Source organism: Gossypium arboreum, chromosome 3, assembly GCF_025698485.1.
Source record: "Gossypium arboreum isolate Shixiya-1 chromosome 3, ASM2569848v2, whole genome shotgun sequence".
Lineage (NCBI taxonomy): Eukaryota > Viridiplantae > Streptophyta > Magnoliopsida > Malvales > Malvaceae > Gossypium > Gossypium arboreum.
In genome coordinates, this window is record NC_069072.1 from 3060545 (window position 1) to 3129733 (window position 69189).

At 30.6% G+C, this 69189-nt stretch overlaps 10 protein-coding genes, 1 long non-coding RNA gene, 3 other non-coding genes and 1 pseudogene across 16 annotated transcripts in view; 8 read left to right on the top strand and 7 right to left on the bottom strand.

Annotated features, from left to right (window-relative positions):
- Positions 1–19, top strand: part of LOC108484168 (uncharacterized) — a 4112-nt gene extending 4093 nt beyond the window's left edge. Inside the window, exon 10 of the mRNA XM_017787861.2 lies at positions 1–19. This exon is cut by the window's left edge and continues 306 nt beyond it. The gene's annotated coding sequence lies outside the window, so the exon portion shown is untranslated.
- A 1200-nt stretch (positions 20–1219) lies between these two features.
- On the bottom strand, positions 1220–4550 carry LOC108484412 (uncharacterized). The gene is made up of 8 exons (XM_017788185.2): positions 4316–4550; positions 4076–4238; positions 3853–3963; positions 3640–3774; positions 3168–3272; positions 2591–2760; positions 2390–2489; positions 1220–1992 (listed from the first exon to the last, which is right to left on the bottom strand). Exons 1-8 carry the CDS (start codon positions 4408–4410, stop codon positions 1750–1752), a joined length of 1122 nt encoding a protein of 373 aa, XP_017643674.1. The 5' UTR covers positions 4411–4550; the 3' UTR covers positions 1220–1749.
- A 1381-nt stretch (positions 4551–5931) lies between these two features.
- LOC108484060 (DNA polymerase kappa) lies at positions 5932–11783 on the bottom strand. The gene is made up of 14 exons (XM_017787687.2): positions 11323–11783; positions 10952–11124; positions 10698–10871; positions 10488–10611; positions 10295–10395; positions 10124–10210; positions 9588–9683; positions 9287–9407; positions 8707–8835; positions 8153–8244; positions 7745–7856; positions 7283–7617; positions 6846–7183; positions 5932–6377 (listed from the first exon to the last, which is right to left on the bottom strand). Exons 1-14 carry the CDS (start codon positions 11399–11401, stop codon positions 6254–6256), a joined length of 2085 nt encoding a protein of 694 aa, XP_017643176.1. The 5' UTR covers positions 11402–11783; the 3' UTR covers positions 5932–6253.
- A 1987-nt stretch (positions 11784–13770) lies between these two features.
- Positions 13771–14564, top strand: LOC128290222 (uncharacterized). Its single transcript, XR_008279868.1, has 2 exons — positions 13771–13937; positions 14213–14564. It is a non-coding gene; the product is annotated as an uncharacterized LOC128290222 (long non-coding RNA).
- Positions 14565–16549: 1985 nt separating this feature from the next.
- Positions 16550–23656, top strand: LOC108485822 (endo-1,4-beta-xylanase 5-like; annotated as a pseudogene).
- A 312-nt stretch (positions 23657–23968) lies between these two features.
- Positions 23969–25475, top strand: LOC128290508 (endo-1,4-beta-xylanase 5-like). Its single transcript, XM_053026172.1, has 2 exons — positions 23969–24742; positions 24978–25475. The coding sequence occupies exons 1-2, from the start codon at positions 24155–24157 to the stop codon at positions 25320–25322; spliced, it is 933 nt and encodes a 310-aa protein (XP_052882132.1). The 5' UTR covers positions 23969–24154; the 3' UTR covers positions 25323–25475.
- Positions 25476–30383: 4908 nt separating this feature from the next.
- LOC108484431 (endo-1,4-beta-xylanase 5-like) lies at positions 30384–33710 on the top strand. 2 transcript variants are annotated; one of them, XM_053025408.1, is made up of 7 exons: positions 30384–30486; positions 30630–30676; positions 31703–31877; positions 31998–32191; positions 32263–32355; positions 32422–33213; positions 33300–33710. In XM_053025408.1, exons 1-7 carry the CDS (start codon positions 30432–30434, stop codon positions 33645–33647), a joined length of 1704 nt encoding a protein of 567 aa, XP_052881368.1. In that variant the 5' UTR covers positions 30384–30431; the 3' UTR covers positions 33648–33710. The 2 variants fall into 2 exon arrangements, with proteins under 2 accessions (XP_052881368.1, XP_017643699.1); XM_017788210.2 differs by having other exon boundaries at positions 31998–32170.
- Positions 33711–36392: 2682 nt separating this feature from the next.
- On the top strand, positions 36393–40044 carry LOC108484323 (ADP-ribosylation factor-like protein 8a). The gene is made up of 6 exons (XM_017788070.2): positions 36393–36597; positions 37879–37960; positions 38065–38097; positions 38225–38346; positions 39308–39469; positions 39604–40044. The coding sequence occupies exons 1-6, from the start codon at positions 36560–36562 to the stop codon at positions 39719–39721; spliced, it is 555 nt and encodes a 184-aa protein (XP_017643559.1). The 5' UTR covers positions 36393–36559; the 3' UTR covers positions 39722–40044.
- Positions 40045–40925: 881 nt separating this feature from the next.
- TRNAP-UGG (transfer RNA proline (anticodon UGG)) lies at positions 40926–40997 on the bottom strand. The gene has a single exon. It is a non-coding gene; the product is annotated as a tRNA-Pro (tRNA).
- A 903-nt stretch (positions 40998–41900) lies between these two features.
- TRNAP-AGG (transfer RNA proline (anticodon AGG)) lies at positions 41901–41972 on the bottom strand. The gene has a single exon. It is a non-coding gene; the product is annotated as a tRNA-Pro (tRNA).
- Positions 41973–42425: 453 nt separating this feature from the next.
- On the bottom strand, positions 42426–42497 carry TRNAP-CGG (transfer RNA proline (anticodon CGG)). The gene has a single exon. It is a non-coding gene; the product is annotated as a tRNA-Pro (tRNA).
- A 1860-nt stretch (positions 42498–44357) lies between these two features.
- LOC108486560 (LIM domain-containing protein WLIM1-like) lies at positions 44358–46363 on the top strand. Its single transcript, XM_017790679.2, has 5 exons — positions 44358–44692; positions 44819–44915; positions 45513–45556; positions 45649–45732; positions 45828–46363. The coding sequence occupies exons 1-5, from the start codon at positions 44555–44557 to the stop codon at positions 46053–46055; spliced, it is 591 nt and encodes a 196-aa protein (XP_017646168.1). The 5' UTR covers positions 44358–44554; the 3' UTR covers positions 46056–46363.
- Positions 46364–48833: 2470 nt separating this feature from the next.
- On the bottom strand, positions 48834–52827 carry LOC108486559 (telomere repeat-binding factor 1). 2 transcript variants are annotated; one of them, XM_053025409.1, is made up of 7 exons: positions 52437–52827; positions 51793–51969; positions 51466–51683; positions 51295–51379; positions 50486–50569; positions 49536–49886; positions 48834–49335 (listed from the first exon to the last, which is right to left on the bottom strand). In XM_053025409.1, exons 2-7 carry the CDS (start codon positions 51940–51942, stop codon positions 49321–49323), a joined length of 903 nt encoding a protein of 300 aa, XP_052881369.1. In that variant the 5' UTR covers positions 51943–51969; positions 52437–52827; the 3' UTR covers positions 48834–49320. The 2 variants fall into 2 exon arrangements, with proteins under 2 accessions (XP_052881369.1, XP_017646167.1); XM_017790678.2 differs by having other exon boundaries at positions 51793–51985; positions 52437–52824.
- Positions 52828–56057: 3230 nt separating this feature from the next.
- LOC108484636 (cysteine-rich and transmembrane domain-containing protein WIH2-like) lies at positions 56058–57548 on the bottom strand. Its single transcript, XM_017788500.2, has 3 exons — positions 57305–57548; positions 56968–57136; positions 56058–56229 (listed from the first exon to the last, which is right to left on the bottom strand). Exons 1-3 carry the CDS (start codon positions 57354–57356, stop codon positions 56184–56186), a joined length of 267 nt encoding a protein of 88 aa, XP_017643989.1. The 5' UTR covers positions 57357–57548; the 3' UTR covers positions 56058–56183.
- Positions 57549–68886: 11338 nt separating this feature from the next.
- The window catches only part of LOC108486730 (nucleobase-ascorbate transporter 4-like), a 3731-nt gene continuing 3428 nt past the window's right edge, over positions 68887–69189 (top strand). The window contains exon 1 of the mRNA XM_017790930.2: positions 68887–69189. This exon is cut by the window's right edge and continues 147 nt beyond it. Coding sequence (XP_017646419.1) covers positions 69084–69189 — 106 coding nt within the window. The 5' untranslated portion in view covers positions 68887–69083.

Sequence of the window (69189 nt, forward strand, 5' to 3'; positions counted from 1 at the left end):
ACTTGTCTGAGTTTTGCAATGGTTTTTCTTACTGTCAAACACTGAAATTCGTTGAAAATAAATGGCTGCGTGAGTGCCTAAACGAATTGATCACAAACATTTGTTCATTTAAATTAGATCGGCAATTTTATAAATTTGTTTTTTATATGTCAATAATCAAATAAATTAAAGAATGCACTAAAACCCAATCAAATTTATTGTTAAAACTTAATTAGTTGAATTATTAGATTTTCAAAAATTGGCCAAATGCATCTTCTAGAAAGCAACTCCAGAGTAAATAGGTAAAAAATCACATAATTACAAAATTTCAAACTTGTCACTTTTTACTATTTTGGTACCTAATAATTTGTTTTCATGTTGGTACTTAATCTTATTTGGGGTCTAACTTGATACCTAAACTTGGCTCTCTTTTCTAATTTGATATCTAATTTTTTTTTGTTCGATTTGATACTTGAACTTTTCGTATGTTTTTACAAATTACTTCCAACATATGACCAATGTTATTTTTGTACGAGATAGCAAAAATAATCAATGTACAATTGACGTGACAGATGATATGATTTTTATTTTATTTTATATGTTCAATTACTTCATAATTTTATTTATTTAATTATTTTATTAATTGAAAATAATGAAAAAAATTATTTGGATTTTAAAACTTTTTTTCCTTATTTAATATTAATTAGTTAAGCATAGTTCAATACTTATTTTTTTAACATGAATTTTCTCGATACTTACGATATTTTTGTAACATAAATTTTTTAACAACATTAGTGTTTTGCGTAATTTGTATAACATTTAATAAGTCTAGGTACCAAATTGGACCTAGAAAAAACTTAAGTACCAAATTACAAAAAAAATGCCAAATTTAAGTACCGAATTGGGCAAAAAAAAAATTAAAGTACCAAATTAAGAAAAAATTATCAAGTTTAGGTACCAAATAGGCCAAAAATATTTAAATACCAAGTTAGAAAGAAATGCTAAGTTCAGGTACCAAATGCCATATTAAACCTACCAAAAACAACTCATTGAAAATTGCACGGGTTAATAATTTATATTTTATGAATTTTATAATCTTATATTCGTATTAATAAAAAATATGGAGCAATAGTATGATATTGTTCACTTTTTGTAAACATTCCAAGAACTCTATCCTATATTAACTATAACTATCATAGAAAGAATTGAGGGAAAGAGCAAAGCAGGATCAAGAGAGCTGTTAGCAAGAAAACAACATCATATATATATATATATTTTTTTTTCTTTTTCTTTCTAATTTTCAGATGATAATGCCTCCAAAAAAAAAAGGGCTTCTAATATGTTAGTTATCCAAAAGTTTCCGAGTCACTAAGTAATTGACTCAGAGAACACAAAACTAGAGCCAAAATTGATTCACATCTAAAATTTGTAATTGAAATACATTCGAAGACCTTTGACATTGCCAAGATAGTTAACCCACACTTTGCAGTAGCAAAGATTCTGATATGGTTACTTCCGAGTCATCTTCACATGAATGATCGATAAACTCGCCTTTCGGTAGAGGTTAAGAAAACCATAATGAATGTAAGAACAATGCCTGACTGCAGATAAAACAGAAGCAAACTCGCCTTTCGGTAGAGGTTAAGAAAACCATAATGAATTTAAGAACAATGCCTGACTGCAGATAAAACAGAAGCAAACTCGCCTTTCGGTAGAGGTTAAGAAAACCATAATGAATTTAAGAATCTCACCATAAAGGGATTCTGCACATCAAATGCGAAGATCTTCGATGTCGGTTAAGAGACTTGTATTTTCACGAGTTCTCTTGTCAGGTAAATTCACGACCAGCTGACCGCATGCGCCGCTTATATCCTGGCCCATTTGCTTACGAACTGTTGTCCTGATGTTATAAGTACCCCTAAGAATTTTTTGGAAGTCTGATACTTTCTGGTCACTGCTGGTTCTGAATTGACTTGAGCTACCAATTGGATTAAATGGTATTAAATTTACAACCTGCATCGAAAGTTAAAACTCAAAATCTCGGGAAAAGAAGGTTAACAATAGCATATCAGCTTAGAGCTATGAACTGGTGAAACTAAAATTCACTACATGTTTCGTAAACTAGCTTTGCATTTTTAGCAGCCCCGGAATCTAGTTCCTTGCCAATAAGTTCGGCTCACATTCAAGAATATGTTTGAGACCATTAAAGAAACACTAAAGATGCCCTATCCAATCCCCATAGGCTACACTTATTCCCTCCCCTACACCTACAACCCTGAGAGAAAGAAACCTTATTCACTACCCACCACCAAGCAGAAAAAACAAATAGGTAGGCATGAATGCACATATGTATACAGAGTAGAGAGACTACTGAAAAACCGTGTGCATTTATGCTAAAATAAGAGCTCACCACTTGAAAAGTTTCCAGCAATTTGCCGAGCTGGTGTGCATGCTGCTCTTCATCGTTCATTCCATCAAGCATGATGTACTCGATGAATATTTTTTGCTGACTGAAAGTTAAGACCAAAGTTAGGGCTCTCAAAATGACCGCAAAAATGGAAGTGTCAAAACCATAACCTACTTATAAGAAGAAATATTTACAAACTGCTACCTGTTCTTTTGATATGTTTGCAGGGCTGTCATTAGTTTTTCCAAAGGAAAAGCTCTTGCTGAAGGCATTATCTGACAACGGATCTCTTGAACTGGTGCATGCAATGATACAGCTAGGTTCAAGCCCGGTAGATCGCCATGAAGCTTGTTGATAGCATGAATAATCCCTACCTACATTAAATGAGGTGGAATTGCAAAGCTATTAAGTTGGGAGCTTCCTGCAGTCAAACAATTTTCATTTTCTTTTCATATAAAGAATTCTGTTTTTTACCTCTCCAAAACACTAGAATCTCATTTATAAAAAAAGGGAACACAAAACAAGCTTTAAAATTCTCCTTGTAGTCCAATTAGACGTATTTAATCACATAGAATAACATAACTCTCCATAGACTTTCAGTTTCAAATACTGGAAGTATCAGTTGTTTTAGATTTCACTCTTCATGAAACGCAAAGAAAGACAATATCAACAATCAGTAAGGTGAACCAAATGCTGCTAATCAAATGCTATGGCATGGATAATAATACACATGATACAATTGGTATGAATATCTACACAAGACAAACTTTGGAGGCATTACTGTTGATACTGTGATTCTCTTTGGTGACAGCTGAAACGGTGATCCTGTCATAACACGAATAGCTTCCACCAAGGCAGTATAATTATTCAGTGGTTCTCCCATTCCCTAACAAAATAAAAGGAAGGAAATTTCAACCGCATTTCAAAAGAAAAAATTTTCACTACACAACCCATCGGAGCTTCATGACCATTAACAACGTAAATGCCATCATCATCATCATTTTCACTAACAACATGACAAGATATGGTATCAAAATGATGCCACTACCAATTGGAAATAAAGAAAAAAGAAATACAAAAAAATGTCAAATGAACTTGAATGAATCAAAATAATCCATCACAGAACCAAAAATCATAATTTTGAAAGAAGCATTCCAGAACTCCTCCATGGAAGCTTAAGAAGAATAAAAGCAAATCCCCTCATAAGATAACACGGATAATGCTTCACATATAGAACTAAAAAAAAGAATTACCATGAAAACAACGTTGCGTATGTTAGTTAAAAGAGAAGCATGAACCAATTGCTCCACAATTTCTCCGGACGTCAAATTGTTCTTAAATCCCATAGTTCCAGTTGCACAAAATTTGCAACCCATTTTGCACCCAACCTGTGATGAAATTAAAATTAAATCAACATTTTATCAAATACATAACATTGAGAAGCACAAGGTTCTGAAATCAAATACCTGAGACGATATGCACAATGTCGACCTAGGACCACCAAGACGAGGCTTTCCTCCATATTTACCTAAACGGGTATCATATGTCATAATCACTGCCTCTACAAAAGCTCCATTCTACTAACAATAAAAACAAAGTGTCACCCACTAACTTGATAATTCAAGCTTCTATTTCCGAGATAATTCCCTATTATTCTTGTTATTTAAGAAAAAAAAAAGGGGAAAGGACCTGGAGTTTGATGAGGAGCTTGGTGGTGACGCCGTCGGTGGAGTGGAAAACGGAGTGAACGGTGGACGTGAAGGGCTTGAACTTCGTGCGAAGAAGACGGTAAGCTGATGAGGGCAGATTGGGAATTTCATCCAGCTCGCATCCAGGGTTTTGTAACACATACCTTCATAAATTAGAAAACTTAAATCTCTAAGATAAATAAAAATGTGGAGAAAGTGGAAGAGGGAAGAACAAATTTACTTCCAAATGGAAGCCATGAATTTAGTGTTGATTCCGGCAGCATTAAACTGGGCACTAAGCTCCGCAGCGTCGAACACCGATCGATACGTCGCCATTCTCTTTAAGCTGATGTTTTCTTTCCCCTTCTTTTCTCCTCCCGGCTCCCTTCTTTATTGTTTTGTTGTTTGTGTACTAAACGGCGCGTTTTTTCTCTGACAAAAAATCGGGTAAATGCCTGAATTTTTATTTTTTTTTGGACGAGCCTGAAATCTGAATATAATCAAATACCAAATTATTATCTTTTGGATAAATCTCAAAATAATATACAATTTTGGTTTAATATGTAATTTTATACGAAAATATTAATTTTATATAATTTTATACATAAATTTTTATTTAATCCAATTCTTATAAATTATTAATATAATTATTGATATAACATAATTTTATATTAATTTATTACATATAAAAATAATTATATTTATTTAAAATAAAAATAAATTAATGAATATATTTCTTTATATGTATATAATTAAATAAAAATTGAAGTTTTATATATACATTTGACCAAAATTAAAATTTCATGTGTGTGATTGTACTAAATCAAAGTTTATGTATCTAATTACACATTGAATCAAAGTTCATGCATAATTTTGAGATTTGTCCCTTATATTTTATTGGTTAAAATATCATTAAGTTTATATAATTTTTAAAAGTATTTTTATTTTAAAATTTAAATTTAATTATTAATACGTTAAAATTTTCTCTTGAATTTATTATTAAGATATTTAAAATGAAAAAATATTTAATAATCATGTAAATAAATATATTTAATAAAAATTTAACGGGATGACCAATTAAATTTTCATAATAAAATACATATTTAAAGTCAACACATCAATGCTACTAGGTCAAGAGTTGGGGTTACATAATAAATATTTAAGTAAACTACATCGAATGTCACCTAATTATGGATCATTTTTTCTTTTGATCACTCAACTATGAAATTTTTTTAAATTAATCATCCAATTATTAGTTTGTTTCTTTTTTGGTCACCTAATTATGAATTTTTTAAATTGATCACCCAACTCATTGAGATTGTCTTTTAATCCATTAATTGAATTAACAGGAAAGTGACGTGGCAGTTAAAAGTTAGTATAATGACAAATTTAACCCTAAATTTTACATATTATATTAATTTAGTCATAATTTTAAAAATTAATATTCAAAATTTACAAATAGTCTCAATTTGATCCTAATAATAAAACTTCAAAGAAATATATGAAAATCATAAATATCTTGGTCAAAAATATATAATAAATTTAATATATAAATATTAATAAAAACTTAAAATTATTATATTTTCTAAAAATATTTATATATATTTATATATTTCTTTAAATTTTTAAAAATCTAGGTCAAATTGAGATGATTTGTAAATTGAGAGTTAATTTTTTTAAAATTGACTAAATTAATATAACACGTGAAAGTTGAAAGCTAAATTTGTTCTTATACCGATTTTTTAATTGTCACATCACCTTCCAACGGAAATAGACCAAAAATAATAATCTTGATTAGTTGGGCGACTAATTAAAAAAAATCATAATTAGAGTACCAAAAAATAAACAAACCAATAATTGGATGATAAAAAAAATGGCCCTTAGTTGGTTCACCTGTAGTTTACACTAATATTCAGTATTATTCATAATCACAAAAATACCCATTAAATAATGCTATTTATATCTCAAGGCTTATTACTAAGGAAGTAGGTCAAGGACCTGCACTTACTATAGACCAATCAGCTTGAGCCTTTAGAACTCTGAGGCACTGTCTTGGTCTAATTGCCCAAACTCCTCTTAGATCGTAGCTCAACAGCTGAGTTTAAAGAAAAAAGGCACTAGTTTGCCCATAAAACTCACACCTATACAAACCAACATTTTCATAGTTATACATACATGATTACAATTGCCGACTGCCCTTCTTGGTAAAGAATGAATCAATTGGCAGATGCATCCCCTGTTTTGGTGATGATTTATGCTTCTTACGTCTATTTTGGCTTCCACTATAATCCATTGGGACAATCCTAACAACAACATATCAAAATTTATTAGATCAACCGCACAACTCTACATTTATAGTAAGTATATTAAAATCATTATCAAAATCACCAAAGGGAATATATGTCTTGAGTCCAATATGAATCAATGCATTATACAAACGTTAAACTCTAATCCCAACATGCCAAGAACAAAAGGAATATGCTAAATTCTCCATCTAAATTTCCCATTAATATTTGTCTCATAGATCTGAAAATACCAAACATGCAAATCATTAACATTATCCGCTCTGGATGAAATATGCTTATATTAAACACATCAACATTGTTTAGGGGAAGAGGAGAAAAAGAGAATCAACATGGTTGCAGCTCGAGTTAGTCAAAATTTGCTTAATGTTGCTTGCTAATTTTATAATTCATCAAATAGGAGTTATTTACTACAATTCTATTTAAAATTTGTGGTACCTTTTCTACCAAAAAAGAAAATTGTAGTACCTTAGCCTTGGAATCAAAGAGCTCGAGCCTGTACCAGATTCCTCCTTCTGAATCCTCTCGGCAAGATGGAAATCAGAGTGCTCTTGTCTTTCTTCAACAAAACTTGAAGGTAATTCAGCCCCACACAATGAACACTTGTAGTCATCCACCCAAAATAACATTTCCATCTGATTTGATGAAAAAAATTCCTCATTTCCGGAGGTACTAGGTTCTTTGTTTAATCTGTCAGGATTGCTGTCCTCCGGCTCCCTCTGGACGGAAGAATCATCTTCTGACACTCGTGATAAGTCTCTTTTAGGAGATTTTGTGGTCCACTCTTTCACATCGGCAGTATTCACCTAGGGAAATAGATAAATAAATCATAATATTAGAGAATTAAGAAGTGATAAGACAAACAAAAAAGGAATTACTAAGGTAGAACAAATTTTAACAAGTACCATGGCCGCAGTTTTGTTCCTAGAAAGTTCATCAATTTTCTCCATTTCACAAGCATTTATGCTGGAAATGCAATTTTTGTCATCTATATCTGATAAATGCTTCCTCTCAAATGGATCTCCGAACTCATGGTGACATGTCTCATTGTCGTCAAGAGAAATGGCAGTTTCCTTTTCACTTATGAAGTGGAGATCACTCAAATCTGAACCTAAGAAGCGTTGATCATCCCCAGTTCTTCTAGAAGCATCTCCTGATATTAAAAACGTAGTGAGAGTTTTTTGTTTAGGGTCACCAGGTACACCCCCCTTATCTTCATTGAAATGAGACACTCGCAGACCTAACAGCAAAGAACACAAATGCACCGTTATAATATGCAGACAACAAAGACTTGTTCTACCCATGTTTTCTTTCCTGCTCCATAGCCATTAAATAATAGATAATAACAGGCAACACATAAAGTCTACCTATCAGTCTCAACGAAATAGGGAGTTCAGCCTTTAATAAGTTTGAAGCGTGTTTTAAGATGTCATCACTCGAAGAAATATATTTCTGCAAGGTGACAGCCCTTGTACGAACCTGAAGATTGTAGTCCATATCAGCTACGAACACAAAAGGGAAGGCACCAAAAAGATAAAGAGGAAATAAAGCCAATAATGGATAACATGTCAGCAAAATTTTAAATATAAATACAATCGCTATTAATCCTTGGGATAAAAGGGAAAACAGAAGCCTGAGAAAAAAGAATCTGAAACCAGAATTGGCCCATTTCAAATATATAACGAACCATTCCTTTAAATTTTGCCGCTTGTCATTGAGCATAAAAGGAAAGAAAAAGAGAAAAGCAATTAGGTATCATGATTTCATGGATGTACCTCAAAAGATGCAGTTTTTAATTTTAGAGTTAATGTTCGTCCAGAAAGACCCTCTTTTTGCATGTCAGCTGACAGCATCTCTGCAATATTAGCTGCAAATACAAACAGAACAAAGCTCAATTGCTGAGATAAATTATTAGTGAGTTTTGAAGACAATGCCATCTAAATTGCTTTGACACACACACACACGGAAGACAAGTTTAATCCAACATAAAAGCAGCCTATATTAAGGGTACAATTATAAGGAGGATAGCTGAATGGATTCTGGATGCCAAACAAGCTAGGAGACATTTTGCAAAATATCCCAAGCCAAACAGCGTCCAGTGAGGGGCATTCTGTCATCCATCTTGACAATCTTATCAAAATGCTGCTGCTAAAACATTGATATTGATACCTCCCTCTAATAAACTATTAATTTAATTTGCTGAAGCTCAACTGTTTAAAAACCATTTTCACCTTAAGGAAGTACTAAACACATGATTATGAAAAGAACAGCAGAAAAGAAACCACCAACCTATGAATTCAAAGGAGAAAAAAAAATTGAAACTGTCTACCTAATTCCTGATAAAGCAATGCAGCATCCTCTGTTGCAGAAAATGTCCTCTCACTGCTGATACTTTTCCGAAACCTGACCTCAGGAGTATCCGTCCCTCCAAGCCCCAATCCAACAGATAGGAAAAAATCTAAAATCATTAGGAAAAAGGATCAGAATCCCATAAAATTCATTCCCTCTCTATGCATGAAAATACATTTAATTTGATGGTCACTTTAGCCTCATTGATTATTGATTATGTAAAATCAATTCAAGAACTTAGAAACATTGTGCTGAATACTTATAACAGAACTCATTCACAGTTAACCCCTTTCTTTTTGTTTCGCAGAATCACATCAAATTAAGTATCTATCAGCAAAGGAGATTTAACACATGCTATGACTGCCAAATGATTCAGAAAGCTCTGATTAAAAGTCAACCTTAACTGAAATCACTAGGTTTTGACAAGTAAAGTTGACACAGCTGACTATAGCCATAAGGGAATGCAAGACAATTGTCCCCACCGAATGTGCAGTTTCATAAAATTTCCTACGATAATCACTCAGTCTTGAACAGTAGAGACTCCTTATCAGTATGCTAACCTGCTGAAGAATGAGAAAATAGCGCACAGAGGAAACTGCCTTTCTGCAGCATCTCTTCACAAGTGCTGACTCCAAAAACACCCTTTAAAATATTTTCCGTCACCTTGCCTATACCCCCAATCTGCAAATTCAGTTTTCTCAATCTCCACTTTTATCAGACAGAAACCTTTTGTCCAGTTAAGAAATGAAATCATTTTTTCTTGTTTCTTATCCAAGGAAAAATAAATCATTAAGGACTTCACAACAAATCAAAGACACAAAGTTTGAAACAAGAACTCAAGATTGGCTGATCAAAGAATACCTTCCGAATAGGAAGTGAAGATATAAATGTCATGACAGCCATGCGGTCATTTGGTAAAACAAACTGCCCATTTGGCTTGTTAATATCTGAGCAAACCTGAGGGGAAAAATTTAATACATTCAGAAGGGACAACAAAGAAAAGTGTAAACAACTAGCTGTGACGATATTATGAAATGTCCACTGTGATTTCTTTGCTTTTGATGATTTGACTACACACAGAAACTGTGACAGGCAAACTGAATTTGAAATATTCTATATTCTGTAAAACTAAATCTGGTAAACATAATCCAAACAAGTTAACAGTCAAGAACAAAGTATTGTTAATCAACAAAAGAGTTGTCACATTTTCATCCAACATCACTACTGACTTCATCAATTTGAAGAGATAACATCCTATGGAAAATTGTAGAATTTCTGCATAAAATGCAATATTCCAATTTTGATTTGATAATGCTACAATAGCAAAATTCATAGTGATGACAATTGCAGATGCAGCTTCTCAACTGCAATTATATGCCAAGAACAGAAAATAGAACCTTAGCAAGTAAGCGATTTGGAGCCACTCCAGCACTACATGTCAAACCAGTCTCTTCATATACTCTAGATCTGAGTTCTTCAGCAATCTAAATAGAAAGACAAAAGATGGCATCAGCTTAAAAGAGCATCAGTTAAGCAGCCAGAAAAACAAACTGATAGTACAAACTTACTTCTGCACCAGTAATGCTTCTTTCTTCGCAAACCTTAGTAATATCAAGGTAAGCTTCATCCAAACTGGCAGCCATGAAATTAGGATCATAGTCCCAAAAAACTATCATAGAGGAACATATGCAATATAATGGATCAGCAAACCATAACCCAAAATTGCATCAAGAACTCTGTTTAAAAAGCAAAGCATCTAACCTTTTCTAGTTAAATCACTATAATAAGTATATTTCTTGAAATCTGTGGGAACAAATATCAAGTCTGGACATAATTTAAGCGCAATGAACCCAGGCATGGCAGCACGAACGCCAAATTTGCGAGCCTACAGAGTGAATGAAATTTAGTAAGAGTAATTTTTACAGAAACAAATCAGTTTTCACCAATTTAATTGTGTGAAGCGATTCAAACCTCATAATTAGCAGTGGAAATCATAGACATACTACCAACAGCCATCGGTTTACCCTTCAACGAAGGATTACTCAAAGTTTCAACAGCCGCATAAAAAGCATCCATATCTACATGTAACCAAATCCTAGAAAGGTCTCGTGTAGATTCGAGCTCTAAAATTCTCTTATCCGCATCCTAAGAAAAATAGCAAATCATATATTTACTTAAACATAATTTCGACTTTTGCAATTCGTATAAAGCGGTATTAAAAGAACCTTTTGATAATGAGATAAATCAGCAGCGGAAAGCTTATCAGCTCGAGCTCGCATATGCTCTATTTTTTGCCGATTAAAAGCCTCCTTTCGCTCTTCATTTTCGAAATATTTTGATCCTTTGCTCATCTCATACACTACTTTCTGAACTTTTTCTTGATCAACTCCATCCATACCTTTGAAAAAAGAATCAACTAACGGTTATTAAAATTTCAAATTTTATCCGTTCATGAAAGAAAATTTGGACGTGGATTGATGAATGAAACGGCGAATAAAATATTGAATAATACCTAGAAAATTGAACAAGATGGAAAGCGAGAAGCGATTTGATGATGGATCGGAAATCAAGTAAAAGGAAAAGATTTGAGTATTACCTGCTTTGGCGTTGGTGTAAACAGTGTGATAAGATTGCCATGGCCGCGGTTTATCGCTCGCACTTTCGCTCTCTTCCATGCTTGCTGGAGAAGGAGAGGGAAGAAAGCCTTTGGAAAAGGAGAGCGCCAACGTGTAATTAAAAGACTTGCTGGAGGAGAGGGACGAAAGCCTTTGGAAAAGGAGAGCGCCAACGTGTAATTAAAAAACTTGCTGGAGAAGGAAAGGGAAAAAAGCCTTTGGAAAAAGAGAACGCCAACGTTTAATTAGAAAAGCAAAAGGGAGGTATTTTGGAATACCTCTTATTTTGGATTTGCTTCATTCTCTTTCTTTCTCTTCTTCTCTCTGGCACCAGCCCTCGAACCTTGGACATGTGACCCGTGCATTCTGAAGCCAAACGCAGCAAGCCAACAAGCCGGAACAAGGACCAGTACCAGCTTATGCTTCGTTACTATATTTATCCAATTTTCTTTCTATTTTTTTGAAGTATTTCTGCCTTTGATTATGTTTTCTTATTGTTGGTATTAAATTATTACTGTTCCCAAAAGTGAATAATATGTTTTTACACTATACTTATTGAGGGTGAACTCCTTTAGTAGAGGTCTTTAAAATATGATTTGTCAGGTCATTGATCGGTCCCCCAATAATAAAAAATATTATTTTATATTACGATTTCGTTTTTCTTTGTTGTTGAAAGCTATGTATGGCTTATGAAGCGGCAGCCTCCTTTAGTGGTGATATGTAAAACTCAAGGGAGGTTGGAAGTGTTGTCCTTGTGTCAGAGTTTTGTCCCTCGCCTCCGTTGAGAGTCGTGTATGCATTGTTCACAATGGGCTGGTTACTTGACGAGCGACATTTCAAAAATTTCTCTCAAAAGAGCTAACCCCTCTCAACAATATTAAATACATATTTTAATTTCAAGATAAATATAAAATCTATATATGAACTTTACTTCAATTCGCAATTCGATACATAAACTTTTAGTTAGTGCAATTATACACGTGAAACGTGTATTGTCATTAATATGTATTTATGAAACTTTAATTTTAATTTAATTGTATATATTTCAAGAAATTAATACATACAATTAGTATCACATTTTATTGATATAATTGTTTATGTACTATATGTCGAAACCATTTTTTTTGAAAACAGGGTCGACTTTGATTTTGAAAACGAAAATGAACATAGGAGTCGCCACCAATCCTTTTTGATGAGGTGTGATCGAGTCACCTCGTAAAATGGTTGTTTTTAATAAACAGTTTTGATTTATTAAAATAACGCTTTTTGGTCTACGAAATTTAGAAAGATGGGTTCGGGAGTCGGTTACGCACGAGGAAGGATTAGCACCCTCGATACTCCCAAAATTGGTACCTAATTGAATAAATTTTGTCTTAGTGTCGAAAATTGAAAACTTTGAAGAGATTTAAAATATGATCCTTTGTTAAAAAGTTATTTAACTGAAAATTTTTCGAGAAAAGGTCATATTTCATGTTAATTGAGAAAAAGAATTACGTCCCGTAAGTTAGGACACAATGACAATAAATGCGATAATATAAATGACAATGAAAAGGTCAAAAATAAAACAAAATAAAACGAACAAGCTATTTAAAAAGAAAAATAATAAGTAAGCTAAAAATTTAAAATTAAAAACCTAATAGTAAACAAAGAAATAAATAAATATTATGTAAAATAGTTTAAAAAATAATATTGATAATAACGATAATAATATTAGTAATAATACTACAAATAACAAATAATTTGAAGTTTGAAATTGTATAAAAGGATATAAATAAATAAACAATAAAATGATAAAAAGTAATGATAAAATATAGTGTATTTAAAGAATAATAATAAGTAAATAAATAAATAAAGAAATATAATAATAATAGTAATAATATTAAATTAATTAATAATAAAACAATAGTAATAATAATAATAGTAATAATAATAGTAATAATAATGATAGTCATAATAATAATAATAATAATAATGTTAAATTAATTAATTTAATAATAAAAATGTCAAAAATAACAAAAAAAGTGACTACTTTGAACTTTAAAACAAAAATTTAAGGCAAATCAGAAATAAATAAAAAAGAAAAGGATCAATCTGAACGCGCGAATAACAAGGAGGGATCAAAATGGGAAATAATCCCACCCTCCAAAATGCGCAGCTTCATGGTGGACCAATTTGTAACTCGAAATAAATTACAGGGCAAAAATTAAAAATAAAAGAAACTTAATTGTAAAACAATAAAAAAGTGGAGAGCTAAACTCGAAATTAGCCCTTCCGATTAAAAACACGTGGATCCTTTAATGGAGCGAGTCGGATCGGGTTGGGTAAGGGCCAAAACAACGCCGTTTTGTGCGTTTAAGGCCAGTCTCAAAACGACGTCGTTTTGAGGCCTATATAAGTCAATCTTTTTTTTTTCTTTTTCTTTTTATTTTATTTTCATTCATTCCCATTTCACCAAAAAACTAACCCCCCCCCTCAAATTCTCTCAAATCCCTCTCCTCTCCGGCCATGGCTCCGGCCAAGCACCGCCGCGGGCTCAGCCACTATCGACTGTCGTGCATGGCGACCGGAACTCCAAAAGTCTCGGTGGTTAACAAAGGTAAGCCTCTTCTTCCTTTTTATTATATATCTATATAAAAAATTTGAAAAATGAGAAAGAAAATAAAAAATGAAATCACCTCTTGAATTACTGAGTGGATTTTTGTTTTTTTTTTTTTTAGTTTTTAATATTCACTCTCTGTTTTGTATTTGAAAATCTATTGTTTTTGTATTGATATTCTGTCCTTCCCCCAAATATTACAATGGATTTTGATTGGCTTTTATAGCCATTTACAAACGCTTTTAAACTTATTTTAATTCTATTATTGCTTGCAGGTGCAACTTGAAGTCGGTGGACGTGACAAGTCGGTGGCAGTAGGCGCGCCAGTGGCGGTGGACATGACAAGCCAGTGCAGCAGGCGCGCCAGTGGCGGTGGACATGACAAGGGCATACCTAGGTGCGGCGCACTTAGGGTTTTCTTTTGTTTTTTTGTGTTTTATGGTTTTGGGCTTAATTAGGCTTCGGGTTAGGCTGAATTGGGTTTAGTTTTTAGGTTTGGTTTTGGGTCTTATAGATTGTTGGGTTGTTTGGTTTTGGGGTCTTATTGGACCTCGGGCTAAATTGGGCTTGTACACTATCCAACATAAAATTGTGCTAATTTGATAATATTGTTAATGTTTTTAAAAATTGAATCAAATTAAATTAAAAATTCATTTATAAAATCACAAAAATTAAAGTTTATGTATAAAATTGCACATTGAATCAAGAAATATGTGTAGCCGAATCACATATATAAAAGAATAATTATACTTTGTTATTTACTATCATATAAGGTTAATCCAAATAAAATGTGATATAATTTGGTTAAGGCTTATTGGGCTTCAGTTATTAAAATAAGCATGGGTCAAATATGTGTTGATACATTAGTAACTAATTTCTAATTAATGATATCCTGATTAGAAATTAAAATTAATGTGCAAAAGTTATATATTAGGATTATGGTCCCCAAAATACACACATGACTTTTTTGACATCTCATCTTCAGAAAAGAGAGAACTACCTTCTCTAAATTACTTGCGTATTCCTTTAGAAGATCAAAACCACAAGACTCAGGTTTAAAGATATTGATGGATTCAGGTCTGCTTTCGCTTTCACTTCCGCATCTAATTTTGTTTTTAATTTTTTTATGATGGTCTGACATGATATATATTGGTTTACAATTCTAAATATATATATCGAGTTTACGATTCAACAATATGTTAAGGTACAATAAAAGTTGATATTGTTGAGAAAAAATCAAGAACTTGAATTTTAAAATCAAAATTATGTTAAGGTATTTGATAATTATATTAATTAGATCCTAAGTAAATTCAAAATTAAATCAGGTTGAATTTAAAAAAATAATTTTTCTATTCATAAAATTTTAACTCAAGATTATCGAATTCTTTACAACTCGGTCGAATATGTTAATCAACAAATAATTGAAACTTAATATGTTCTGCTATACATTTTTCATAATTAAGCTAAGGTGTGTGGGCATTAAGAACTTTTCTTTGAAGGAAAATATAGCTGAAATATTAGAAACATAAAAGAAAATCTAATAATTGAACTTTAAAAAACAAAAAAGCTTTTTTTCTTATTTTATAATTTATCTTTTTAAAGTTTTTTTTTTTAACAATCTCATTATGAGTTCTGATCATATCTGTTTTTTTTTACATAATACTTAGAACTACCCATTACCTCTCCTTGATCCATAAATAGAAGATAACGTGCTTCAACTAAAGGTGTCAATGGGCCGGGCCGAGTTTGGACTAGGCCAAAAAAATGGACTTAGAATTTTACCCAAACACGGGTTTGGATAAAAATGCTAAAACACGAATCCAACCGTATTAATTATATATAATTAAAATATAATGTATCAAAAATATTAAAATGTTAAAATAAATATTTCGACAAATTGAAAATAATTTTAAAAACAATATGTATACTTAAATAATATTAAGATAAGTACAACTTAACAAACAAATATCTCTAAAATAGTAACAAAAAATAAAAGCAACATAATAATGAAATGGTGGCAAAATAACAAACAAAAAAAAAACTATAAGAAACTACCAAGAAAACAATAAAAAAAAGTATTTTTTTTTGCATATTCTGATTTGGCTTGAGCCAAAAAGTCTTACCAGAGACCCGACCCGTTTTCTAAACAAGTCTTATTTTTTTGTCTAAACCCATTTTTTTAATTTATATTTTTACCCAAACCCTATCACTTTTCAGGTGGGCCTTCGGGCTGGGTTGAATGGCCCGACCTATGGACAGGTCTAGCTTTAACGTACTTGAATCTATATATTCCCGTATTGACAACAATATCTATACTAATCGAGCTAAGACTCAATTGATTTTTTTTTTCAAAATTCTAACTTTTTTTTATACTTAAAATTTATCTCATTTTCATATTTTTATAACAAACAAAAAAAGACACTCTCAATTGATAAGTACTTGTGATGTCAATTTAAAGCTTTTAAATTCATTTCATTAAAAAAGGACGAAGAAAAGCATAATTAAGAATGACCCAACATGGGGAAATCTCACAGATTTAATGTCTGGTGGACGTTATTGGTAGTAAACCCTCATTTATTCTCAACCCGAAAACACCCCTCCCCCCTATCCCTTCTGCTTATAACTAATCTAAAAATGCCTTATACATTTAGCATAAATTCTCTTCGCCATTTCAAGTTTTATCCATTCCTTCTCAAAAACAATGGAGATTTCACTGCAAAAAAACAATCTGATTACTATGCTGCTTATCTCAGTATGTCCCGATCTGCTCTTTTCAGGTTTGTCAATTTCCCCATGTATAATTTTTGCAACTTTTTTTATTATATATATTTTTAAAAATGTCAGAAAAATTGTTTTGAGTCAGAAATGAATAAAATTTCAAAGAATAAAGTACAAATTTATCATTATATTAATTTATAATTTCTTAAAAATTAAAGGAATTAATAATTAATTTTTATTTTGAGACTAAAGCCATTGCTTACCATTCTTTTCTTCTACCCGTAATTTTATCAAACCTTTAAATCGAAGAAAAAACATACTTTAATAAAATATATATAGCATATTTCATCAAGTAAATAAAAGAAAAGTTGGCACAGTATACTAATTTTGTTTACGAAATTTTCATTATCAAAGAGGATTGTATTTTTTTAAAAGAGTTTGATTTTTTTATAAAAATAACTCAAAATTACTTGATTAATTACGAAAATGACTCAATTTAAAAATTATGTATGTAAATAACTCGATTTTTATAATATTTGTCGGTACCGTCAGACGTACCAATAACATCAACAAACACCATAGAAATCGAATAATTTACGTACATAATTTTTAAACTAAATTATTTTCGTAATTAATAAAAAAAATTAGTTTACTTCTATAAAAAAAAAAAAAAACCATGTATGTGAAAAAGTGGATGGTGCATTGTCACATTCTAATACGACAATTTAAAATTGAATCCTGTCTATCAACTTAACTATAAAAAGAGGGGATAAGGATAATAGTTTCAGTTTTTGTTTCCTTAAAAGTCCATGTAACTTTTTTTTAATATAGAAAATGTTAGATGTAACTGAGTTTGGATGAATAGTGGGGTATAGTATATTTAGTTTATTTTTTGTCTCACGTTATAATACTGTTATAATTTCACTGTTACCGTTACTTTTAGACTAGTAATAAGTAAACGCACTGCTTAGTCAAACTCACCCTTAATTAATTTTTACATGTCTTTTTCTCATTTAATTTATAATTAAATTATAGTTTTATCAAATTTAATATTATATGTTAGTATAATTTTGCATATATTAAATTTTTATTTTATTTTTATAATGTGATTAGTTAAATTAAATAAATCATTATTCTCGTTAAATTATTAACATGTATTTTTTAAAAGCATCAAAAATTATTTTAAGGAAAAAAATAAAATGTCTATTTAAAAATAACATTATAAAATATAACATCAAATTATGTCAAAATCTCAAATTTGAAATACATCATTATTTTTATTGGGCAATAAATATTATTTGAGGATATTTTAATCTTTTAAAACTTTTTATAAAATCTAAAAAAATGGATAATCAAGGTAACATTTGAACTTAAATCATTATAGTTTTCACTATCTCAAATTTTATTATTTCAATAAAAGTTAAATTTAATTTTATGTCAAAATTTTTAATAAATTTATTACACATTTTCACCTATATTAAATGTATCATAATTTAATAATTATTATGATATTTATTTATCCTACGTTACTTGCAAAAGAAATAAAATTTATTTAAGTTTTATTCCTATACATTAAAAGAAATATACAATTCATATTGTAACTATCTAGCTACAGTAATGGTGATAATGATAAGCAATGGGCATTTTTTTAGAAGTAACTCGAATTTTTTATTAATTATGAAAATAATTTAATTTAAAAATTATATATGTAAATATTATTTGCCGGTGCTGTCAGAGACATTGGCGGCACCAGCTCCCATCGTCAATCAATAATTGCATTTAAATGAGAAAAATAATTTTTTGTACTTCAGTGTGATTATATAAAATATTTAGGGACCTAATGAAGCAATTATTTTAGTTGAAAAAAATACCCCTAACGGTATAAGCGGCACCAAATTAAATGTTCTCCACCTTTTGGTTTATTTGCATATTAAGTTTGTCACTTTTGAAATTAAATTTAAATAACCTCTAAAAATATATAAGAAAACAAATATAAATTCTTTTTATTTTTTATTTTTTTAAAAATTATATAAAGTTCTTATTTAAATTACTCAAATATATCCTAAAAATTTTCCTCAAATTTATCTAAATTTAAACATATTCAATTCATTCCCTTGCATATTTGAATTTAGATAAACTTGAAGAAAATTTTGAGAGATATATTTAGGTAATTTAAATAATAATTTTATATAATTTTAATTTTATTTTAAAACATTAAAAAGGAAAGGTTTATTTTTTTATTCTTATATTTTTAAGGGTTATTTAAATTTAATTTCAAAATGAGATAGATCTAACATGCAAATAGACTAAAAATTTGGTAGCATTTAATTTGGTGCTGGGGTGCTCTCATGGCAACTTTTTCAGCCAATCTAAAAAAGATAATTGCTTCATCAAATCCCTAAATATTTTATATAATTACACTTTAGTCCAACCAATTTATTTTGTGGCACCCAAAAAAATTATTTTTTTAAAAAGCTAATGGTTGCTCAATAATGATGGGGTGGTGCCATCAATGGGAATGGAGGCACCAATATGCACAGTAAGAAACGATTCAGTTTTATACAAAATTTTGTACTTGAATTATTTTTCGTAATTAATCAATTGTGGAAAACAATTCCATATTAAATACAGTAAAAAGATATTCCAATTCTTTTTCTTTTACAGGGTTTGAAGCTAATGCCTTGCCTTATGATTACACAGCAAGCATTGAGGTAAGCTCTCCATCACATACATAATTATAACTAACAAAATTCTATTTTTTACTCCTTTTACCATCCTCTTTTAATTTTAGTGCTTAGAAACTCCTCTAAAACCTCTACACGGTGGAGGAATCATATTGAACCCAGAGTTGAACATGGGGTTAAAAGGATGGCAAGCATTTGGAGATGCAAAGATTGAACAAAGAGAACTTGCAGGCAACAAATTTGTAGCCGTTCATGCCAGGAATCACCCAACTGATAGTATCTCTCAGAAGCTTTATTTGCAGCAAGAGACCCTCTACTCTTTCTCTGGTTCATAAATTTTCACATAAAACCTTATAAATTTTACCCTTTTATGCTCAACATGAGTATACTCGATTTATTTTGGAGGATCATACTGTATACTCGTTACCGAATATTAAGTACTTTGGAAAATACAAATGTTTGCGTACATTTTGACTGTTACCTTACTTGCAGCTTGGATACAAGTTAGTGAAGGAAATGAGGCAGTGGCAGCGGTATTTAAAACTGGAACAGGGTTCAAACATGGTGGTGCAGTGCTTGCTGAATCAAAGTGTTGGTCTATGCTTAAAGGTGGCTTCACTTCGGATGCTACCGGCCCAGCCGAGTTATACTTTGAGGTAATATTTTTTGTTAGGGTCTTTGAGTTTTAAGCTTTCATTTATTAGTTTCCTTGATATTTCTAGGTCATGTCAAGAGCCCTAAAGGTCGATAAGTTAAGCCTAAGGGTGGCATCGGGACAGGCAGGACCTGGCCTCTTAAAATGATTTTTTTTTAAAAATATTTTAGAATTTTTAAATGTATATTATTGAGTGCTTTTCTCTTTCTGTCTTAAATGGTGAGATTTTTCTGTTTATATATGATATAAGTACTATTTATTTATATGACATATTAGGTAGGTTCTATACATGTCAACACGTATCCTACTAACACGTGTTTATGCGGTCCTACTCGCGATCTCACGTGTGACTTCGTAGGAAAATGTAGGTATCCATCCTACAAATACCTATTATTAGTCTGCGAGCTCGATGCGCGAGCTCGATAGAATCTAACCTAAAACTATTTAAAGTTTTGGGCCGATGATGGCAAGTATCATAACATATATGTTCATATGTATTAAAATTGCATTTTAGTTTTCAAGAATGATAAAATTGTATGGTAACTCTTATTATAATTTATAATTTAATTTTGGTCCTTAGTTAAGGGGTACATCACACAAATTAGTTATTGCTTTTGGACATGCAAGTGCTCAGCAAGAAACTTTTTTAGGGGCGCGTAAAATTATGAAATTATAGAAGGATTAAGGTTAAAAATTTTGCATTAAAAATACTTAAATTATATTATTAATTTTTTAGAGGGGTCAAAAATACAAAATTTTTCATTCATTCAAGTGATTAAAGGATTTAATTGAATGATTTAATTTTTATGAGAGACTAAAGAAAAAGTTTCCCATTTAATCAAGGGAATAAAGGCCCCTACCCTTGGCTTTGCCATTGCGGGCCGAGTTTTTTATCTCAACCATGACAAAAACCCTGGCTAGTTCATAAAATAGGAGAATCTCGAAGTGTTAAAACAGACGAAAACATCGAAACTAATCACGGAGTTTAAACCTTTTAACATAATAGAGAAATAAAATTCTGATTAAGATCAATACTTAACTTGTGTGATGTACCAACCCATAAAGCTCTCGACAGAACCGAAACACATCAAATTTAAACACTTAACAATTTTCTTTTTTAAATCTATTCAGAGCAAGAACACATCAATTGAAATATGGGTTGATAGCATCTCACTCCAACCATTTACCACAGAAGAATGGGCATCTCACCAAGATCAAAGCATTAAAAAGGTAAAAATTCCCCATTTAATGTTTCACAAATAACAATAATCTATATTTCAATAAAAGTATTAAGAGTTTTATATTAAATGTTTGATTGCATTTTGCCCTTTCTACTAAAAAATAAATAAATTAATTTTTATACATTAGATCAAAGAATAAATTAATCATTCTATTAAAAATTTTATCTATTTTTACTGTTAAAAGCTAGTTATTATATATATAGGGGTATGTAAATTTTGGGTAAAACCGATTTAACCGACCAAACCAAATTAATTCGGTTAATCGGCCGGTTAACCAAATTAATTCGGTTAGGGGTCGATAAATAATATTTTGGAAGTTCGGTTAACGATTAATTCGGTTCGAAATCGATTAATTAACCTATTTAACCGAAAAATTATATTTTTTATATACATTTTACATATATTAAATTCAGTTAATTCAGTTACTTTGGTTAATTCAATTAATTTTTATATGTTTTATACTTATTTTAACAAAACAAAAACAAAAAAATATAAATTTTGGTTAATTCGGTTAACCGACCGGTTAACCGACCAAATTAACTGAAAAATTTTGGTTGGGTTAATTTTTTTGAAAAAAATCCAGTTCGATTAATAGTTAAGGGTTTAAAAAGTTCGATTAATTTGGTTAATGCTAGTTTGGATCGGTTAACCGATTGAACACCCCTAATTATATATCAATACGATATATATATATATATATATAGCATGCCGTGTGTCACTATTTGATTATTCTATTAGCCTACTAGATTTTAACGGTGAAAATTAATGAAAGCTTTAACAGAAATGACCAGTTTGTTCTTTAATCTAATGTATATAGACTAATTTGTCTATTTTTTGAATAAACAAGACAAAATGTAATCTAATATATTGTACAATGATCTCTATGAAAATTTTACCTCCATACTTCATATACTAAACCATCATAAAATACACCTTAAAAAAAATTGCAGGTTCGTAAAGCAAAAGTGAGGATACAAGCAATTGATAAACAAGGCAATCCCCTCTCAAATGCCACAATCACGATTCAACAAAACAAACCAGGGTTCCCAATAGGTTGTGCCATAAACAAAAACATCCTAAAAAATACACCTTACCAAAAATGGTTCACATCAAGGTTCACCGTCACCACATTCGAAGACGAAATGAAATGGTACAGCACCGAAGTTTCCCCCGGTCATGAGGACTACACATCAGCCGATGCCTTACTTAGCTTTGCCAAACAACATAACATTGCCGTTCGAGGCCATAATGTACTATGGGATGACCCCAAGTACCAACCCGGATGGCTTTACTCACTCGCCAGCTGAGCTTTCGAGTGCGGTCCATAAAGGATCGTTTCCGTTATGTCGAGATACAGAGGGCAGCTTATTGCGTGGGATGTTGTCAATGAGAATCTGCATTTTCGTTCTTTGAAAGTAAGTTAGGGATCAAGCTACTCCAAACTTTTATAGGTTGGCTCATGCGGTAGATTGGTCAGTGCCTTTGTTTTGAACGAGTATAATACTATAGAGGATAGTAGAGATGGGGCAGCTACACCAGCTAAGTACCTGCAAAAATTGAGACAGATTCAAGGTTTAACGAGGAATGCAAAGATGGAATTGGACTTGAGTCCCATTTTGGTACTCCAAATCTTGCTTATATGAGAGCTTCTCTTGATACACTTGGTGCTACTGGGTTGCCCATTTGGCTTACTGAACTTGATGTTCTAAGCGGTCCTAATCAGGTAATCAAAAAGGGGTTTAAATATACGAACTAGTGCTTTGGATTTTAAAATTTTGGGTCCATTCTAATTGCTTTAAGTTGGGTTATTTGGGTTTGAGGCTCGAGTCATTACAGGTTTAGATAATTTTGATTTTTACCATTTTGAGGTTTTTTTTATTTGACTCATACGGTTGAGATATTTTGAGTAAGGATGGTAAAATGTGATAGGATTATTTCCTTTGATGTAGGACAGGCCAAATACTTGGAACAAATTCTAATGGAAGCATATTCTCACCCTAAAGTAGATGGGATTGTAATATGGGCAGCATGGAAACCGCAAGGGTGTTACGGATGTGTTTGACCGACAACAATTTTAACAACTTAGCGACCGGAAATGTTGTTGACAACCTGTTGCGACAATGGCAGTCGAGGGCCGTGTCAGGTTTGACTGACACCCGAGGTTTCTTTGAAGCTACCCTTTTCATGGTGACTATGAAATCAACATCACACATCCTTCTTCTTCGGCTCACAGCTTTGTGGTCTTTTCAACAAATGCATCCTTGCAATCGCCACTTACGTTTCAAGTTTCTGTATGAGAAAAAGCAGTGCATAAACCAATAATCATAGTTTTAGATTAAAGGATTTATGTTTAATAGTTCTATACATTAATTTGGTTAATATAGCTCATAACTCAATAATATAATTTATATCACATTCCGATATATTATTAACGATTTATTGCATTATAATTATTGAGCTGTTAACTACTATTAATGGTGTGATAACAAGTTAATATGATGGTTAACGTTTTTTAGTTGAGTAAATTATACTAATAGTCGTAAAATTATAGAGTGTTTTGTTTGGTTACTCAAGTTAAAAAAATAAAATTTAAAAGTTACTGCTTACTAATATTATTGGCATTTAATAAAATGTAATCTAATATATTGTACAATGATCTCTATGAAAATTTTACCTCCATACTTCATATACTAAACCATCATAAAATACACCTTAAAAAAATTGCAGGTTCGTAAAGCAAAAGTGAGGATACAAGCAATTGATAAACAAGGCAATCCCCTCTCAAATGCCACAATCACGATTCAACAAAACAAACCAGGGTTCCCAATAGGTTGTGCCATAAACAAAAACATCCTAAAAAATACACCTTACCAAAAATGGTTCACATCAAGGTTCACCGTCACCACATTCGAAGACGAAATGAAATGGTACAGCACCGAAGTTTCCCCCGGTCATGAGGACTACACATCAGCCGATGCCTTACTTAGCTTTGCCAAACAACATAACATTGCCGTTCGAGGCCATAATGTACTATGGGATGACCCCAAGTACCAACCCGGATGGCTTTACTCACTCTCGCCAGCTGAGCTTTCGAGTGCGGTCCATAAAAGGATCGTTTCCGTTATGTCGAGATACAGAGGGCAGCTTATTGCGTGGGATGTTGTCAATGAGAATCTGCATTTTTCGTTCTTTGAAAGTAAGTTAGGGGATCAAGCTACTCCAAACTTTTATAGGTTGGCTCATGCGGTAGATTGGTCAGTGCCTTTGTTTTTGAACGAGTATAATACTATAGAGGATAGTAGAGATGGGGCAGCTACACCAGCTAAGTACCTGCAAAAATTGAGACAGATTCAAGGTTTAACGAGGAATGCAAAGATGGGAATTGGACTTGAGTCCCATTTTGGTACTCCAAATCTTGCTTATATGAGAGCTTCTCTTGATACACTTGGTGCTACTGGGTTGCCCATTTGGCTTACTGAACTTGATGTTCTAAGCGGTCCTAATCAGGTAATCAAAAAGGGGTTTAAATATACGAACTAGTGCTTTGGATTTTAAAAATTTTGGGTCCATTCTAATTGCTTTAAGTTGGGTTATTTGGGTTTGAGGCTCGAGTCATTACAGGTTTAGATAATTTTGATTTTTACCATTTTGAGGTTTTTTTTTTTATTTGACTCATACGGTTGAGATATTTTGAGTAAGGATGGTAAAATGTGATAGGATTATTTCCTTTGATGTAGGACAGGCCAAATACTTGGAACAAATTCTAATGGAAGCATATTCTCACCCTAAAGTAGATGGGATTGTAATATGGGCAGCATGGAAACCGCAAGGGTGTTACCGGATGTGTTTGACCGACAACAATTTTAACAACTTAGCGACCGGAAATGTTGTTGACAACCTGTTGCGACAATGGCAGTCGAGGGCCGTGTCGGGTTTGACTGACACCCGAGGTTTCTTTGAAGCTACCCTTTTTCATGGTGACTATGAAATCAACATCACACATCCTTCTTCTTCGGCTCACAGCTTTGTGGTCTTTTCAACAAATGCATCCTTGCAATCGCCACTTACGTTTCAAGTTTCTGTATGAGAAAAAGCAGTGCATAAACCAATAATCATAGTTTTAGATTAAAGGATTTATGTTTAATAGTTCTATACATTAATTTGGTTAATATAGCTCATAACTCAATAATATAATTTATATCACATTCCGATATATTATTAACGATTTATTGCATTATAATTATTGAGCTGTTAACTACTATTAATGGTGTGATAACAAGTTAATATGATGGTTAACGTTTTTTAGTTGAGTAAATTATACTAATAGTCGTAAAATTATAGAGTGTTTTGTTTCGTTACTCAAGTTAAAAAAATAAAATTTAAAAGTTACTGCTTACTAATATTATTGGCATTTAATATTTGAGAAAATATTTGATATATTGCTAGTAGAGTTTTTAGACTCATAAGCGAGTCAATGAGTTAACAAGTATTCTACACGGTTATAATAAAATATTTAAAAACAAATATTAAAAAAGACAGATAACAAATTTTTAATGCTACTTGTGAAATAAAGAAAAGTATACTACCAATGTACCAAATATTAATCCATAATATTTTGGTCATTCTTTTGTTAAATAATTAGTGGATTGTTGATGTGGTTTTTTATTAGCGTAATAATAAATTTAATTTTCAATATTTATAAATTTTATCAATTTGATTCTAATTTAAAAATTCAAAATTTGATTCTAATTTTAAAAATTTCAAAATTTAGCTTTCAACTTTACACCTTCTCCCAACGTTGATTCTTAAAATTCAATCTTAAAAATAAAAATTTTAAAAGGGTCAAGTACAAAATAGCCACTAAACTATTACTCAAATTTTATTTTGGTCACTTGAATATTTAATTTTTCTGATTTAGCCACTAAACTATTTGAAATCAATCTTTTTGGTCAACAAACGTTAACAGTAGTTTGAAATTTAACGGAAGTGCTGACATGATTTTTTTTATTGGTCTAATAAAAAATTTAGTCCTTAATATTTATAAAATTTGTCATTTTAGTTCAAATTCTAAAAAATCAATAAATTTAACTATTTATATTTAGAAAATGACAAATTTTAATTTTTAAAAATCTTGTAAAATTTTAAAAACACCCAACACCTAAACCACTATTTCTGCTTTAAGCATTTTTTTCCATCAAGGTCTTCACAAAAATATTTAAGTTCTCTTATTATCAATGAAAACTAAAGAAAAAAAGCACAAATTTTCAATAAAGATTAGTAAATATATACTTGTGCTATGTATAATATGTCTAAGAAGAGTGTTATGTTAAATGATATTCAAGTTTTAAAATATGGATAAAAGATAGATTTTACGTCTTGTTTGTTAACGTATCGTCTTACTTTTAATATTTTTTTATAATTTTAAAAATATTAAAATATAATAAATCATTATTTAAAAATATTTATATCAAAATATAATAAAATATTATAATATTGTATATTTATTTTATATTAATATTAAAATAATAAAAATATTAATTTTTAAAATTAAAATATTTATATATAAATATATAAAACAATAAAATATTATTGTTTAAAATATAATAAATCGTATATTTTTATATTAATACTTATATAGTTTTATAATTAAATTTAAATAAAATCATTTAATTTAAATTCAGGTTGGCCCGGAGACAAAAGTTCATTGTCCAAGTCCAGCCTAGGATAAACTGGGTTGACTCGGTTGAATAGGTCACCTGACCCATGAACAAGTCTACTTGTAATATATGGTTGTTGAGTATGGATAAAATTGGAACAAAAATAATTGAAGTCGAGTAAACGATGAGTGATATTGTTGATACATACCTTGACATATGTAAAAGCTATAGCTCCGTTTGCAAACAGTGATTGCTCATTAATCTGGAATGTGTACAAAGGGGTATTGAACAAAATATGTTATGCCCAGTCTGCCATCATGAGATAAAAGATATTTTGCATGTCCTTAAGGACTACTTGATTGCCAAAGATGTCTGGAAGTACTATGTGCAAAGGAATTGTCGATCCCAGTTTTTCTCGGGGAATCACTTAGACTGGGTTAGGACAAATTTGGGGAATTCAGGGTGGATGTTGAGGAGTGGGGTTCCTTGGCCTACTCCTTTTGGTTTGTTAGCATGACGCATATGGAAAAATAGAAATCTCTTTGTCTTTCAAGGTTTATCTTAAAACTTTTTAGAAACTATTAAGATATCAGTAAATTGGGCGAAACAATACAACATAACACATAACTGGGACCAAACTAGAGAACGTAATTTAAATTATGAGCATTTCTTAAGAAATTATTGGAATGGTAAGGTAACTGAATGTTAGCATTAAGGAATTAGTTTAGTGCTAACGTAACTCGAACTTAAATCACACCTAAAACGGTAAACATCTTAGCTATCATATCAACACGAGTTTCAAGAAATATAAATTTCATTTCAGTGTTGGCTGTGCACTGCATAGAAATTAATGAATGTCATTTAATTGTTTTTTCAGAGTTACTTTATTTATAAAATGACCCTTGTAGGGTCATATTCCTAGTTATGTAAGACATCTATTATCTCACGCATTTCTATCCACTACAATTATTAGGGATAATTAACATTAATATCAACACTTAATTAATGTTAAGAACATGGAAATTTAATTTATATTCTTCACAATTAAATTAAAACATTTATAATTTCCATATCAAGGCATTAATTAATGATTTCATGCAAGTTAAGTCTATCCATATCATCTTAAACATAAATAGAGCCACTAGGTGCTGGACCTAATCACATTTCATGTTATTTATACTGTAGTAAAAATATGGATATATTAATTATGTTGACCCAATTATGTTCACGTTCTTGATTTGGTTAAGTTTTTTTCTAACCTGTATAATAATATATTTAGTCCTTAATACTTATATATTCTATTAATTTGATTCTAATTCTAAATAAATCAATAAATTTAACCCTTCAGGTTTCTAAATTCTATCAATTTGTAAAACCTAAAAAGAAAAAAATCTCCAATAAAAAGAACTACGATATATGTTTATGTTTTACATTGAACCAAATATCGTGTGTAGACATATGACACTTACCTTTTGGATAAACAGTTTCTTCGTTTTGAGTTTAATGGACTTATATTTGTCTCTGATTTTAACCTTTAAATAAATATAAGTATAATACATATGGGTTAAATTTAATATATTGATGGTATAATTTATGTATTATCGATAATTTATACAATAATACATCATTTAATAGTTTAAAAATAAATAAATTTACAATTATTTATTTTTATTTTGATTGATGTGTAATGAATAAAAATAAAATTATATGTTGTGAGTGTACCCCAAATATAAGCAAACATATATAGAAAAAATATTAAAACCATTTGATAAAAATCTAATTACCCTTTGTGGTTTAGAAAATACCTAATCACTCTCATAAGGTTTAATGAAAATTCTCTAACCCTTAAGATATATTTATTAAATGAGTTTGAAATAATAATAAAAAACTAATTTTACCCTTTTATAAATATTATAGGCTAAATTTATTATCGTGTCATTTTATATAAAATATAAATTTGTATTTAATCTGATATCAATACAATATCAATTAATATTGCGTATAGAAAAACTCATAGAGGTCAATATGAACTGGTTCGACTCGTGGAACCTATGAAAAAAAGCCTATCTACTTGAAGCTTCGGTGGCCTAGTGAAATACTCTAATAAAACTCGAGTTACTAGGGTAAATATGATAAATCCTAAAGGGATAAGATTGTATAGAGTTTAAATCTCTTAGGATCTAATCTCAATATTTGATGTAACTCAATTTGTACTGTTGATTTTGAGGAAATTCAAGTATAAGTAGGGTCCTTCCTCCTCATTTGTATTCACTCAGTTCTAATCATTTATAGTAATTGAATACTATTGACAACATTTACTTAAACACTTGGTATGCAGTATTTTTCTGTGGCTTTTTGTTCGTTTGTAGCTTTTTTTTGTTTTTCGAGTTTACTTTCGCTTTGCTTTGATACTTTAGAGAATTTCTATAAGAATTCTCATCTCCCGAGTGTAGGCTGACTTAAGCAGAATTTGAACTTAAGAAATCAACTAAAGTCGCGCATTTGCCAGACTAAAGATATAGTCTCGTGACAGACATATAACCTACTTAAAAGATATAATAGTTATATTTTTACAATTTTTAACATTATCTATTATTTACTCATCATGTATAAAACTTATACACCGCGCATTAAAATACAAACCCACATAAAATACTTATATATAGACTTAGATAATGACACACGAGTGAACTTAAAAAAAAGTAAGAATGTAATTAAAAATTTTAAGAGATTAAAGAGTAATTTTATTATGTATTAACGTATTATTTCACCAGTTGTGAAGGGATTAAATAAAAATCATTTTAAGAGACTAAAGTGTAGTTTTACCAAATATTAGCTTTTAATTGGTCGAAATAATAAAATTGAGATAGCCAGGACTTGATTAAATATCTAGATTCCAATTTATATGTATTTTTCTAAATTTATAAAACAAAATATATAAACACCTTCAAAATAATATTTGTTATTTTATTAAATGAATGAAAATTTAATAATTTTCTAAATGAGTTGAGACCAGTTGACGAGGGATATCAATTTAGAGCTAGTTTACTATCTAGGTTGAAAAGTGTTTTTCTAAAGTGATTTTGAAGATTTTGACGGTATTTACTACTATTGTCAAAAAAAAAATTTTAGAAAATAAAATGTTCATTTTAGATAAATAAATTAGTTAATTATCATTACTATTTTTTTTAAGACTGCTTACAACTACCCAAAGTCTTTATCCAACTCATAAATAGGAGGATAATATGCTCATCGCACTCGAATCTATGTTCTTCTGTATTGACAATAATGTCTATACTAATCGAGTTAAAAACTCAATCGACTAACACATATATATTTATCATATGAATAATATTGTTAAAATTTTACCTTTTTGACTAAGGTTAAAATCCAGTTAAAAATCAAAATTTGATTTGAGAATTTACCCGTTTATTATTATTTTTTCTGTTTTTCAACTTCAACGGTAAATAAATCCTTAACCCGCGTATAAATATACATGTTAAAATGAGGCTAAAGATTTTGTCTGTATTGTGGAAAAGATGAAGATTGCAGAGGCCAGCGTTTTACTTGTGACATGCATTGTCCTGTTTTCAGGTTTCTCTTCCTTTCTCTCAAACACTAAAAAAAAAAAAAGAAAAAGAAAAAAACACTCGACAAACATGTTTTAGACAAGAAATTAAAGATGGTTAATTACTGTTTAATTAATTTTCTGTTAATCTCTTTTGGTTCCAATGCAGGACATGGCGTCTGTTCTTTCTCCTATGACTATTCTGCAACAATGGAGGCAAGTACATTATCATCTTCTACCTCTGGACTTTACCTGTTCTGCTAATGGCCAAAACCTTTGCTTCTTTTTTAATGTTTTTCTTTTTGGAACTTTTTGAAAGAAAAAAGAAAACTATTTTTTAATGCCGATGTGGTATCTGTTTACAGTTCAAAGTAGAGATTGCATCGGAACAATCGGCAATGATGTTGTTATTATTAGGGTTAATTGCACCAAACCTTGATTCTATCTTGGTCCTTACTTCAAATAGTTCTAGGCATCAATTTAGATGTTAAATATTAGTTCGGACCTAATGTAGAATATTTTTAAAACATATGGATTAAATTGTAAATATGTATATACTTGACATATGGGCATTATCATTACAGTAGACACTATCACCAAAAAGTTCAGAGCAATTTATGCTATAGGTGTACACATGTTTGCAATTTGACCAATGTGTTTTAAATAGGAACAATGCAACATTTAATCCTTAAATTTGGTAAGTTTTCTCAACTTGATCCTTGAACTTTATTTTTGTACACATTTGTCCTGAACTTGGTAATTTTTTTTTAATTTTGGTTTGTGTGATGATGTGGCATTTTGAGGTCATGCCACATCATCACCTAAAATTTTTAGGTGATAACATGGCACAATGTTAGAGTTTCACGTCATCACATTAACCAAAACTAGGAAAAGTTACCAAATTCAGGAACTAATGTGGACCAAAAAGATGTTTAGGGATCAAGTTGAAAAAAGTTACAAAATTCAAGGACTAAATATTATTTTATCCATTTTAAATATGCTTGTGCCATAATTGAGCTGACATTTAACTACTAATCTGACAGTGAGGCTCACGAAATAACTTGATTAATAGGGTACTATGCTTGGAGCACTCAATTAAAATTTTTAAAGTTTAAGAACCAATTTACAATTCAGACCATATGGTCGGTGGAATTAACCCTTATTAATGTTAAGAACAATGTAATTATGATCAGTGGTTAATTATGAAACATGTCAACTGAAAACTGTATAATCCTCAACCAGTGCTTGGCAACGCCCAAGAGAGCTCAATATGGTGGAGGGATGATTGGGTTCAATCAAAGAACAAATGGATCCACATTGTCGAGTGAATTAGGAGTTTCAAATGATGGGTTACACAATACAATACTCTCGTTGAGGACTATAAAGCTCGAGAAAGGAAATTTATATACATTTTCAGGTAAATATATATATGAAACATGAAATGTAATTTATTGTTTTAATTGATGGATTATATTACCAATGATTAGATTAAAGTAATTGATTTGCTTGAATGATGAAATATTATTGAAATATTCAGCTTGGGTTCAAATCAGCAATGGGAGTGAAAGTGAGACTGTAGCTGTTGCATTCAAGGCTTCTAATGTTGAATTGGTACATGGAGGTGAAACTATGGCTAAACAAGGGTGTTGGTCACTGTTAAAAGGTGGCATAGTTGCTGAATTTACAGGCGTTGTAGAGATTCTTTTGATGGTAGTTGTTTCGGTTTATTCGGTATGCGATTCGTGTGTCGAAAAATGTCTTTTTCGGGATGAAGGGACCTCATGTTTTTTGCATGAATGCAGAGCAAAGCAATGGAGATTCGAGTCGATAATGTTTCGTTGCGGCCGTTCACAGCAAAGGAATGGAGATCCCACCAAGACAAAAGTATTGACAAGGTAATCAGGATCAATCGTGTCGTGTTTATTGTGGTTGTGTACTTAAGTTTAGTGAATTTGATTCAGGTTCGTAAGAAGAAGGTGAGTTTCAAGGTAACATATGCCAATGGAACTGCGGCTGATGGTGCTTTGATCTTGATACTTCAAACCAAGTCCGGTTTCCCATTCGGATGCGGAATGAACCATTATATCGTCACGGATGAAGCTTATCGGCAATGGTTCGCCTCGAGATTTAAGGTTACCAGTTTCACCAACGAGATGAAATGGTACAGCACTGAAAAAACACGAGGCGTAGAGAACTATACCGTTGCGGATGCAATGGTGAATTTTGCCGAACAAAACGGGATTTCCATTAGAGGTCATAATGTTTTCTGGGACAATAGTGTAATGCAGCCTAAATGGGTTAAAGACCTTCCACCGGCCGAGCTAATGAAAGCTGCAACTCGAAGGTTGAACTCGGTGGTTTCGAGATATGCAGGACGGTTAATCGGGTGGGATGTAATGAATGAGAATCTACATTTCAGATTCTTCGAGGACAAACTCGGGGAAAACGCATCTTCAATGTTCTACTCGATGGCTTATCATCTCGATCCAAGTACGACTCTTTTTATGAACGAGTACAATACGATCGAAAACAGCAAGGATCATACAGCAACTGCTTGTAAATACAAGGAGGAACTTGAGAAGATCCATTCATTTCCTGGCAATGCTGGCTTGAAGGCAGCAATAGGATTAGAAGGCCATTTTCGTGATCCGAAACCGAACATAGCTTACATGAGATCAGCTTTGGACATTCTAGGAACAATGGGGTTACCTATATGGCTTACGGAAGTCGATGTCGGTGGAGGACCAGATCAGGTACTGGGACCAGATCCGATTAACACAAAACATAAATCATAAACATGTACTAATTGTCTTTTTATTTTTATTTTTTTTGTGACTAGGCACACAACTTGGAAGATATACTAAGGGAGGGCTATTCTCATCCTGCAGTCGAAGGGATTATCATTTTCGGTGGTCCGATAGCCGCCGGATTCAAGTGTTTGACGCTGGCAAATTATGATTTCGAACCTACGCCTGTCGGAGAAGTTGTAGACAAGTTGATTAATGAGTGGAAATCTGGGAGGAGACAAGTTAGAACAGATAGTAGAGGAATGTCTGAAATTTTACTCTTTCATGGTGATTATAGGGTAGAAGTGAGCCATCCTTTGCTTAACAGTTCAATGAGTATCAACTTTAAGGTAACGAAAGAGACAGAAAACATTACTGTATTGCTTCAATTTGATGCTTGAATTGTTGTCATAAAGCTCAGATCACGGCTAGTAATAAAAGTTTTTTGAAGATCTGTTATAAAATTTTACCATATGATGACTTGCAAATGTAGCTATAACCATTGAGACAAAACTTCGGGGATAAAATCGAACATAGATACAAATACTCCTAGCTTAATACTGGACTTGTTGGGAAGGTTCATAGGTAACATTTTACAGATTTATCTCCGAGCATCGAAATCCCTTACAGTTGGATATCATTAGTCACTTTCATGAACCAAGAAAAAACAATCCGAGTGTTGAAAGGGCAGCCATGAACGTGAGCTTGCCGATTTTGTAAGTGCCCATGTTGCTTCCAGGATGCTTCCTTTTTATTTGTTTCGAGTACCCCTGCCATTGTTTCTCACACTTGTTTTCACAAAAATGGTCTCTACTCTCTATAATACAACAAATTTAATAAATGCTTTCACACTTAGGTGGAATTTTTAAAGAATTTTTTTGTATTATGCATTTTGGTAGATTTTGGAAAATATGGGAATTTTGAACAAAGGTCCCTCACTCTACTAAAGTAAAAATATGGTGAGGTCTTTACATTAAGAATCAAATTGTTCTTTAATCTTATTTAGAAGAATTAATTTACTAATTTTTTAAATAGAGAGGATAAAATGCAGTTGGACTCTCCATAATACTTTTTCCAACGGCCACCAACATAGTTAAGCATTACTAAACTACTACATATATTATATTGTGGATCAATCTCATGTTTTAGGGATGGGGTGTACATCTTTGGCCAATGTTATGTTAGAAGGGAAAAAAAAGAAAAAGCATCTTTCGTGATGGAAAATAGATTAGAATATGCTATTAGTCATTATACTTTTATATAATTTGAGATTTAGTCTTTATATTTTAAAAGTTAAAAATTCAATCTTTTTACTATTTTAATTTAAACTTTTTATCGCAATCATAATTGTTTATTAATTTATAACGTTCTATCAATCGTATGTCACATAATATGAAAACAACCTAATGCACATGTCACGTCTATAAATTTTGACGAGAAATACTAACAATGTCAGTAATTGAAATAAAAGTTTTTAAATAAAAAAAAAAGTAAGATACTTAATTTTTTATTTTAAAAAAATAGAAAATAAATCAAAGAATTAGCAATATATGTATAACCCACATGGTTTTGATAAAGACACTTGCTTTGATTTGTCAATTCGGAATGGCAACACTTTTAACCCAATACCCAACCGCCCAAATAATTTTCATCCTTTTATTTGTCTTACTTTCATTAAAAAATTTGTCCTAATACTCTTTCACAGACCAAACCGACCAAAAATATTTAAAATGTTAAAATATCTAATTCCACTCCTTTCTAAAAATATCTCTAAATTTAAAAATATATATATTTCTTTGTCGATTGAATATTAGCTGGATTGAACTGAGTATTAATGTCAATATAAGAAGACGTAAATTTAAGTATGTTCAAACATATTATCTTCTTATTTATGGGTTTGAAAAAAACAGTAAATAATTTCAAGACTTATGTCAAAATAAATAAATATAATTAAAATGTATAATAAGTGCTAAAAAATTATTTTCTTTCAAAAAATATTTTACTATTAAAATATGTTGAATATATCATTTTGTAATAAAATATTATTTATGACGGATGGGATTACAAAAAGTGGGGTAGGATAGAAAATCTAAAGAAAATTATCTAGAAGCTGAAAATATACCTTGACAAAAGGAATGAATTAAATATGTATATGGTATAGTTTAAACTTAAAAGGAAAGAATTATACGAACAGCCTCACCACGTAATTCTGAAATTTTCTTAATTATTTAATAATATTTTAATATTTTTTATGTTATTCGTACGTAATTTAAATATTTTTTTCAATTTAAACTTTAAATTTTTAACTTAAATTCTAAACTCTTAATTTTAAATTTAGTATTTTAGTTTAAGGCTTAGGCTTTAAGATTTGGGTTTCGTTTAAAGTTTTGGTTCAGGATTTAAAGTTTAGATTAAAAATTAAAATTATGTATTAATGACATAAAAAAATATTAAACTATTATCAAATAATTAAAAGAAATATAGATTAATATGGCATCCCTTGCATACAATCTTCTCTCTAATCTTAAAAATTAATCCAGAAATTAATTCAATTTAGCAATAAAGAATATTAAATTTAATTTTTTTTGTTCCTTTTCTTTTTGAATTCGTATTCTGATAAAATTGGATTTCAAAATTAATCCGATCATGAATCTTAATTGAATATAATTTTACCAGTAATAAAATAAAAACAGTTGGAATTGGATTGAAATTATATATTCATATCATTATTATTTTTGATATTAATATTTTACCAAAAATAATTTACTTAAATATTCGTAATTTAAGTTTATCATCAAGTGACGTGGCTTGCTACGTATCTTTAAAAAAAAAATGCAAAAATATATTTAAGTTATCCGATAGAACCTGGAGATTGCAACTAAAAGAGCTGGATTGTAGTGTTTTAATTCGAAGAAATCACTGCCACTCATACGACGTAGTTTTACTCCTACCCAAAAACTACTTTTGTTTTGTCTTGTAACTCATAATTCAATCTCCATATTATGCGTGAAATCACGCACCACAGATATATCGCCAAATATACAACAGAAACCTTCACGATTGGTTTAAATTCTACACTCTTTCTTTTTTGCGCGTGAAAACCAGCGAGGGAACATTCTTTTTTTTTTTCGTGGTTTATTTATTTATTTATATATTTTTATCATTATATATTTTCCTGATTTTAAATAGCGAGGGAATTCAATCATTGTAAAAAAAGCGAATAATTTTTATTTAATTTTCTTTTCGACGGATCTTAGCAGCTCAAAGTTGAAACCCTAATTTTCTTGAATTTTTTTCTCATTCGAAAAGAAAGATGGGATTATGGGAAGCTTTTCTCAATTGGCTTCGAAGGTAAGTTTCTCTTCCTTGTTTGGTTACTAAGAAAATATAGATTCTTTATATTATTTTTTTCACTTAATTCGTTTCTTCCGTTTTTCTCCTTTTTACTTTCTCGAATCCAGGAAAAAAGGCCATTCGCTCAACGATCAATATATTTTTATTGAATTTCACACTTAATATTTTATTTGATTGGATTAAGCATATAAAAGTGTGGAATATCTGTCTTGTTGGTTGTTTTTGTTTATTGGATTTTAAAGTGGAATTTATTGTTTTTGTTGCTTGTTGGATTTCCTTCCCTTTAATGCAGCTATTTTTGAATGATAAAGCAATGCATTATTTTTATATGCAATGTGATAATTGCCTTTTAAGAAACTTTGTTAATTACTGTATTAATATGCATAAGTTAAACATGCTTTTGTATGGCTGTGATTGTAGACTAGATTTGAAATTTTAAGCTATTGTTTAGATACTAATTGGTTGATGGCTAGTTTTGATTGATTATAGACATAGTTACCTAGCTAGGTTTTGTTAACCATTATGTTGAAGTGCTTGGTTTGGTTGCTTTTGAAAGATAGCTAGGAAAAGATCTTTTTTTTATTTATTTTTTGACATTTATGCTCTAGGTGCTTGGGTGTTTTTCATACTGGAATAACATACATGTGTCCTTTTTGGTGTAATCTAAGCAAATTATGTCCATTGTAGTGTGAGTTCCAGTTTTTTGGGTATTGCAGTTGGGAAAGTGATAGTTCAGCTAGTGCTGACAAGAGAGTGAGATTAATAGGGTTATCTTGCTGAAGTACTTGAGATAAGGATGGCTTGTCATATTGAGATTGTCTAGTTGGTGACCATAGGGGTTATGGTCTGGTATTAATGATGATAGTGTTGATATGAACAATAATCAATTAGGAGAATTAGTCAATGACAGGGTTCTTGAGGATTAGTTCTTGATTGAGGCATAGCTGGTTTTGCAGTATATGGTTTTCTTCAATGGGATAATAAACTACTACAGCATCATTTCATTCTCCTCTGTTGTTTTTTCTTCTCTAGTCCAAATTAGCAAACTGTCAAAGATCAATGTCTGTCATGTACTAGGAATTGTGACCTAGGGTGACAAAGGGAAGGCTTTAGTTGTTGCTGGTAGGTCTGGCAAGAGGGTTGTTTACTTATTAATTAACTTTTTATGAGAGCTCTTGATGCATGTTTCTGATTGACCTTCCCTTTTACATACTAATAAGTTATATTTGGATTAAATTTTCCATTGGCCTTTCTTATTTTCTTTCTCTTTTCTTGTAGTCTCTTCTTCAAGCAAGAAATGGAGCTATCGTTAATAGGCCTCCAGAATGCTGGAAAAACGTCCCTAGTTAATGTCATTGCAGTAAGTGAATATCTAGATCAGTCATAACTGTGTTTTGTTTGTTAGTATCCTATTCTTTTAGCTTGATCTGACAACTGGACTTCTTTGTCTGCATCTTATATCAGACCGGTGGATATAGTGAAGATATGATACCAACGGTAAGTCATATGGGAAAGAGCCAATACCAACATTCATTCTTGAGAAGTTTGTCGTTTGCGCTCAATAAGTTTTTGTTTTGGTGGGTTTTGTTCCTTTTTATTTTCATGACATCTCATCTGTTTGCAGGTAGGATTTAATATGAGGAAGGTAACAAAAGGAAATGTCACTATAAAGTTATGGGATCTTGGGGGTCAACCAAGGTTTCGAAGTATGTGGGAGAGATACTGCCGCGCTGTTTCAGCTATTGTGTATGTCATTCGTACTTTCTTAGCTACCATATTTATCTTTATTGGATGACCTTGGAACCTCTTACACCGTTTAGTGTTTTTATGATATATGTGCCTTTATTCACAGAAAATTGTTCTGCATAAGAATTATCATTGTTTTGAGAATACGCTATGCATACTACATATCAAAGGATATTAGACTCTAGATTCCTAGAAACAAAAGCCATTTGTTTGTTTTCTGACTAAAGATATTTGTCTTTCATGGATGGCATTCTATTGGAATTACAAGAAAAAGTTCCCTTTGTTGATTGATATATTTTCACATCCTAATTTCCACCTCCATCTTATTGCTGGATTTGAACTAATTTTATTGTCTTAAAAAGAAGCCTCTGTAAACAATGTTCTTTGTCCATCTTATTATTGGGCTTGCATTAACTTTATTTCTTAAAAATAACCTCTACATAAACAATGTCCTGTGTCCATCTTATTGCTAGTGTTCAACTAAGTCTGTTCTTATATCTCGACTTCCCTTATCTGCATTTATGATCAATTGTTAGGCAGGAAAGGCAAAGTCCAAAAATTGTAGTCATGCATGTACTGTTGTAGTGCTGGTGTAAATTTACAAATATATCTGAATGTATAATTGAGGGCAATAAGAAGTAGGGAAGGATCTGTATAACACAGAATTGTGGGATATGATTTGGATCTTTACATTCGACAAATATATCTTTACACACAATTGGCTACCTCATCACTCGACACCACCTGTTCTTATAATTTCCTTTCAGCTACTGTTTGTCTTAATTTCCTACAGATTTAAGGTAGCATTTTGCTTTGTGAGACTTGCAAATTACTCATGTGGGAAGTATACATTGATATATGATATCTGTCTTATTACCTTCTGAACGTAAAGTTTTCACATGTATGTTGTCTTCATAATGATGTTCAACTAAATCTAACCAGGATTTTCTGCAATTTACAGATATGTCGTGGACGCTGCTGATAATGATAACTTATCTGTCTCGAGAAGAGAACTCCATGACCTGTTAAGTAAACCCTCATTAAGTGGTATTCCCCTACTGGTTCTCGGAAACAAGATTGACAAATCCGAAGCCTTGTCTAAGGAGAATTTGACAGAGCAAATGTAAGTGTAGAGTTAAAAGTATTGCCGTAGCCTGACATAACCAGTTGTCAAAATTATTGCCAGCCGAAACTGTTAATGTGACCCCATTTATGTTATTAATTATTGCTTTAAAATGTAAATTTTCGATGATGCAGGGGGCTGAAATCCATTACAGATAGAGAGGTTTGTTGCTATATGATCTCATGCAAGAACTCTACCAACATCGATACAGTGATCGATTGGCTGGTGAAGCATTCAAAATCAAAGAATTGAAGCATCTTTCATCCATGGTGGTCCAATACATGACTTTGCTGTCTGCTTAACAGGGTTTCTCAATGTCTGAATGACACCATTGTCTTAATTTTCCAACTTGGTTCGAATCATAAGTATTATATATATATATTTGTTTGGTGGGTGAGTGAGTGAGTGAGGACATAAATTTGTTTTATCCTTTTTGTGTACAGATATTAGTGGTTTGTTACAAACGAAGGATTTCGATGCATTTTTAGTTCCATTCTTAGGCAGTCATGCATATCCCTTTTTATAGGAATATGATTTAATTTTTTTTAAATAATACATATTATTATATGGTATAATTTGAAATTTAGTTTTATAGTTTACATCTCTTATTAATTTGACTTTTTTTAGCTATTTACTCTTTAAATGACATTTTTTTTTATCATATTTATTTTTTTACACAATACTTAAAATTATTCGTAACTTTTCTCAACTCACACCTTCTTTTATATTGATAATAATATTTAAGTCAATTGAATTAAGATTTAATCGGTAAAAAGTAAAATTTATTAAAGTGAAAAACTTGTGGTATTTATTTTTAAATAATATGAATTTAACCGCCAAAAGGAATGTTTCACCTTTGACACCAAAACCCATTCACTTTTCGGTCACCCTTAACATTTCGCATAACCCTTTCTCTGTCCCTCCGGTTCCGGCAAAAAGCCAGCTACGGAACTGAGCGGGAAAGACACCGGTAATTTACCCTATCGGGAAACCGCGAAATCCTCAAAAACTAACTAGTAATCGCATGTATGTTGCCTGCTATGGAGATGAGTTTTGCTCAACCGCGAGTACAAGTTCACCGATTTATTTTTTAGAGTTCTATTGAAATTCTCTGTTTTTTTTTTTTGGAACCTGTTGGAGCCTAGGGTTAAAGCTAACCTTTTATAATTTATTGATATATTATGTTAGAAACAATTTTTTTTGGAACTTCGTTTTGATTGATTTTTTTCACCGATGATGATAAGATTATCTTGTATGAAATTAGATTAAAATGTTTGCATTTAAAAAATTCAAGGTTGGTAGTTATTTGTGAGGAATTTTGTCAGGAAACTAACTAAACTGTGAATGTCATTAAGTTTTCTACATTATTATACTCTTAATTGAAGTTGACTTGAGGTTGGATTATGAATTATGATCGTCAATTATTACAGATTCTAAAATCTAGGGGAAAAAAATGGGGGCATTCCCAGAATCGAACTCGGGACCTCTCGCACCCAAAGCGAGAATCATACCACTAGACCAAATGCCCAGTTTCTGCAATTCGCTGTGATTGATTAGTAGTTCTTAGTTTTTATCGTCAAGTTCCTGCTAAATTTTGACGAGTAAATGATGACTTGTGAACTAGATGTTTGTAGTTTTTAGATACTACTTTAGTACTTAAAGAAAATGGTGAAAGGTGAATACGGACGGGCCAGTGAGAAGGGAAGGATGCTCGAGCTTCTGCAGGGAATGCTATAAAGGATTGCTATGGACGATGATTGTTGGGATTCTCAAGACGCATCGGCTCATCATGCTCGGTTATGGAAGCTGAGCCGTGGGGTGCGTACAATGGAATTTCAGAGTGCAGTGCCACGGTCTCTGAGGAAGATGGTCCTGCGAGGGTGGGAGGTGAAGGTACAGCATTCGTGTAGGGAGGGAAATAGATTAGCGGATGCCATGGCGGCTTTGGCCATGGGAAGACCAGTTGGGATGCAGGTATACTCCACTCCACAAGTTGGGGTACATCTTTTGCTCGCAGACACTCAATGAATGTCGACACTGAGGCTTTTAAACTTATAGTTTGCTGGTATATTGGTCAAATTGGCTGTTATCAACTGGTCATTAAATGTAAATGTCCTAATAAGCTTTTGTTTGTGGACTTTCTGCAAGGTACTTAATCTACTTCAGCTGCTAAAGAGCCATTTGGTAATTCGACTAAGGATGCTGAAACATATCCCTCCTTGACCAGGTTTTTACACCTTTGCAGTGCTTCACCGCACTGTTTTATTCAACTAAGGATATGGTTGTAAGATTAAAACGTAAAAGAATAAACTTTTGAATATACAAAAATGCACCATTCTTTAACAGCTAAGAAATCCTGTAAGGAAAACAAGTGGATCTGAAGTTACTATGTTATTAGTAATTAGGGTTATTACAAATAAAAAGTAAATGAGGGGCATTCCGAGAATTGAACTCGGGACCTCCCGCACCCTAAGCGAGAATCATACCACTAGACCAAATGCCCGCTTTTGGGATTTCGTTATTGGTTTTCACTAATTAACATAGTCTAATAACCAAGTGAGCTTCTCTTTTAGCTTTTTGTTTTCAGATTTAGGGTAAACTAAATACAAGATTTATGGATTATGTTCATATTTTTCTTACTTTATAACTTAAATGTTGGCCTAATTGATCAATAAGCTAACCTTAAACCATTTTTCTGGAAGTATTTGGACATGGTCCTGAATTGTGTGTTGTTAGTCCATTGATCTTTAGCATGTGATAGCAGATCTAATGTTTCCCCTGATATTACCATGGTTACAGGTCAGTGGGGATATAAGCTTTGCCCAACTTCCAAAAATAGCATCATTATTACAATCTTAAAATTAGCAATTTCAATGCTTGAAAAGCAGATCATGTTGAGGTCCAGAATACAAACTGTACGACAGAAACTAAAAAGGTAGAAAGCAAAAAAGGATAAGGGGCATTCCGAGAATCGAACTCGGGACCTCTCGCACCCGAAGCGAGAATCATACCACTAGACCAAATGCCCAACGAGTTGTACATTGGCTTTTACCAACTATTTTTATTCTTGTTTGAGAGACACTGCACACTAATTATTATTGATAATTGAACCTCGTGCCCTCGAAGTCCCAATATGAAACCCAATTAAATAAAGGCTTTTAGAACTTAATTCATAGTGGAATCGGTTAAATTATTTACTTTTTAATAGTTTTGATTGGTTTATGATTAAATTCAATAATATTATAAGAATTCGATTAAACCATAAGTTCGACTGATTTTTTAGTTGAATTTAATTGATACGTACTGATTTACAGATTAATTAATCTAATTCATTTAATGAACCGATATCCTAATTGATTCATATTTAATCGATTTGATTCGGCTCAAATAATATTACTCTATTTATTATTGCATACTTCCCATTATATCAAATATAATAGATATGTTAATGATTTTTATTCTAAATTTGAACTAAGTTAAAAACAGTTTATTCGGTCGATTGAGTATTAGTTCAATTGGTATGGTCATTGTTGTCAATGCAGAAATATGTGAATTTGAGTACTGTAAAGCACATTATCCTCTTATTTATAAGTTTGAGAGGACTATGAGTAGTTATAGACATTACATTAAAAATATCAAATATAATTAAAATTTATAATAAAATTATTAAAATATATATATTTTGTTGGAATTTCAATTATTATTATTATTATTATTATTATTTGAGGTTGTGTGACAGGAAGTGATTTGAGACCAATCTGTAAAAGCTGAAGCCTTTAAGTTGTATGATGAGTATCCTATACCACATAAAAAAGAAAAGATTATATGTATCAGCCACATCACTTACAGGATCATGATATCATATCATGCTCCCATTAAACATAATAATTAATTAATAGCAGTAATTAAAATAAAGAAAAAAAAAGTAAAAGGATACAACAATGAATCCAGCTGGCTTTTTCATGATTAAATTCTTCTAATTCAATTTCTTTTAAGGCCCCTCACAAAGGAAAAGGTTTTTTCTTAAAAGAAAAAAAAGAAAAAGCAGTTGATTTACCTAAAACTTCTACATTACCATGCATGATCTTGACTAATAATTTTTCACCCTGTTGATGTCTAATTTGGAATCTCTTGATGCTTGTACATCTTTTAGACAAAAAATTCGTTCAAAGTTGACGGACTCTTTAACGAATTGGTATTATTTTGGGATCAAACTTGAGTTTTATCTTTCAATTCTATAAAAAGTTTGAGTAGGAGTGTCTTGTTGAATTGAATCATTAACTCACCCACTAAAATGACATGAGTGTCGTGCGTTAACATTGTTAAAGTCATTTTGTTAAATTCAAATTCACTGCAATGTCCATGTTTTTAGTTACGTTGCTATTTAGTGAATATATTTTTTATTTTAAAACATCACACCAACAGATTTAAAAAATAACAATGTTAATTTTTTTTTCAAAATAAAAGGACTAAATTTTTAGAAATAAAAGTACAAAGATTAAATTTCAAAATTTTAAAGAATAGAAGGATGTATGGTATATTTTAACCTTTTTGAAAGAACCCAAGGACATAACCAAATTTTAGGTTGTATTCAGTACCATGTTACCTTTGACATTGTTCTAACATACATCACAATTTTAGTTACTAAGAATTGATTGTCAATTATTGAAATTTTCATCTTCTTACCCTCACATTTTACAATTTTCCTTTGAGTCCTTAATCACAATTATGAAAAAGGGAAGGATGGGGTCAATTTAAAATGAAAAATAAAGTAAAAAACAAAAAATTACAGATAGAAATGTAAAGAAAGTGTTTCAGGAATTGCTTAAAAGGAGGAGAAAAATGATAGCAATAGTGGGGGCACCTCTTTTTCTTTTTTATCAAATCTGTCTATAAATCTACCTTTTTTTAAAAAAAAAATTGTTGCCCACAATTCACTGCATCCTCTATATTAATAATAATGGAGTTGTAGAAGGGAAGAGAGAATAAAAAAACTAAAAGAAAGAAACTAAGCCAAAAAGAAGAAGAAGGAAGGACTGAGTTGAATAATATTGAAAGGTTAGTGAGTTGAAAAATAACATAAAAATGGCAACATTTGCAGGGACTCAACAAAAATGCATGGCCTGTGACAAGACTGTTTACTTGGTTGATAAGCTCACTGCTGATAATAGGGTCTTTCACAAAGCCTGTTTCAGATGCCACCATTGTAAGGGTACTCTCAAGGTAATTAACCCAATATTATGATCATTTATGGGGTTTTTTTTTTTCAATTATATGCATATTTTCTTTTGGAATTTGCATTTTTTGGTATATTAGAAACATGAATTGGACCCTTTTTTTCTTTTGCAGCTTAGCAATTACAATTCTTTTGAAGGGGTGCTTTATTGCAGGCCTCACTATGATCAGCTCTTCAAAAGAACTGGCAGTCTAGACAAGAGTTTTGAAGGTAAAATTCCATTGTAAACCCTTGTTAGATTAGGTTTTCTTTGGGTTTAGACCTCCGATCACAGTCATTGATGGATCTTGACAATAAATTTTAGATTTAACTAAAGTTTTTTTTTCAATAAGGATTTAATAAGAATTTTCAAAAAAATTGAAATCTTAATGAAAATTTAGAAAAACTTTGAGGGGTCTAATTAAACCTCTATCTTTGGTATCCAGTAGTCGCATTGAGTTTCAACTAAATTTGAAGTTAGAGTTGAGTTGGACCTTTAAATGAGGATAAAGTTCTCCCAATATCTTACTTAGGATATATTGAATTCATCATCACTCGACTCAGTGTACCTTTAAACAGAGACAAAATTCTCTCAACATTGTTGTTTCCATTCACAAAACTCGAACTTAAAACTTTACTTAAAAGTATTGAACTCTTTTATCACTCTACTTAACAAATCAAACTTAAAATTTTACTTAAAAGTATTGAACTCTTTTATCACTCTACTCAACAAATTATAATTTTTTTTATTAACATTTATTACTATATATGAGAGGATTCATTAAACCCTTTGCTCTAATTTCTTTTTTTAATGTATGATTCTTTTAGGAACACCAAAGATTGCCAAACCTGAAAAACACATAGAAAATGAGGTAATTCTTTGTAAATTTTTTATGATATTCTACCACCAAACTAACACATATACTAATGTCTAGCCATTGATTGTTTAATTGTATGGGAATAGAATGCACAGAAAGTGGTGAATTTATTCGGTGGAACCAAAGAAAAATGTGTGGGATGCAATAAGACTGTCTATCCAATTGAAAAGGTGAATAAAAACCCAGAAATTTTATTACAAAATATATGCAATTAAGCAATCAAAAATGAAAATTTCATTACAAAATTTTGTTCTTCTTCAAAAAGGTTGCTGTTGATGGGACATCATACCACAGAAGCTGCTTCAAATGCAGCCATGGAGGTTGCACTATTAGTCCATCAAATTACATTGCACATGAAGGCAAACTTTATTGTAAGCATCACCATGTTCAACTCTTTAAGGAAAAAGGAAACTATAGTCAACTTGAAGGTGACCGACAAGAAGAACCCATCACTGAGAAACTTACATCCATGGAAATTGCTGCTGAGTCATAGTTTATGAATTGCTGCCCGAGTCAGATCATTTATTGCCATTGCTGAGTCGGTTTGTTCCCATGGGTTTTTTCTTCGTTTCTAATGTATTAGTTCATATATTTCACAATCTCCTCTTGCAAGATGTGTTTGTTCATCGGGATATGGGTTAATATATTTTTGTAAGTGGAGTGTTAGGCTTGAAAATAAGACTCCTCTTTACTCATGGTTTGTTTTCCAGCATTTGATTGTGGAAGTATTATGATGATTTTGGCTTTGAGGTCTTCTAATCGCAAAAATGGGAATGGATTTTGATTTTTTTTTTTTTATAATCTTTATTCGTGTCGATTGAATTACGGAACGAAGTGATAAAAAAAATTGTGTTTGAATTTTCAATTGATATTAATTTTGAGTTCTATCTTTAAATAATTTCTATTTGTAATATCTTTGATCAACTTCATCCAACGAATGAACTCACTAAATAAATAGACATCGATTTCCTCCTATGTGACACATAGGTTAATCGCCATGCATATAGAAGATTCTAGAAGTATAAACATGTGGTTTCTACAACTTGTATAAAAGATCAAAATGATCCACGAATGTTTCCGCAATGAACTTTAACAGAGTTAGAACTCGAAAAAGAAAGAAGAAAAGATGGAGAAGAAAACATCATAATTAAAGCAACTATAATGGCCGACAAAGTGATGAATGCTGTAATGATGAGCAAGCACAGCTGCACAAGGCTGTACATAAAACTATTCATATACTGCATCTGCGGAAGAAAGTGGGATTTTGATTCCATGGGGCTTTTCTTTTCTTTTCTTTTTTTTGCCTCCTGTAGAGACTACACTATTCAGTTCTTTAAATAAAATATAGTTTTTAAATTTTTCGAAAATTTTCATTTAAGTCATTAGGCTATTAAATTTATTTTTGTGTGGCTTTCTTTATTTGCAGAACACCGACATTGACCGGCAAATAAATTTGGATCTAAATAATATTTTTCTACTCATCGATGAGTCCTAATCAACTGTGTCAATTGTCTAATTGTCGCTCACAACTAGCTAGTTGAACCCTTTTAAAAATAAATTTAGAAGCTCAGTGACTAAAATAAAGACTCTCAAATAATTCAATTACTATTTTAAAATTTTTTAAAGTTAAGTGACCAAATATAAATTTACTAATAGTTTAAAAACACAAATACCCGATTTTAAATTAAAAGCCATGATTCAATATGCTATAGATTCCCTTCACGAAACACACACTTGAACTCAATTTTCCAATCACAAGCAACTAACCTTTTTATGCTCCATAGCACAACACTATCATAATCCACCTCGCCTCTATATAAGGATAAAACCTCGCCTCTATAAGGATAAAATCCAAAGCTGCTAAACTGTTCGTTGTCTCACCTTCATCTTCCTTACCAACATCTATCCATTATATATACCTCATAATTCAGCCTCAATAATAATACAAATCCCTATGTATTCCGTGCAAAACCAGATTGTCAGACACCATTCTCATCTTGGATAGAGCCTCCAGCTACTGCATAACCCCTCTCAAGCACCATCGGTGTTGACTTCAGTCCATCCTGATTTAGGACGCTACTAACAAATTGACTGTCATATCATCTCCTTTTCTTTGTTATCCGGCCCATCTGAGTTATGAACAGCATCACAGAATTCTGGACTCAATCGTCATGCCTGTTCAGCGTACTTTCCCACTCAGAGAAATTCTCATTAAACCTGGTTTCGTTGTAGCCATAGACACCAGCATAACAAACCGAAAACCACATCCCAATTGTCATCATTCAAAACAAAGCATTCCTGCCTAGTTATATTGGCATGAATCCAATCAACTAAATTAAGGCCTAAGAACTCGTTCAATCTGTCATTCTTCACAACTCGGCTCCAAAGACCCGCCGCTGACAAGCACCTTCACAAAATATGATCTATATCCTCCAACCTAGATTCACATTGACTACACCAGCGATCCGTTGTAATATATCTTCGCCATATTTTAGCATTCCTCAACAGGTTGACATGAGCCATAAGCCAAAAGAAATACCCTCATGACTCCCTAATCTTCCAAATCGCCTGCCACTGTTTATCAATACCTCGACCAGGTTCCTTAACAATTCATATGGTGAGGAGTGAACATGGATCCTTTGTTCCATCTCCAACCAGGTTAAGTTAATAAAATTAAAAATTTTAACTAATTTACCGTTTACACTAATTCATACTCACTGTTTTAATTATCGTTTTAACTAATTTAATTGGTTAAGTTAATTGTGCAAGATATATAAATAAATAAGTATTTGATTAAATTATAAATTTAGTTTGATGGATGAACGGTGAAAAATTCAAAAAAAATACATAAAGTCAAAATATGTTATTATCTAATTAATTGATAATGTATATGCCTATCATCTAAATAATTTTTTTTAAGGTTGACGATCAAAGTTCACCCAACACTTGTTAGATATTGGGTAATGTACAAAACTATAATCTTAAATGGCAATGCAAACCCACTGAAAAAACCATTAAATCATGAATACCAATTAATGCATTACTCTCCCTACATTTCATAATCATTATAAATAAAACTGAATTTCCACCCAAAATATATCAACCGAAATAATGTATGTGCTCAACTGATCTGTGACTGAGTGAGTTAAATTCCCATAACATAGCAATATTCCCTTTGTTTCAAAATCTATTTCTAAATGGCAGTTCCTAAAAAGAAAAAATTAAGCACAAAGATGCAAACAAAACTATATAAGATATTGGCACAAAAAACTACAGCAAAATGAATTCATTTCTATTGAGAATGGCATGAAAATGCTTAAGAACACGAAGAAAACTACACAACAGATAAATCTCAAATGCAAAACAAACAGTTCCTATCCCCCCTATTTACATGTCTAGTTTCTATGTTTTCCAGCATCCTGAGCGCAGAGCTATTCAAAATGAATAAATATCAACTGCAATCCCATAATATTCTCAAAAAAACAAAAAACAAAGAAAGAACCCCTGCATTTGAAACCACATTAGCAACGTTGTTAATGGAATCTACTTTTCCTCGCAAAAGGAAGAATCCTATACATATGCAACCAAAAAGGCCCTAACCCTTTTTTTTGTTCTCCCCCGGACGGCTACAAATAATAAGGATGATCACTGGGTGCCTGCTACAAATAGGGACGATGACTGGGTGCCTGCTGCAAAAGGGATGATGACTGGGTGCCTGCTGCAAAAATCGTCAACACCTCTTTGCTCGTTTTGCCAAATCAAGCTCGAACCATCTGTGTATTACACAAACAATATTGTACAAGGAATCCCATAAATACTGTGTAGAGGTTCTATATGCAAAAAAATTTAAAATAAAAATCGACATTAGTTAAAGGCGGGTGTAGAATAAAAGAGAAATAAGCTTGCATGGTGTATTTCTCTGTGCATATGTTCATGTGTGCAAAATAAATAATGACAATACATGGCAATTTACCACTTTCTGATTGTTTCTTCCTTTTAGAGTTTTCATTGCTGCTTCTGCAAAAGCTTGCGCTGCCTCTGCATCAGCTTCAGCAACCTCTGCCTCTCTTGCTGCTTCTTCAGCTTCTGCTATTGCAGCTTCTGCTTCTGCAACTGCTCGAGCAGCGGCTGCAGCAGCCTCTTGTGGTGTCATCTTCCTCATCCTAGCTAACTCTAAATCAATCTGAGATTTTGTGATGATTTTCAAATCATCCCTATCAAATCGAGGAGAAACCCTTTCCCTTCCCTCTGAAAATAGCATGGGATGATTCCTCCTCCTGTCTGAAAATGACAGAGCAGGTGCAATCCTATACCTGCGTTTCACCTGCAAATAAAAGCAAGGATGATTTTAACTAAATAACTACCATAAACTTGGTAAGGTGGTATTAGGACTATCAAGAAGCATAGAGAGGAATTCCTCCCAAAATTTTACAAAGAAACAGCAAGCATGTGTTACACAGAGTGGAGTGCAATCAGCCTATACACTGAAATGCCTTCTCAGTTCACATTTATCAATTTAACTAGTTCCAGGAATTCTTAATGATGCCAAAAACACACAGATGTACAGAGCAGTCCTTAGATCAAATTTTTACAAAAAAACTGCAAACATTTGTGTTTTACACAAAGGGTGCAGTGCAATCAGCTTGTTCACTATAACACCTTCTTAGTTCACATTACTCATAAATGCATAGCAATCGTTGAACTTAAGATCAAATACAACCCTACAATCATGAATATATAACTTACAACTCCGAAATCCTTATCTGTTTCCAAAAATTATAACAGAGAATACATCCACTGGCATCAAAATATATGCAAATAATATATTCATGAAACAAGACATCTATTAATTTCTCAGACAACAAACTTCATGACTTAGAATAAAGTAGCATCAAATATGTTTCCATGTGGTATGCTAATTACCTTTATCAGTCTACCACAAGCTGTTAAATACTTTAACTTCGCTGACAAGAGCCTCTTAAAGTCAGGAGGTGCCCAGTATTGCTCCTACAGAATAAGAAAAGAAATTGGTCAATTATGCCAACAAACTCTTAGTTAACACATGTTTACAGGGACATCAAAATGCTAAAGCCAACAGACTGATGGGAAACACACGAGCTAAACATGGTTGCTGCTGCCATCACCAAATTTTGAGACTCAGCATCACATCTAAAGCAGATTACATTGATGAAAAAAATAGGTAAATTATACTTAAAAACCCTCTAAATTGAAGACATATCAAAAGAAACATACAAATGTTAAAGCCAACAGGAAAACAACTAACAGATAACATATGAGCTAAGCATAGTGGGTGCTGTCATCACCAGAATATGAGATGGAACATCATATCATTTTAAGTCCAAGAAAGCAGATTAAATTGATAAAATTATTATTTTAGAATGTTAAGTTCCATCAAATTTCTTAAGCAGAATAGTCAGGGATCTATTTGAAAATAAATAAGGGTAGCAACACCCTGAACAAAGGAAAACATTTAGCAGACTGCCATGACTTATGTAGTCACTCTCTTATGCCTTCAAATTCAAACTGTACAAATAAACATTTATGTCACACGGCTTTCCTTGCAGCTATTTTCTTCAATTAAAAAGGTGTATATCGACCAATCATGAGCCATTTCAAAGTTCTCTGTTTATTAAAGACCTCAAATGCAAGATTTTCTTTAAATAGGAAAAAGAATGGAATTATAAACATGAATACTGGCATATAAACACTACCTCTATATATGCAGCAATATTTGTCTTGTTTGAACCACCAGGCTCCTTCAAGGTTGTAATTGCTTCCATAATGAGGTTATCTAACCTACAACAGTGACAAGAATTAACAACGTCAGGAGTGAAATTATACAAGATGAAATTAATCAAACAAAAATAAGAACAATGTCTAACCTGACGATGGATCTCTTTGTAGAAGATGGAATCTGTAATGTAGCACTGGAAACTGGGACGGACTTAACATCCACGATTTCCTCATCACTTGGAGCTACAGCGAGGTCCACCGCACTCTCCTCCTGTTTAGGAAAGCTAGATGTCCTTTTCACAGCTAGCCTAGCTTTGTCTCGAGAACCCCATCCATTGGCCATCACACTCATATTTCTCCATTTATCCTACCCAAAGATACAAAGAAAACATGAATTAACAAGTACAAAACTCTATAGGTACTTTTCATCAAGACAAGGACTGAACCATTCAACATGAGAAGCCAAAGGAACATACCTTAAGATCTACATTGGAACGCAGATACAAGACGCCACTAAATTCAGGGTCTTTCAGTATCGTTCGCCATTTTCCAGCACCATGTTTGATGACTCCAGCTTTTAGCGCTGCCTCTTCTTCAGGTGTCCATTTCTGCTTAGGAGCACCCATTTAAAGGAACACAAAGGGGAAAAAAGCCTTCAAATTCAAGAAGCTGCAAAAGTCATTTCCCTCAATATTAGCAGATAAAATCAACAAAAAAAGAGATTTCAAGCATCATTCCATGGAATTAATATTGAAACAATTATCATCAATATTCTGTTATAATTGGGTAAATTTAGCTAATTCCTAATCGAGAATAACGTGAATAACAAATCAATACTACATGATTCCAAGAAATGACCATCATCATAAAATTAAAACTATTTCAATAAAGAAATGCCCCTTTATCAACTAACAAAGCGAAAAAATGACATAATTTCACCCATCTGATTTCTAAAGATTATTAATAGGAATAGCATACAGACAGAAAGGCAATTAAGCAAAATTAAAAAGCAGATTTGAAACAATCGAAAACACGAACGAAATTAAAACGCAGATTAACATATAAAAAATGAAATTACCAGATGCGCACAGACAAAGAGGGGGAAAAGAAGAACAATTACCTTATGATATAATTTTGTGGGTGACTGAATCGGAGATCGGAAGGCGAAGAACTGCTATTTTTCTTAAAAAGACCGAAAAGAAAAAGAGAATTAAAGAAGAAATTAAATTCAATTATTTTTTTCTACCATGGCGATGCTATGCTACAGGAGATTTCACGGCGATTCAATGGGACGCTGTGATTTTCTGGCGGAAAAATTTGTTAGGGTTTCTATTTTTTCCCCCTTTTTGTTTCTGAAATAAGATTAGGGTTTACTCGTGTCACGTGTGGAAGTAGGATGTGATCCCTGAAATGAATATGTTATTGACACGTGTCCAACGACTTTGGCGGCTTCGGAATTTTGACCTTTACTAACAAAGAGTAACAAGATTTAGTAGCTTTTTAGAAATTAAGGGAAAAAATTACCCTTTTTTTCCTAATCAAGATAATAAATAATTTTGCATAATTTATGGCAGGTAGGGACGAGGGTAGTGGGAAAATGGAGAAATTTCATTGTAGTCCCTTTAAAAATTATATAAGTAAAATTGCATTTTAATCCATTTAAAAGTTTATAACTTAGCTTAAGTTCTCTGAACTGAAAAAAGTTTCTAGCTTCGTCCATTATGGTAGGTTAGGACTAACCTACTACTAAGCTTACACATTTTCCTATTAATGTTGTCAGTTAAAGACGAGTTATTAGTTAATTCTCATGCACCAAAACCAAATGAGTGATTAACAATTCAAATGAAGTTTTGTTTTTATCTCCGCTTTGTTGTTATTCTATCTAAAATATCTTAATTTCTTTATTTTCGTTGGAGAGTGTTTCGGAGTACAAATTCTAATATTTATATAACTCGTCGTTTTCTTCTAGAGCTCTTAATGGTCAACATAGAGCCTTCAATCCCAACTTCAACCTCTTCCGCTTAGGTCCATCTCCAATTTACATAAACATCTTACAGTTTTTCTTTTTTGAAGTTTTTTGAAGGTTAAAATATGTCATGAGTCCTTATACTCTTTATAAATTTATAATTTTGTCTATGTACTTTTATTTATAGAATTTGGTAACTATACTTTTCAAATTTTGAAATTTAGGTCAAACTAATAACACTGTTAAAATTATTTTATTAAACTCAGGTTCATTATAAATGTCAATTTTTTAGTTACATTGCCACAAAATAAGTATTTCCTTTTTATTTCAAGATGTCACACCAACAAAACTAATAGCGTTAACAATTGGACCTGAATTTTGAAATCTAAAAAGCAAAGATACTAAATCCGGGAAATAAAACTAAAATGACTAAATTCTAAATCGGTGAAGAGTATAAGAATCTATGGCATATTTTAACCTTTTTTGAATAATGGAAACAAAATCTTTTGGTTAAAACATGTCATAAGTCCTTATATTCTTTGTAAGTTCGGAATTTAGTCGTTGCATTTTTATTTTTAAGAATTTAATTCATTTACTTTTTAGATTTTTAAATTCAAGCCTAATTATTAACACTATTAAAATTATTTTTGTTAAATCCAAGTTCATTACAACATCATTTTTCTAAATAAATTGTTACCAAATGAGTTTTTCTTTAAATGTCATACCAACTAATTTAAAAAAAAATAGTATTGACACTTGGACCTAAATTTTCAAAGAACAGACCTATTCTAAGTTGATAGGTATTATCTCGATCCTCAGTGACTCTGCCATTAAGAGATCCAAGGGCGCCATGGCACCTTAAAATGGTAAATTTTCAATTTAAATTTTTTATAATTTATAAAATTTTAAATTAGTAATAGTAAAATTGTATTTTAGCCTTCTAAAGATAATACAAATTTAATTAAATTTTTTAAAAATTATAAATATATAAACTATTAAAATAATAATATTATAATTTTTACTATCGTAAAATTTTATAATTTAATTCTCAAACCAACAAAAATTTTCGAACTCTGCGTATCTAAATTTCTCATCAACATTGCTCACAAGGAAACACAATCATTCAGCGCATTGATTAATTCCAAACAATCAGACTCGATAATAACGTGATCAAATTGCTTCTCTTTCAGCCAACATAAGGCTTCTTTCATAGCCATTGCCTCTGCAATTTTCGGTTCAAAAAACAGCCTTCAAATAACCTGATATGCAGCCTAAGGCACTACCAGCAGCATCTCTCACTAACACTTGCCAACAAGTTCGACCTCTCAATACAACCGCATCAGTATTACATTTGACCCCTACCGTCGGTTGAGGCTTCCACCGACGAACAGCAGCCGAAGTAGGCGCAGATACAACTTGCACCTTGCTAGAAGCCGATTGTGTCGCGATCCAGCATAAAAGACAAAATAAGAAGCTTGGACCTCAACATTCCGCCAAAAAGAAATGTTTCTATGAAGCCATATACTCCAAAGAAAAGCAAGAATTCCCTCGGTTGTAACATCACCGATGCATTGCAGCACAGAGTTTATCAAATAAAGCACCGAATCTGTACCAGGAGCCATTCCCGACGACTCCCATACCACCTTAGTTTTCAGACAATCGAGAAACACGTGATTAAAGGACTCCACAGCCGCACAAGAATAATACTAGAAAAATTATTAATAACAACTCTATATGTGTTTGATAACTAAAAAAAAATCAATAAATAATTGTTAAAATAAAATAAATAGGTAAATATCTCCTTATCATTGTTTAAAATAAATTATTTTTTAAAATAAAACATCCTAAATTATGTAAAAGAACATAAAATATTGTACTAATACGATTAAAATTATGAAATAAATAATTTTAAAAATTCAAATTAATTAAGACGAAGTAATATAATTATATTAATAGCAATGAAGTAAATAAGTTGATAACTATTTTTCACGTAATCTGATTTTTTTATATAGCAATAAAATGAGTTCAATCAAAATAAAATTACACTAATCAATTGTATAGAAAATTAATTATTTAATTAATATAATGTAATAGAAAATACAGAATTCGTGTCAATTGAGTTTTGTGAGCTTTGTTGCCAATATAAAAATACGTGAGTTTTGTGAGCTTCGTTGCCAATATAAAAATATGTGAGTTTGAGTACATTAAAACTCATTATCTTTCTATTTATAGGTTGAAGAAAGAGTACGAGTTACTTCGACTAATTATGATTTTTTTATATTTTCATTTAATTATTTTTAATTAAAAATTGGAGATATCGTTTAAGCCAAGACCTTAGAAGCTAATACTACACTATAAAACATACCACAATGCGTTGCAAAAAGTATGAAAATCTATATTTATAAAAAAAATTATTGAATTTTAAAAGAAATTTTAATTAAAATGATAAAATTAAAATTTTAGAATTCATATTCTAAGTTTAAATTTCGCATTTATTTTAGGTTGAAATTATTAATAATTATTTAAAAATAATAATATTTTAATCATTTTAAAAATCATTTCGTAACATTAACTCGAACTCTTCAAAACTTAAATTTTACTTTTTAATAATATAAAATTAAATTAATTAAATTTAATAATTAAATAAATAATTTAAATATTCCTTTACTCGGCAGAGCAAAAGATGCCAATCACTGTCCAATTGGCTAACCTTGGAACAAATATATATACAGATAAAAACTAAGAACTAGGAATTAATATAAAATATAACAAAGGTTTAGTTTAATTCCAAACAAAGGTCCAATTTAATTATTTAAAGAACATAAACAAAAAAATTAAGCAGGCGAGACAGTAAGAACATTTGATTTTTCAACATTTGAGGCATTTGGCATAGTTGGATTCTCAAAAGCAAGCATCCAGCAGGCAACAACAGCACAGAGCAGCCAAACTGCACAAGCAATTTAATTAATTAAATAAATCAATTAATGGAAACAACTATACAAATCAATCAATTCAATCATCAGGTATTAATTTGGCAAAAGACTGTCTTTTGTCTATTTCTCTTTCGAGTTCTGTTTCCACATGATTTTGTTTTTCATTCAATGATTTTGAAAGCATTATGTTTCTAGAAAGCAATTGATAGATTTTAACATCCATAATTTGTTTGACTTTGTTAATTTAGGTTAAAATATGCTCTTAATTTTTTTACTTTTATAAAATTTGAGATTTAGTCAAAATAGTATATACGTTCTAATCAGTATGTTAACGAGAAATACTTACAATGATTTTTTAAATTTAAAAAAAAATAAGAGGATTGAATCTCAAATTTTGTCGAAAACTTTGAAATTATAGGAAATTTGAAAGAAAAAAGAAAGAGGTGAAAATAGTTATATGACCGAAACACCCCTTGCAGCATCGAACGCCGGAGACTGACCAAAAAAGTCTAGGGGTATTTTCGGAACATTGACAGAAAATATGAAGAACTGACTGATCACGCGAAAAGATATGACCGAATGCCATTTTTTCTCGGCGATTTTGACGAAAACGATTTTTTCACAACAGGCGCCGAGTGGAATTAAGTTAAAGATTTCGTGGATCTGACTTACGATTCAATATACGGTAGAAATACTCGTACATGCAAGGGAAACCCTAAAGTCGTGCAGAGAATGAGGGAGAGGTGACTTACCAGCCTTCTAAGAAACCAGTACTTTGCTGTTGCTGGGGAGGAGGCTGAGCAGGATATTGAGGGGCGTAAGGAGGAGGATATCCTTGAGGAGGATAACCTTGAGGATATCCTTGTGGAGGATATCCCGGTGGTGGATAAGCATCCTTCGGATATCCTTCCGGTGGATAACCTATTAATTTCAAACACCAAAAAGAAAAAAGAAAATCAGATCCGTTAGATGACCGGATCTATTCGATCGCAATGCAAAACAAAAAAGGCAAATATGTAAATCTATATGCTAAACAAACAAACAAGCCAAAAAAAATCTCAGAAAATAAGCAAAAAACCAAGTTTTGACCTTGAGTAGGAGGAACACCAACTGGAGGCTGTTGTTGATTGTAATAACTCATCACTGTTCTTTGTGATTTTCCTGCAAATAGTTTCGCTAAGTAAGATCTTTCTCTCTTTTCTTGAGTAGAAGATTTTTTGTTCCTTTTCACTCCCTGGGGAAAATTTTTTTGAAGAGAGAAGGCTTTGTGTGAACTGTGGAGGAATAAGGCAAAGTGAATATTATTATATACTGGATATTTTCAAAAGAACAATTTGTTTAACAATTCTATTTTTTTTTCTCTCTTGTTAAAGTTGGGAAGGATTGTCTTTTACTCTTTGGCGGGAATTACAAGATGGGGAGTATCTGCTAAGTTTTTTAGCGTGTATTATCAGAAATAATTAGTGAAAAGAAATAATTTATTAATTGTATATATTTTAACTTGCAATTATGATGGTATACTTAAATGAAATTAATGTTTCTGTAGTTAAAAAAAATTACTAATTAAACATTAGTTAACAAGGTCTCCAATTAGCCTCGGATTTTGGGCTTGAACTAGTAATCCTTGAAATGGATAATATTGAAGCAATCTAAATAATTCAAGTAACTGAAGTGGATCAGCAACATTCTGCAATAAGTCAAGCCATCAAGAACCTACTCCAACTTCTTTAGATGATTAGGATTGCAAATATCTCCAGAGAGGTCAATAGGGTTGTTGATGGTTTGGCTTCAATACTGTTCTCAAGACTATTAGGTAGATATATTTTCATGCAACCGCCGGATAAAGTGCTTCAATTACTGCACGATGACTGCTTTGGAATGACTTGACCTCGCTTAGTATAGTTATGGTTCATTCCTTCTTGTACCGAAAAGAAAAAACATAGTTAACAATAATTTTTTCTTTTTTCGATTGAGTATTGTTTGGTTGGGATTGACATTTTTATCGATGTAGGAAGACTTGAGTTTGAATGCATTAAAACGCGTTTTTTTCCTCCTATTTAAAAGATAAAATGAATATTATGGGTAATTCTAGGCACTGTATCAAAAAAATAAAATAAAATAATTTTTCTATAAAAAACAAGAAATTGAAATTAATGCTCAACAACAAGACTAAATTAAATATATTTTGTAAAATCTTTTAAAAAATTATTTCTCCATACCATATTTTATAACTAATTGAGTTTTAGTTCGTTGGTATCATATAATCCCCGATTTATAAATGTAAAGATTACGAGTAATTTAAGCATTGTATTAAAAAATATTTTTATAAATTAAAAGAAACTTAAAATTTATTTTTAACTAATTTCATAACACATAATTAGTTTATACATCACACGAATATACAATTTAATAATTGTATATATTTTAGCTTATACTTGAAATTATGATTCTATACTTTAAAAGAAAAACTAATAAAACATGAGTTAACAAGAATCATTGTTTATAAAAAAAGAAAAGAAAAAAGAAATCATTGAAATTAATGTTCAACAATCATTCTGTTAATTATTTCAGTTTATAGACTAAGATGATAAATACCTTGGTAGGCTTCCCCCATTTTGACATTCAGCTTATAAAGTTCAAAGTGCTGCGACAGCATGTGGTTGTTGATGGATATTACAGCCCATTCTGTAATATAATAAATGAAAAAAATAATTATATAATAATATAAAATTTGTCACTCAGCTTTACAAATTAATCCAATATTCCGTGTCCAATGCGCGTAAAGATAAACATGACAAAGCTCGCCTCTTATTTTCCGTAAACGCAATATAATTTAAAAATATATATTATATTTTTAGTCCTTCTTTAACTCTTAAATAAGAGGAGAATGCGCTTCAGTGCACTTGAACTCCTGTCCTCTTACACTAATAATAATACTTATCCTAACTGAGCTAAGACTCAATTGGCAATTCCATTGATATATTATATTTGATCATTAATGATTTTTTTTTGTTGTATAAATTTTAATAATTTCATGTTATGTCTGAATTGTGTTTGTTTATATTAGTTTTATTTATGGTTTTTTTTTATACAATGTCTACACCGATAATAGTATCGATGTCAAACAAGTTAAGACTCAATTGGTTTATGGTATCATATTTAACTTATGGTAGGTTTGGATGGATAGTGCGTTTATCTACGGTTAGTACAAAAATAACGTTGTCAATGAGATTAAATACTATAACAATACTATAGCATGAGATAAAAAAGTTAGTTAAACGCACCATACCGTATCCAATCGCTCATCCAAACTCACTCTAAGTGTTATGATTTTAATTTAGCTTTTTTTTTAATTGGTGATTTCATTATAATATAAATAAATATATAGAAAAATTATAAATACTTGTAACTAAAATACATTCTTGCTCCTCATTTTTGACTTTTTATTTATTTATTTTTTTTGATAACTCTTGGGAGGAAGGTACAGTTAGATTTCAACTCATAACTTTTGTTGGGAATATTAATTAACATTATCATATTGGAGAAGAACTTTGGTCCCAATACTTTGTATATAAAATTAATTGAAATTTCTATTAAATATTATTAAATAAATAGTTTAATGAATATAAAAAATATGCAACTAGAAGATCAATAGTTAATACAAAATGGACTAGTATAAAAAAATTAAAGCCCCAAAGTCAAAATTAAAATAATTTTTTTAAAAATCGAATTAAATTATAATGAACAATTTTAAAATTTTAAAAATTCAATCAAACTGAATTCAACTCGTAATATTTTATTAATTAACTTTCATAATCTAAATTTTTACTGAAAATAAAATAATCTAACTTTCACCTAACAAGTCTTACATGTACTAAAAAGTTTATTTGTGATTTAACCAATGTTCTTTGTTTTTTATTAAAATAATTATCATTATTGTAGTCCAATAACATCACCCATCATGATTTCTAATTAAAAAGAAGAAGCAAATTTGCTTACTCAAGTAATCTTAATTTCTATAAAATATATATTTGGGAAATTGGGACCAACCCATGCCTTCCAAATTAATTTCATTTGTTTTATATTAACCTAATGTTTTGAAATTTGAATTATTTTATGTCTTAGTTTTGAGAATCATGGTCACTCTTGTATCGAGATAAGGGATGTGGTCAGGTTGAACTTAAATGTGATAATGTCTTTTTAGTGAAAATAATTTTAGTTAGAGAAGCTATTGATAGTCATTTTATGGAACTGTGGGTTATTCATGAGTTGATACAAAGAAATTGGAGGATTCATATCCATCATTTCCTAGAGCTCATAATGTAGTTGCGGATTTCATGACCAAGCATGCTGCTATAGATTTCACGGGTATCCAGGTGCTTTGTAGAACCCCATATTCTGTGCGGGAGCTAGTTTAGAAGTATGTTATGGGTTTTTGATTTCGTGATTGCTTTTGTAATAGCTTAATATTGTTTTATTTACCAAAAAAAAAACATTATATCCATAACAATATATATAATAATAAAAAAACAATATTTCCAAATACTAATTGAAAATAACAATTATGAAATGAAATTAATCATTACAAAATTTAAATAAAATATAATCTAGAATATTGTAATAACTTTGGACAAAAATCTATATACAAAATATCACAATTATGCACCTACAATCAAATTTGCAATTACAAATAATACAATCTAAATAACTATATTCAGAATCAACATGTAGAAAGTATGATTAGATGGTACATTTAGCCTCATATTAGAGTAAATAATTCAAACAATGTGAAATCAATGTTGTTAGAATCGGATTTGTGCTTAAAGTGATCATACGATCGTTTTTAGCTCATCCATTATAGAAATAACAAATTCTAAAAAATTTTAGAAACATTAAAAAAAATTAGGAAAAAAATCACAAGTAAATAATAATAATAATATACACATTCATTTTATAAATCATAACAACAAATATCAATATTTAAACTAATTTAAATTCAGTTCAAATATTTTTAATCATTTTATCTAGTTCGATATTTTTTGTCGTTTCAATTTTTTTTCAATTTTACGGTACCGATTGAACCGCTTAAACCAATCATTTTTTATTCTGATTCTAACTGTTATAATAAACATCGATAATGGTGGTAGAATTATCGCAAAGCAATAAAAAAATATAGATTTTACGTGGAAACCCTTTCGGGAAAAATCACGAGCAGAGGAAGAGAAATTCACTAATGTTAAAAAAACGAATAATATAAGAGTAGCCTCCACTACATCTATTTAAATGTTGAAAAACCCTATTCTAATCAAAGTCAAATAGAATAACAATTCTATATGGATTCAACTTGCGTTGTATGGTTTGTACCGCCTCGCAACCCTAGTCTAGTTTTGTGCTTAATTACGGCCCTTGGCCTTTCGCTTCCACAAATCTCATTATTTTGTCACTATTTTTTTCTTCAACAAGTGATGAGATTCGAGTCACACAATCTTAACATTAATAATTAGACTCAAACCCAAAATCTTAAAATTATTAAAATCTTTTGATTGAAACAAATCCTCATTCAAAATATTTTTTTTATATAATTTACTAAATTGAGATAAAAAAAAACACTTTTGAATCCACAATCTCCAGTTTTTATAATCATTGGCATGCATGTCAACATCTAAATAAAATTGTGAATTAGGTTGGGAATGGATATCTATTTCATTACACGTTATGGAGATAACCCTAGCGTCAAGTAAGAAAATATGGGAAATGTGTATGAACGCACTAAAATGTAATTTTTGCATTCTCAAAAAGACTTCAACCTTTTATTTTATTGTCGTCTAGTTCTAAAATGCAAATATTTTGGTTTGGGTTTATTTTGTCTTTTGGTCCTTTCTATTTGTGTCATTCTTGTGTTCCCAAATTGGAATTTGTGTATATCAGCATTTGCCTAACAGCTATTTTTTCAACGCCAGATTTGCTTGAATTAGAAAATTTGTGTGTTTTCATATCTTGATTTGCTTTTCCTTTCCATTTGCAGGTTATTATTACGTATAAAATTAAAATTATGGCGTATGTTTAGGGGTCTTATTGAGCTGAGTCAAGTTTGAGTGCTTGACTCGACATTCAAAGTTGGATACTGAACTATCAAATATCTATTTTTAAGTTTGAGTTTAGTTCTAGATATAATCGAGTTATTCAAGTTTTTATTTACCAATTTTTGTACTCAAGTTTGAGCTCCTCTCAATAATTAAGCTTAAGATTAGTAATATATATTAATAGCAATAACGTAATTTAATCATATAAAAATATGAAAAGCTCAATAAAGCTTATAAGCCGTTCGAATCAAGTGTTACTAAACTCAAATTTGGCTTGATAATTATCGAATTGAATTCGAATTTTTTTCGAGTTGAACTTGAATAGCTTGCAAGTAGCAGTGTCTCATTTACACCCTTGATATATCTATTTATTCTTTATTTGTGATTTTTTTTTTCTTTTCACTAACATTGCATTAAATAAGGTAAAAGTATCATGAAAACTCTTGTATTAGGAATCATATTGCATATTGTCTCATTTACAAAATAAATTGACAAATTAATCTATGTACGTTAGATCAAAGAGCAAGTTGGTCATTCTATTAAAAAATCCATCTATTTCCACTGTTAAAAACTAGTTCATGTACATCAATATGAGGTACACGTGACATGCCATGTCTAGTTATTTTGTCATCCAAACCAGTTTTTAATAGTAAAAATGAACGAAAATTTTTAACAGAAATAATCAATTTACTTTTTAAATTAATATACAATGAATAATTTGCCTAATTTTTTTGAACAATCTCATTATAAATTTTAATTATAATTATTTTTTGTGATACAATATTTAAAATTACTCATAGTTCTTCTCGAACTCATAAATAAAAGGATAATACGATTCAACACAGTCAGTGCCAATTAAATAATAACCTATATACCTATGAAGAACTTTGAACGTGCAAATTCTTTTGGCTCATTCGAGGATGTCATTTGTGATCCTTGAGTCGTAATTGGGTTAATAAATATATTATTATATTCAAATATTTAATAATTGAGTAGTAATTTGGGGTAATAAATACATTATTATATTTAAATATTTAAGAATTCAGTCGTAATTGGGGGTAATAAATATGTTATTATTTTCAAATATATTATATAAAATAAGAATACTTTTTATTGTTTTGATTTTGATTTTGTTTATTTGTCAATTAGTTTCTTCCGGTGCTTTCCCCATCAGAGGAAGGTATACACTATGGCGCCTCAAAATTTAGGTTTAACTTTCATATAAGTCCTTGTACTATACCTAAGTTATGAATTTAGTCATTATATTTTAATTTAGTCAATTTTAGTTCTTATACTTTTCGAATCGATCATTTTTAGTCTTGGCCCAAATAGTGGCAGTTAAATCTATTTGATTAAATTATGTTATTAGTCATGTACTGTGTATAAAGTTATTGATTTAGTTCATGTTTTTCAAATATGTAAATGATAATGATGAATATATTTAAAAAATGACTTGGACTGTTCATCGAATATTCGAAATTGCCTTAATAGATGCAAAGAAGGGGTCCGATCATGAATTCATGATCTAACAAGGATCATTTTAGCAATAAATTAACAAGCTGGAAAAGAAAAAGTCTAACACGGTGGGGGAAACGTCGATCAAAAGTGGTGACATATAACATTAGGGTTAGGAATATTTTTAGGTTTTGCAATTTAATACTTAATACAGAAAACCTAAAAGCTATGTTTAATTAAATTGAAATATTAGACCAATTGTTTGAGTAAATTAAAAGTCATTTATTAACGTGATAATGATATTTAATTAGTCTCATAATATATAAATTTTGTTTGGACTCACTAATTAAACATAGAATTTCTTTGTGTTGCGGATTAATTAAAATGAAAATAAATTATTTGTTGATGAATTATTTAGCATAAATTATGATATTCTCTATATTTATAATTTTTAAAGGATTAAACTAAAATTTTATCATTTTAAGGGTCAAAGTGCAATTTTACTTTTGCCAAAAAAAAGAGATATTTGAATGTAGTTTAATTGGATTTGACATTTTAGGTATGTAATATTTAAGATATTATGGCCATGTTTAGTAATTGGTTGATTGTTGATCGCAGTGGTTGGTTTGACTATCTAATTCTATTAAGCGATTTGATTAATTGATATTATTAAATGTTTATATAAAAGTCTTGGTAAAAATTAGCTTATAATTGAAAGTTTATATATGTAAAATAACAAATAATGGCATGTCACATTTTATTATTAAGTATTTATTTGTTTATAATACTTTAGTCTTTATTGAAATAAAACACTGTTAACAATGAATTAAAGCATCCATTATGGAAATTAATTAGTGAATATTTTTGAAATTTTAAATAAACAATTTTCTTAAGTTCTTTATTTGCAAATTTCTTAAGTTGCATAAGAAATCATTTTACACAAGTAAGTTGAAAATAAACTAAGAATACATAAATTAATTAGTGAATATTTTTTAGAATAGAGGCTACTGATATATTGGCATCCCTATTAAGTTTGAGAGCATGTGACAAAGGAAGTATTTTGAGCAAGTATAGTCGGATATGTCATTCCACATATCTCATTCTCAATCAACTGTGAAAAATGTTGCCTATCCCTGCAGTATTTTATTTTGGAGGTTTTAGTTCAACAAGCTTTTGCAAACCTCTATTCATCAAACACTACAATTAAAGGGTTTGACTACTCAATCCTCCATTTGTGCCCAAATCAACTAAAAAAAGTCTAAAACTCTGTTTACCAAACACCCTATATATATATATATATATATATATATATATATATATTAATACATTAATAGTTTGTGTTAAATATATTTTGTATCGTGTCATAGTGAAAATGATCACAGATAGTAGGAAGCAAGAAGGGTGAAAGTACTTGTTAAGTCCTTCTATTATAGAGATTGGATTAAATTGGTCTCTCTATTATTAAATAATCAATTCAATTCACATATTATTAAAAAAATCAAATAATATCAATTTGTAATAAAGTTAACATTTATAAAAACTATTATTTATTTATTGTTCAACTCTAAACAAAATAATTTATTTAAGTCAAAATGTTATTTTTATTAAAATTTGATATTATTTTTCCTTTTAATAATAAAAGGACTAAGTTGATTATGGGACTAATCAAAGGGCCGATGCATAGTAATGAAAGTAGGGAATTAGGCCATTGAAAATTTAATTGGGCTATTAAATTTTTTGAAAAATCTAAAAAAAAAATCAATTAAACCTTTAAAAAAATGAAATTTTTATTAGATTTACTCAATTTTTTGAAAAAAAAATTCGTTGAAATTTTTAATCAAGTCCTCTAAAACTTAATGTTAAATTTCGTCACCGGGTACAATAGAGATAAGATAACATTTGACCCTTAAAATTGATAACTAAGTCCACTTTGGTATTTATATTTTTTGTTCACTTTCATATCTAAACTTAGCAAATAGAATTATTTTATTTTCTAAATTTGAAAAATATAAAATTCGATGACATGACACTTTGAAATTGTGTTACATCATCACTTAAAAATTTTAAAAATATTTTATATAAATTTTCAGGCAATGACGTGGTATAATCTTAAAGTATCATGTACAATATTCTAATAACCGGATTGGCGATTGGACCAATTAGACCATTAATTCTCAATTCAATTTGTTTGATCGATTCAATTGCTAGGTCAACAATAATTAAATAAATAATAAAAATCGTAAAAAAATTAAAATTTAAAAATAAAAATTCTATTAAATAGGTTCAACCCGTTCGTCTATTGATTTTAATTTCAGTTCTTGATTTTGACCAATTCCAGATAGTTTCTGATTCAATCCGTTAAACCCTTTTATTCGGACCAGTATGCCAATCGATTTTTGATCCAAATGGTTCAACCGACTAATCTAGTATTGTTTTAAAAACACTGGTCACATCATTAAATCTTGAAGTAATTCAAGTACATGGACCAAAATAGATCTAATTGTCAAATTTAAATACCAAAATAAATCAAATTCTTAATTTCGGAAGCTAACCACACACTACTTAACAAAAATTTGAGATATTTTTGGTTTCATTTTCAGCTGGTTTGGACGGGCATGCAGAATGAATGAGACCAAAATCAAAGCTGAAACCATGGCATGTTCCACTGAAAGCTCTCAGATCTTGCCCATAATGACTGCGGAAAGCCCGTCGCCCATTATTTGGAGAATGTATGATCGGTCTTATACTAAACATGTTTACGGAGTGGATTTACGTATGATGTAAATATATTTTACGTTTAATTTAATTTGAAATATAAATTTTAATTTTTAAAATATGTTTAAATTTATAAATGAGTTCGTTTTAAGCTAGCCTATATTATTATTATTTGAAATTATTTCTAGTTTATTAATTTTATATTTTTCTTAAAATCTTAAACATAGACAAATTACGTTATTGTATTATATATATTATATTTAATATTGTTTTATATAAATTACATAATATGTAAAAAATATGGCAAGCTTGAGTACCTTGAATATTGAATTTTAAGCTCAATATGTATTTTAAATGGTCTAATTGTTTTTGTTAAATTCAAATTTCGAGCATTTTACTTTTATCTAAATCCTTTCACATATTGAATAGATCTTTAAGTTTGAATTAATGTTTTTTAAATCAGATTAGTGGTCGAATCGATTAGGCCACTGATTTATCGGTACTAATCGAAATTCGATTCAACCATCAATTTAATCGGGTTTTAGCCATTTAAACTTGTCTATACCAATTTCAATTTAATTGATCTAAAATCATTCTCTAGACTAGCACCCAATCAATTTTTGGTCCAACCGGTTTAGTCTAGTTAAAAATCCTTAGTTTGAACTAGACCTAATAATGACAGGGTCAGACCGGACTGATGTAAAATTTTAGGCCCGTTTTCTAGGGTTGACCTAAAATAGGATTAAAATTCTACTCAAGACCAACCCAAATTGAAAGTGAAAAACCCAAGTCCAACTCGACCCGCTCGTATTTATTATTTTAGATTATTTTTTTATAGAAAAACAAATTTAAAAAAAAATAATACATCAAATACACTAAAAACATTAAAATAAATATTTCTCAACAAACTGAAAATACATTAAAAAAGTCTTTATATTTAAATAACACTAAAATAGTTGTAACTTAATAAAAAAATGTGTCTAAAATAATAACAAAATTATCAATAAAATATTCAAACAATAACAATAAAATAATTGATTCGGACTTGCTCATATAAAAATTCCTACCCAAAGCCTTGCCTGTTCAGAAAATAAATTTTTTTTTATCCATGCTCAGTTTTTAAATATATATATATTTTTAAATTCTCTCAAGAAACAGACCTTTAGATTTGAAGAAATGATATGATTCATAATCAAATTTAATTTGATTGAATAGTACAACTCTTGAATAAGTGTCTTGCTACATTACCAGTATGTACTAGTGAGTAGCCGAGGTTGTTAGGTCGCGACAAGCCAGTGAGTGGCAGGTGGGCAGCCTAGGACGGCCCAAGAAACATCATCATCTACCCTTTTTGCTTGAGCCATTTGCCTTTCATCTTTCCATTATCCATTAAAATTATATTCATTTAAACATAGAAGAGCTCTTAATAAATGCTGTCATGCATGAGATCGTGAAGTTGTTGAGGTAAGATTTTGTGGGTGTAAAAACTTTAAACGTGGATAATCGCGATAGAACAATCGCAAAGAAGAAAAATAATTTTATATAAATTTAATTTGTACCGTATAATTTTCTTATTTTATCATTATATTTATTTTTAATAATTGACGGAATTTAAATTATAGAATTTTTAACAATTTCGAGTCACGGGTTAAAATATTAGTGTTTTTAAGTTAATTATATCTCATTGTACCAATCAAGTGGAAGCTTCCTTTTTTCTTTTTTCTTTTTTTAAGGTTTTGCTCTATTATTCACCCAACTTCTAAATTTCTAGAAACTAAACAAAATACTTAAAATGTGAAATTTTAATGAATTTCAAAACAATGACTATTTTTTCGTTTATCCAACATTATTTTTATTTCAAAATAAAAATTAAAGAAAGCATTAAAAAAAGGAAAATTTATTCCGTGACCTAAAGTTTACGATACTATACTTAGTCAGACCACATTTTTGTGCTGATTTTGACTGTTGTAGTAAGAGCCATAGATATTTTATACTTATTCTTAGCTTAATTGATATGGTTGCTCGGGGAAGGAGTCGACTCACCCACTATTAAAATGATAGATTTGTCATTTAATTCCTTAAAATTTTATGAAATTACATGTTAATATAATGGTAAAATTATACTTTAATTCTTAAATAATTTATAAGTCATCTTTGCCTCTCTAAAATAATTTTCCGGCCTTTTAAATACTTTCTTTCAATTTAAGGGTTTCGGGGATTATATATAGAAGTAAATATTGTATAAAAAAAATGAAATGTAGTATAAGTATGGGTGGTAATTTGATGAGATTGATACCTTGTGCAAAGCTATGCAAGCAAAAGGAAAATAAAGGGACTGAATTGAAAATGTGGGAAAAGTAGAAAGAGCGAAAGCATAATTAAAGATGAATAAGGCAAAGCGAAGCGACGTGAAAAAGCGGGCATATAAACGGAAAGTAAAAGGATGCTTCGGTTGAGTACTTTCCAAAATTGAAAAAAATGGAAGCCCAGTATTATCATCATTACTATATTCATTTGTTTTCTTTGTCTGTTAATGAATTTGAGAGAGTGGAAGGCAGAGACGTCGCTATCAAAATCAACAGTTAGTAGAGCTTTTTCCAAGCAAAGCAAAGCCCATGGTCACTGTCAAAACGTCGCCGCCTAGAACTGCCTCTCTCTCTCTTCCTTCATTTTTCACCTCATCTTACACATTTCACTCCCATAATACATATATTCAAACCC

What these genes read in the sequence shown, in the direction of transcription:
- LOC108484636 (XM_017788500.2), bottom strand. Translation starts at nt 57,356, where the DNA reads ATGAGTTATTACAATCAACAACAGCCTCCAGTTGGTGTTCCTCCTACT. An exon ending in TGGTGTTCCTCCTACTCAAG is followed by an intron (nt 57,137 to 57,304) that starts GTCAAAACTTGG and finishes TGAAATTAATAG; the next exon opens with GTTATCCACCGGAAGGATAT. An exon ending in ACTGGTTTCTTAGAAGGCTG is followed by an intron (nt 56,230 to 56,967) that starts GTAAGTCACCTC and finishes TTGCTTGTGCAG; the next exon opens with TTTGGCTGCTCTGTGCTGTT.
- LOC108486559 (XM_053025409.1), bottom strand. Translation starts at nt 51,942, where the DNA reads ATGGGTGCTCCTAAGCAGAAATGGACACCTGAAGAAGAGGCAGCGCTA. An exon ending in ATATTGCTGCATATATAGAG is followed by an intron (nt 50,570 to 51,294) that starts GTAGTGTTTATA and finishes CTTATTCTGTAG; the next exon opens with GAGCAATACTGGGCACCTCC. An exon ending in CTTGTGGTAGACTGATAAAG is followed by an intron (nt 49,887 to 50,485) that starts GTAATTAGCATA and finishes TTTTATTTGCAG; the next exon opens with GTGAAACGCAGGTATAGGAT.
- LOC108484431 (XM_053025408.1), top strand. Translation starts at nt 30,432, where the DNA reads ATGAAGATTGCAGAGGCCAGCGTTTTACTTGTGACATGCATTGTCCTG. An exon ending in TAGTTGTTTCGGTTTATTCG is followed by an intron (nt 32,192 to 32,262) that starts GTATGCGATTCG and finishes GCATGAATGCAG; the next exon opens with AGCAAAGCAATGGAGATTCG. An exon ending in AAGACAAAAGTATTGACAAG is followed by an intron (nt 32,356 to 32,421) that starts GTAATCAGGATC and finishes AATTTGATTCAG; the next exon opens with GTTCGTAAGAAGAAGGTGAG.
- LOC108484323 (XM_017788070.2), top strand. Translation starts at nt 36,560, where the DNA reads ATGGGATTATGGGAAGCTTTTCTCAATTGGCTTCGAAG. An exon ending in CCCTAGTTAATGTCATTGCA is followed by an intron (nt 37,961 to 38,064) that starts GTAAGTGAATAT and finishes ATCTTATATCAG; the next exon opens with ACCGGTGGATATAGTGAAGA. An exon ending in CGCGCTGTTTCAGCTATTGT is followed by an intron (nt 38,347 to 39,307) that starts GTATGTCATTCG and finishes TGCAATTTACAG; the next exon opens with ATATGTCGTGGACGCTGCTG.
- LOC108484412 (XM_017788185.2), bottom strand. Translation starts at nt 4,410, where the DNA reads ATGGCGACGTATCGATCGGTGTTCGACGCTGCGGAGCTTAGTGCCCAG. An exon ending in TTCATGGCTTCCATTTGGAA is followed by an intron (nt 4,239 to 4,315) that starts GTAAATTTGTTC and finishes TAATTTATGAAG; the next exon opens with GTATGTGTTACAAAACCCTG. An exon ending in AGCTCCTCATCAAACTCCAG is followed by an intron (nt 3,964 to 4,075) that starts GTCCTTTCCCCT and finishes TATTGTTAGTAG; the next exon opens with AATGGAGCTTTTGTAGAGGC.
- LOC108484060 (XM_017787687.2), bottom strand. Translation starts at nt 11,401, where the DNA reads ATGGAAGAGAGCGAAAGTGCGAGCGATAAACCGCGGCCATGGCAATCT. An exon ending in TTTCCACTGCTAATTATGAG is followed by an intron (nt 10,612 to 10,697) that starts GTTTGAATCGCT and finishes TTCACTCTGTAG; the next exon opens with GCTCGCAAATTTGGCGTTCG. An exon ending in TAGTGATTTAACTAGAAAAG is followed by an intron (nt 10,396 to 10,487) that starts GTTAGATGCTTT and finishes CCTCTATGATAG; the next exon opens with TTTTTTGGGACTATGATCCT.
- LOC108486560 (XM_017790679.2), top strand. Translation starts at nt 44,555, where the DNA reads ATGGCAACATTTGCAGGGACTCAACAAAAATGCATGGCCTGTGACAAG. An exon ending in TCTAGACAAGAGTTTTGAAG is followed by an intron (nt 44,916 to 45,512) that starts GTAAAATTCCAT and finishes TGATTCTTTTAG; the next exon opens with GAACACCAAAGATTGCCAAA. An exon ending in CTGTCTATCCAATTGAAAAG is followed by an intron (nt 45,733 to 45,827) that starts GTGAATAAAAAC and finishes TTCTTCAAAAAG; the next exon opens with GTTGCTGTTGATGGGACATC.
- LOC128290508 (XM_053026172.1), top strand. Translation starts at nt 24,155, where the DNA reads ATGAAATGGTACAGCACCGAAGTTTCCCCCGGTCATGAGGACTACACA. An exon ending in TTCTAAGCGGTCCTAATCAG is followed by an intron (nt 24,743 to 24,977) that starts GTAATCAAAAAG and finishes GATGTAGGACAG; the next exon opens with GCCAAATACTTGGAACAAAT.